At 37.6% G+C, this 72,089-nt stretch overlaps 1 protein-coding gene across 1 annotated transcript; it reads left to right on the top strand.

Moving 5' to 3' along the window:
* The first annotated feature begins 31,137 nt into the window (after positions 1–31,137).
* Positions 31,138–44,820, top strand: LOC132002017 (guanylate-binding protein 6-like). The gene is made up of 10 exons (XM_059377056.1): positions 31,138–31,324; positions 32,520–32,647; positions 35,195–35,304; positions 35,503–35,699; positions 37,078–37,323; positions 38,202–38,482; positions 39,177–39,389; positions 41,488–41,590; positions 41,894–42,087; positions 43,165–44,820. The coding sequence occupies exons 1-10, from the start codon at positions 31,138–31,140 to the stop codon at positions 43,390–43,392; spliced, it is 1,887 nt and encodes a 628-aa protein (XP_059233039.1). The 3' UTR covers positions 43,393–44,820.
* Positions 44,821–72,089: the final 27,269 nt, after the last annotated feature.

Below are 72,089 nucleotides of genomic sequence, written 5' to 3'. Positions count from 1 at the left end.
ACAGGGAGAAAAAAAAAAACCTTCATAAATTAAAGGCTTAAAATATATATTTTTTCAAGTATGTATGTATTTGTAGGTGCTCTAATCCCAAATAACCATAAAAACATAAAGGCACAAAGTAGGTATTTATAGATAGAACTTCTAGGACCCCTCAGATGCTACTATGTGTGAATATAAAACTAGCTCTGTGTACAATAACCCGGAATATTTGGTTTGCTGACGAATATTCCCTGCCATCTCCGAAAAGCTGATCCTTCTTTATTCTTGATTTCCTTCCATCCCTTTTATGTTTTACTAATAGCAGGTTCTGGTGAATCAGATTTCCTTACCCCTTTCTTCTACCATCTTGGGCTTGCGTGCCCTCAATCTCTCCTTACAAACTTTTACAAACCTTACAAAGTTTGTAAATTTCTTACACACTTGCTTGTTTATAAAATTTATTTTAAAATCTCTCCCTCTCCTCTCTGTCTTCCTCTCTCAAGCTCTACAGAGGACTCCAGCTCTTAAAAAAACAAAATAAAACCAAAACCAAACCAACAAACAAAAACAACAAAAAAAAACACCACAAACCAAATCACCCTCTGCTGCCCTCTTGTGGATATCTGCTGATAAGCAGGTATCCTCCTCAAAACTGATGAACTGATTTGCAAAAAGGTTCGGGAAATCCGTGGGATGATCACTTGGCTCCCACTGATGGGATTGCTTCCCTCTTTGGCAGCAGTCAGGACACTGATGGGCAATCACAACGAGACTAGTTCTTTCATTTAATTTGATAGATTCAGCCAGTTTCCCTTTGCAGGTAGTGTAATAGTAGTTTCCATTTTCTTCATTAAAAATGTCTGAAGTCACTGGCCGACAGTAGCTGCCTCCCTTTCCAACAGGGCAGGCTGCCCCTTGGTGGACGGTCACCAGGTGGGTCAGAATGGTCATTCCCCGGTGTCCAGACTGACCTTTGTTCAGAGCACTGAGGAGCTCCTGTGGGCTACTTTTGCTGCTGCTGCTTTTTGTCTATACCCCTAGTGTGGGGCATACATCCTCCTTTGAATTATCATAAAATAACACACTTATTTGTAAATGCTTTAGGAAAAGCAGACAGTGAAAGAGAGACAATACGAATTACCTCTGCATTATCGTATATGCATACATATCTCCCCAAAAATGGATCCTATTATAGAAGTGGTTTTATATTACTCTATTCACACAACATTTTGCAAACCCCTTTCGATGCTATGATACATAATTTCCACCATCCTTTCCAAGTTGTGGAGACTGTCATGCTCAAATTAGTGTCTTTGCACTTGGCTTTCATTTGTGAGGACAGGAAGATTAAGAAGGTGTCCCCTGGCCGGTTCCTTGTTGTCATTCAAGCCTCAGCTCCAATAGGGCCACAGCCATGGGGCCTTCCGGAACCCCTTAATCTGGGAAGCCTCCTTTGACATCTGGCATTTCCTTCATGTCATGCTTCCTTCCTATCTGAAATGATCTTGCTCACTTGTTGGTTTGTTTCAGCGGTTCCCCTAGTAGAATGTAGGCTCACTGGAGCTGAGACCTTCTCTTTCTACTTTATCACTCTATCCTCGGGGCTTAGTAGTAGAGGATGCAAAGAATTTGCTGAGATGATATTTTTTGACTGACTGAGCTCATTCTATGGCTGGACAGACTGACTTTAGGTACCAAATGCATTTAAGCAATTTCTTATTGTAGAACATTTAGACTGTACCCAGTGTTTAAATATTTTAACAGCATTATAAGAACATCATTGTTCACTTGGACAGTTCTTTACTCCCTTCCGACATTAAATCAAAACATTTTAAACATATAAAAAAGCAGAAAGAATAGTGTAATGAACACCCATATACTTTTCATCAAGATTATATTTTTGTTAATATTTTTCCACTTTCTCTCTTTGCACTTCTTTTTGGATGAACCATGTAAAACTGAGTTGCATACATCAATGTACTTTACCCCTGAATGTTTCAGCATGCATCTTCTGAGAATAAGTACATTCTCCTAAATAAACACATCACTTCCCTCTCTGGCAGCAGTCAGGACACAAAGCACACTTTGTAAAATTAAAAATAATTAGTAGTTCTCCAATATAACCTGATAACCTATGTTCAAATTTCCCCAACTGCTTTTCAAAACACATTTATAGCTGTTTTATTTATTTATATTTTAAAAGCAGGATCAAATGGACTTTATATTTACATATGTTTATGGTTTATCGAGAAGAGTCATTCTATGTTTTTATTATTCCTTTTTTAAACACCATTGACTTTTCGAGGAAACTAGGGTAAGTTTTCTTGTAGAATATCCAATAGAATCTGGCTGCTCAGTCCCTCATGGTGTCGTTTACCTTGTTTTTCTTTCCCATCAGTCCTTTCACCAAAAGTTAGATCTAGATACTTGCTTAGACAATATGATTATAATCATGATAGTCACATTTCTTTTTGATGTTATAATTGTCCCAAATTTGTCAATAGGATGCTCATTACATTAGCTTCTCTATCATTTTTTGATATGATCCAGTTAATCTTTAAGTGTGCTTTTGCTCTCTGGCACACAAATATGTCCTAGCCACAACTTGTATTTTTCCCCTACACCTAGAATATGTGATTTCTTTATTCAAAGGAGTACTGTTTGCTTGTTTTGTTGTTGTTGTTGTTGTTTTGTCTTTTTTTTTTTAAGTGAAAAAAATTATTTGAAAACAAAAATCTGGGAGATGAATTTGTTCATTATTGTGAATGCTATTGGAACAAGGAGATCTTAGTGGGCTAAATTATTTTGTATATATATATTTAATTTTTTTTCAATTCCAGGGTCACCTGGGTGGCTCAGTCATTAAGTATCTGACACTTAATTTCGGCTCAGGTCATAATCTTGGGGTTGTGGGATTGAGCCGCATGTTGTGCTCCTTGCTGGGGGCATGGAGCCTGCTTGGGATTCTCCCTCTGCCTCTCCCTCTGCCTCTCTCTTTAAAATAAATAATTTTTTTCAATTCCAATTTATATTACAAAATTTTTTATTAAATAATTTTATATTTTTATTTTAAGCACTCACCAACCAAAACACACCAAGGGAAAGGTTAGATTTATCTAGTTCATTGTAGCAAAGGAAAGTGTACACCATAGAACATATGGGGGCATCTCCAAAGTGGGGCATTAGGGAGGGCGGGAGGCATTTAGAAGTCAACACAAGATAAAATCAGCAGGAATTACTTAGTATTCATGAAGTAAGTGAGTTGCTGATATAGTTGTAGTTTTATCTTCAAAACACACGGGCTCCTGATAAATTGTTAGACAGAAGGATTATGGTCTTTTCTAAAAATTATGGTCTGAAATGAGCCAGTGTGAAAAGAGTTTAAGCTTAGATAATTTTTCTTGCTTAGATAATGTATCTACTTGGTAAATCATGGTACAGTTATGTAAGTTGTAGTTTCTGTTTCAGTGATCAATTGCTTCAATGATCAATTCTCCCCTCTTGACATAGCTGTCTTCAGGATTATTATGATTTTTTTTTAACAACTTTATTGAGGGGCACCTGGATGGCTCACTTGGTTAGGTGACCAACTCTTGATATCAGCTCAGGTCTTGATCTCAGGATTGTGGGTTCAAGTCCTCATTAAGTTCCATGTGGGGTCTACTTAAAAAAATTATAAAAAATAAAAAATAAAAATAGCTTTACTGAGGTATAATTAATATACCAAAAACCGTATCTATTTAATGTATACAACTGACGAGTCTGGACATAAGCATACAACCCTGAAACCATCACCACAATCAAGGTTATAAACATCCATCACCTGTGAAAGTTTCCTTGTGCTTTAAAATTCTTTTTATTTTGAGGTTTTCTTCTTCAGGAACATTTAAAAGAGATCCAATTCTTTTAACAAAATTCTAAGTGCAAAATACACTACTGTTAACTATAGGATATAGGTTGTACAGCTCTTTTCTAGAACTTACTCCTCTTTCATAACCGAATCTTTAAAGCCACTGAACACAACTCTTCATTTCCCCCCTCTTCCTAGCCCCTGTCAAACACTGTTTTATTCACTACTATGAGTCTGACAATTTTGGATACCTCATACAAGTGGAACCATGAAGTATTTGTTCTTTTGTGATTGCCTTATTTCATTTACCTAACACCTTCCAGATTTATCCATGTTGATGCAAATGGCAGGATATCCTTCTTTTTTTTAAAAAGGCTGAATGATATTCCATTGTATGAATACATCACATTTTCTTAATTTATCTGTCGATGGCCATGTGGGTTGCTTCCATAGCTTGGCTATTGGGAATAATGCTCTCATTCCAATAAAGCTATTTATTCCATAGCTTGGCTATTGAGAATAACATGGGAGTGCAGATAACTCTTTGAGATCTTGATTTCAGTTCTTTTGGGTATAAGAACAAGACATGGGGTTGGTGGATCATAAGTTATTTTTAATTAATTTTTTATATTTATATAAGTTTATAACATAAATATATTATATGTAATTATATAAATATTTATATAAATTTATAAATTTACTATTAATTTATAATTATTTTAGTTAATTTTAAATTAATAATCTATTTTTAATTTTTTGAAAAAATTCCCCACTGCTTTTCAGAGCAGTCACTCTATTTCGCATTCCCACTATCAGCAAATTCTAAAATTCTAATTTTTCCACATCCTTGCCAAGACTTATCTTTTTTTTGGTAATAGCCATCTAATAGGTGTGAGGTGATATCTCAGTGTGATTCTGATTTGTGTTTCTCTGATTAGTGATGTTAAACATTTTTTCCATAGACTTGTTGCCATTTGTGTGTCTTCATTGGAGAAATGTTCATTTGAGTCTTCCGCCCATTTTAAAAAACTGGTTTATTAGTATATTTACTATTGAGTTGTAGGATTTCCTTATATATTTTGGAGATTAACTCCTTATCAGATATGTGGTTTGCAAATATTTTCTTCCATTCTGTAGGTTGCCTTTTCATCCTGTGGGTTGTTTTTTTTTTTTTTTCTGTGTAGAAGATTTTTAGTTTGATGTAGTTTCATGTTTATTTTTGCTTTTGTTGCTTGTGCTTTCGGTGTCCTATCGGAGAGATGAAATCATTGCTAAAACCAATGTCAAGAAGATATCCCCTGTGTTTCCTTCAAGGAGTTTTACTTGGTTTTACATTTAAATCTTTATTCCATTTTGGGGGCACCTGGGTGGCTCAGTGGGTTAAGCCACTGCCTTTGGCTCAGGTCATGATCTCAGGGTCCTGGGATCGAGTCCCACGTCGGGCTCTCTGCTCAGCAGGGGGCCTGCTTCCCTTCCTCTCTCTCTGTGATCTCTTCCCTTCCTCTCTCCTACTGTGATCTGTCAAATAAATAAATAAAATTTAAAAAAAAATCTTTATTCCATTTTGAATTGATTTTTTAGTAAGGTGTCAGACAGAGATCCAGTTTCATTCTTTTGCATGTGAATATCCAGTTTTCCTAACACCATTTGTTGAATTCTTCTTGTTGTATATTTTTCTTCTTGAAGATCATTAGACAAGTATGTGTAGCTTGATTTCTGAACTATTCTGTTTCATTGGTTTATATGTCTGTCTTTATACCAGTATCATACTGTTTTAATTACTATAGTTTTGTAATATATTTTGAAATTAGGAAGTGTGCTATGTTCAGCTTTGTTCTGTCTTCTCAAGATTGCTTTGGCTATTCTGGGTTTTTTGTGGTCGTATGTGAATTTTAGGATTTTTTTTTCTGTTTCTGTAAATAATGCATTGGGGATTTTGATGCGGATAGCATTTAATCTGTAGATTGACTTGAGTAGTATGGACATGTTACAAATAATACATCTTTCACTCCATGGACACAGAATGTCTTTCCATTTATTTGTGTCTTTTAAAATTTCTTTCATCAATACTTTGCATTTTTCAGTGTATAGTCTTTCACCTCCTTGGTAAAGTATAATCCTAAGTATCTTATTCTTTTTGATGCTATTTTAAATAGGACTATTTTTTTAATCTTCTTTCCATTTAGCTCACTGTTAGTGAATAGAAATGTGACTGATTTTTTTATGTTGATTTTGGTATGTTGTATACAACAAATTTATGAATTTGTTCTAATAATTTTTGTGGAGTATTTGGGTTTTTTTTTTTACGAATAATATAAGTTTCCTACAAATTGAGATAATTTCACATCTTCCTTTCTTATTTGGAAGTCTTTTATTTCTTTTTCTGCCCTTATTGCTCTGGCTAGGACTTCTAGTACTATGTTAAATAGAAGTGGTGAGAGTGGGCATCCTTCTTCCATTTCTGATTTTAGGCGTTTTTGTACCATTGTGGTTGAAGAAAATACTTGGTATAATTTCAATCTTCCTCAGTTTGTTAAGAATTGTTTTACGGCCTATTATGTGATTTAAATTTCCCTCTAAACTCTGCTTTTGCTACATCCATGCATTTTGGTCTTTGGTATGTCATGTCTTTTTGCTTTTATTCATCTCAGAGTATGTTCTCTTTTCTCTTGTGACTTCTTCCTTGACATTCATTACTTAGGAGCATGTTGTTTAATTTCTATATATTTGTATATCTCTAAATTTCCTTCTATTGTTGATTTTGAGTTTAATTCCACTGTGGTTGGGGAATATAAATCACATGATTTAAGTCCTTTTTACCAAGGACTGTTTTATGACCCAGCATATAGTCAACCTTGGAGAATGTTACATGTGCATTTCAGAAGAGAGTATATTCACTCCATTGCTGTTGGGAAGAGTGATCTCCAGACGTCTGTTAGGTCTAGTGGGTTGATAGTGATGTCAAGTCCTCTATATCCTTGTTGATTTATGTTAATTGTTCTATCTTACCAATTAATTTTGAGATTTCCCTTTGTCCTTGTGGTACTGCAGCTCCACTGTGGTGTGTCTATGTGGGGATTTTTGGAAAATATTCTGTTTGATTAATTGGCCTTGAAGATTTCAACATTTTTAGAAAATATCAGCCAATATTTATTTCAGATTTCATTAGCCTCTCTTTTGTTCTGGAAACCTCCTTCAACATAGTTCATGTCTTCTTGCCTCATCCTCCCTGACTCCTCACTTCTCTTCCTTCTTCCTTCTTTCTCTTTCTCTTCTTCCTTCTCCCCCTCACATCCCCCTCCCCCAACCACTCTGCCTTCTTCTCCTGCTGTTGCTGCTACACTCAGGATATTTTATTCTGAACTATCTTCCAGCACATCAGTTTTTTCCTCAGAGGATCTAATCTGCTTTTACTAATGTATTTTTGTTATTCCATTTCCATTTAAAGAAATTTCCATTCCTTTTGGAATGCTATGTCACTTTATATAGTTTGTTATTACAAGTATTTTAAAGTTTGTTTTTCATTTGCTTAAGCAGGGAAAGCCCATGGTAATCTTTTACATGGGCTAAAATAAAATAATTACAGCCCACTATAATCTGTATTATAATTTCCCATATTTCAACTTTGTTAGTCTCCATGTGTATGTGTGTGTATCTATGTGTGTGCGTATGTGTGTGTTTGCTCATTACTTCCTTTAAGCTTGGTTACTTTTCTCTTTATTTCTATTAAATTTCTTTAAAAATTTCCCTATCTCCCATTGTGGATATTTACTTTTAATTCTTGCAGGTGCCTGGATATTAGTCCAGAAAAACCTTAAACCAAGATCTTGGCTTGAGTTGCTAGACCATCCAAGAGATATACTCCTGTAATAACTGCATTTCCTAACTCATGTGCTTAATGCTTTGGCATCGTGGGGCTTCTCTGACACTAGAGAGACTGACCATCCCAGGGCTAGCCAATTCTTAGAGATAGGCAGGGACTCCCCTGTAGGTGTGTCTTTCAAATACAAACCAAACAACCTATAATCCATACCCAACCATCCCCTCTATCAGCTCTTACACTCTGGGCCACTATCTACATGCCCTATTCACCTGAAGGTCAGATATCAGACAACTGTAGACATCTCATATACACCAGAGCCCACTGAAATTATTCAAGTTAGCCCATCTTAAGACTGCTTCCCATGCCTCACCTGTTCCTTCTTGCAAAAAATCACAATAAAGGCTCTCCCCCATGTTTTACCTTGTTTCTTCTGCCTCCTGATTGACTTTTCATTTCCCTGTGTGGCTTTGCATGTGTGGCATGGCCTGTCTGCTTGGGAACTGTAAATAACAACTATCTTTTCAATAGCAATTATCTTGCTTCATCATACTTTAATAATGATAATAATAATCAACCTATATTTAAAACAAACCCCAAGCTGCAAATACATGTGATAGCTTGCTTGTCATTATAGTTCCTCAGGGATCTTTGCTTTTCCTTTTATTTTTCTCTTTTTCATATGGCACCAAATCAAACTTGTGCATAATCCATTAGGAATGTGGGATAGCAGATCTACTTCTAGGTCACACTTTCTTAGAAATTCTACTCCAGTTGCTTTCATTCTTGACTGCAATTAGAATCATATGGGGAGGTATCTTTAAAATACATTCATGCTGAGGCACCTGGGTGGCTCAGTTGGTTGAGCATCCAACTCTTGATTTTAGCTCAGGTCATGATCTCAGGGTGGTGAGATGGAGCCCCAGCTGGGGCTCTGTGCTCAGCAGGAGTCAGCTTGAGTTTATCTCCCTCTGTCCCTCCCCCCACTGCTTGCTTTCTCTCGTGTGCATGCTTTCTCTCAAATAAAATAAATAATTTTTTTTAAGATTTTATTTATTTATTTGAGAGAGAGACAGTGAGAGAGAGCATGAGCAAGGAGAAGGTCAGAGGGAGAAGCAGACTCCCTGTGGATCTGGGAGTTCAGTGCGGGACTCGATCCCGGAACCCTGGGATCATGACCTGAGCCAAAGGCAGTCATCCAACCAACTGAGCCACCCAGGCATCCCTCAAATAAAATAAATAAATCTTAACAAACAAAAAAACAAAAACACAAACAACCACTCATGATCTGTTCCAAGTCCAGACTTAAAAATCAGTATCCTTTAATATTATAGCATTCCAGTTGACATATCTTTTAATATATAGCATTCCAGATGATATTCACATGTAGCAAATGTTAAGAGTCACTGAGTTAGTCTTCTAACATCTAAAGGAGGTCTCCTACTAGACTTTTGTTTTTTGGTTTTTTTGTTTTGATTTCCCAACATGCTCAACTTACAAAGCTTAACCTTGTGCCATTTTGCAAAGGGACAATTTTTAAAGGGTTCAGCTCTATTTTGTCAGAACAGGGAATAGAAGGTAGATTTGGAGTTGGATTCAATGAATTAATAAATAGCACAATCACATTGGCAATCTCATGAAGTATGGTAGTGAATATGCTTAATATATTAACATTGAACATGTTTAGCACAGTGCCTGGAACATGGTAGATTATCAATATATATTAATAAATATAATATTCTATTTTTATATTTTCCATATATCCCATTCTAATTTTATTTTTAAATGAGGCTGCAGTTCTAATTGATGACTCTAACAGATATGAAACAATGGGTGATGCTCAGAAGGATGAGACAGTAACTATTCTCTATAAATCTAAAAAAAAAAAAAAAAAGACAATAACTTACCTACCTCATAGGATAAAGGGCATCCTGACCTGTCATTATGTTTTTTTAAAGATTTTATTTAGTTATATGACAGACAGAACAAATAGGCAGAAAGGCAGGCAGAGAGAGAGGGAGAAGCAGGCTCTCTGCCTAGCAGAGAGCCCAATGCAGGCCCCGATCCCAGAACCCTGAGATCACGACCTGAGCTGAAGGCAGAGGCTTAACCCACTGAGCAATCCAGGTGCCCCTGTCATTATTTTCTGAAACAGAACTCTAAGTTCCTAAAATAGCAACAAGACTACTTTACTAGGGCTCTAGTATGGGAAATTCCAAACTTAGAATTTGTAATTTTCCAAAAAAAAATACTTCCTCATAATAAAGACAGTTTTCTATTGGAGCTTCATTGCCTTCCTTTTGTACGAGTGGAACTTGTTGTCATTCCATTAATCCTCAATGCTCTTGAGAGACAATAATATAGAATTATCCATTCCATTTTTTATTGCCTTTACTTCTCATAATTGGTTTAGTACCATTTTATTAAAACCAAGTTCTCTACCTTTTGCTTTTCTTATTGATAACAACAGATTAGCAAGTTTTGATCCCGAATCATAATATTTTGTTAATTTGTTAAATGGCTTTTTATGCTACTTTTAAAAATTGAGATATAATTGTATGTATATAGGTTTTTTTTCACAAATGGTATAGTATTTTGGGTGTACATTATAACAATTTGATATACATATATCATATGTATACCCTATGTATATCATACTTGATAGAAATATACACTGCAAAATTATCATCACAATAAATTTAGTTAACATCTATTACCAAACATGGTTGTTTTTTCTTGTGATGAGAACCTTTAAGATCTATTATCCTAGCAATTTCAAATACACCAAACAGTACTGTTGACTATAGTCATCATGCTTACATTATGTCACCATAGACTCTTTGCTTTAAGCAAGACCTAGTTTTTGAATGCTGGCCCCCCATCTCCGAATGCCTTCAAAACTGATGGTACATTTCCTCACTTGGCAAGGGACACCAAGAAAAAGCAACTTCAAAGCTCCAGCCAACTCTTTAAGTTCCCACTTTCTGTGGGAATTTGGCTTTGTAACGTCATTTGCTACCAGTTTGCTAAATTTTGTATTGTTTTTTAAAAAGATAAAACTTTTTCTTAGTCTAGAATTTTAATTCTTTTAGCACAAGGCTTTGTCTGAAAAGATGATTCAAGTTATGTCACTAATTTCCCAATTCCTGGGCTTCAGTTATTTCCAGTATCTACTGCCTGTTCATTTTGGCTCCTGGCTCTATTCTCACACTCAAGGTAGCAGTGCAGTCACGGTACCTGTCAGCATTCTGCTATGTCCTACCTTAAGCATCTTTCTTCTCTTCTCTCTCAGGCTTTTCTTCAAGCTATGAAAGGCAACCTGGGCCTATTCAAGCAGGGCCTGTAAGTTTAGGAGGGGTTAAGACCCCTAAGGCAGGGCCCAGTCAATGGGAAACATGGGTTGTTGGATAAATCACCACAGCACCCTTCAAAAGGACAATTCTGAAATGCATTCTATGTGGTTCTTCAGGATATTCACATAGGGACTGATCTCTAGTCTCCTACACTGAGAAGCAGCTAGATAATTCACATTTTGACTTTCCCAATTTCCCATCTTACTCTCCTTTTTCTCCTTCTCCCATCCTCTGGCTTCTTGACGTCACTTTTCAAATATACTTCATGCATCCAAGTCTTTTCCAGGAGGGAAAACCCAAGAGAAACATTCTTTCCACAGACACTTAGGACCTTGGCACTTGACCCATTTCAATTAACCTTTTAAGATCCTACATTATAGCCAATGTTTATATTAGGAGACATACAGAAGGAGTATTATCATTGCATACATATGACATATCTGTACATGTGGATTTTTACTTTATTATAATAAAATTTGTATAAATTCTATTACTGATAGCAATAAAGCAATTTTCACAGGAAAATTCACTCACTTATATATTACTGGATAAATTATGATTATGAGTAACCACATGATGGCACTACCCACAAGCCTTTGTATCTTAGGTATGACCTTGTACTGCACCCATGGAACTCTGATGCTTAATCTGTGCTTGGAATGAGCAAGACCGTGTCTGGCAAATGTGGGCAGAAAACCTTCTGAAATATCTGTATAAACATTACCAATGCCCAGCCCTCTTGGGCTAGTTGAAGTCACCTCGATATATATGCAAATGTTAGGTTCTTCACTCACTCACAGAGGACTGTAGACCTGGGAAGATCTCCCCACCTCCTCTACCAAACCAGCCTCTTCCTTATTACCGGTGACTATATTACATCACCACTTCTTTCTCTTTGGTGTACCTAGCAGCTACTGAAATGCTGTTTTTTGGAATAAGACAATTAGGTATGCAGACATGTGGATGAATGGTCTGTATATCCAGGCAGGCACTCCCTTGGAAATGCTCAGACAGATGGAGTAATGGAGTAATGGACAGACAGATGGAGTAAACACATTCTTTTTTTTGTATCTCTGTTCCAAAACAATAAAATTCTTCTATACCATTTGGCCCAAAGGTCCATAGAAGGAGATACTCATATTGAGATTCTGGAACTGGAACTTCTTTACAAGACAAGGATCTATGGGGTGATAACTCCATGAAAACCCCCAGTGTGTAGAAGCACCACATTTATATAAACCAAGGACGAGCAAGCCATGCCCATAGGCCAAACATGCACCATTGCCTACTTTTGTAAATAGTCTTTTTGTTCTTTTTTAAGATCCATTAATTTGAGAGAAAGAGAGAGAGAGAGAGATCAAACAAGCAGGGGAAGGGGCAAAGAGAGAGTGAGAGAATCCCAAGTAGACTTCCCACTGAGCCTGACACGGGGCTCAATTCCATAACCCCAAGATCATGACCCATGCTGAAATCAAGTTGGTCCCTCAACAGACTGAGCCATGCAGGTGCCCCTGCAAAAGTTTTTTGTTTGTTTGTTTCACGATTATATTTATTTGAGAGTGGGAGAGAGAGCATAGAGAGAGAATGAGAGGAAGAAGCAGACTCCCCACTGAGTGGAGAGCCAGATCAGGGCTTGATTCCAGGACCCCAAGATCTTGACCTGAGCCAAAGGCAGACATTTAACTAACTGAGCCAGGCATCCTGTATGCCCCTAACATCTCAACAGAATATAGCCACACCCATTTGGTTATCTTCTGCCTATGTGTGCTCTCACTGAACAGTTGTGACAACGACCCAATGGCTGGCAATTCTAAAATATTTACCTGTTGGCCCCTTATGAGAAAGTTTCCATAGACAAGGAGGATGGTGAGGCAAATGGAGGAGGAAGGCTAAGAGCTCCCCTGAACTCACACAGCCTGGCTTTCACAGGAATTTCCCCAATGGCTGTCATTTTCCTGTTACAAACTCCTTCAGGAACAAAGGAGCAGGCAGGCACCATTTCACTCCCCCAGTACCCAAAATAAACACCCTGCATAAATAGAGGGCCATCTGTGTGAACCAGCACAGTACTATATGCCTGCCTAACTTGATAAGGGCATACCCAGGTCTTCACCCTCCCGCCCCACCCTGTGTGTTGGCATATCTGCCCCTTACAAGCACGCCTGCCTCAGTCTGGTTGCTGCAAGTCCCCTCCCAAAAAAGACTGTCAATCTTGACAACACCTATCTACCCTAAGGTACTTTGCTAGGCGTTGTTCCTAGTGGTGGCTGGTACCCACTTATGGAAGATAAGTGTGCATGCCTTGCCCTTGTGCACTTTGTAGATTTGCCCCTTTTAATGTACTCTTGACTAAAGCCCACCCAAACCAGGTCCATGAGGCTGGCAGTGTGCAAGCAGCCCCAACAAGGGCCTGCACCACTCCAAGGTGACTCCTGCCCTGGGGAGAGGGAAGGATAACCACAACACCAGTCAGACTGAGGACCCAGCAGTGGGGTGGAGGCCAACAGGTGGTCTCACTGCAGGCTCCACCCACTAGCGACAATTTCTCAGGGTATAACACAGGAAAGCACCTTAGAGTTTGGTGCCACTGCATTTCTGGCAAATACCTGGTATGACTCAACTCAAGCCCAAGGTGTCCCCAGACTAGCCCACGAAGAAAACAGGGACCAAACACTGTCCACAATTGGCAAAGAGAGCCAATGCAGATGACTGGATTGAAAAAAAAAAGCGACTCAATCAAATACCTATCAAAAATTACTTTGAATGTAAATGAACTAAATTCTCCAATCAAAAGACAGAATGTATAAAAAAACAAGACTCATCTAAAGGCTGCCAACAAGGCTCTTTTCCAATCTAAAGACACATACAGATCAAAAGTGACAGCATGGGGAAACACTTACCATAAAAATGGATATGAAAAGAAAGCTGAGAAACCAATATCTATATTGGACAAAACAGACTTTAAAACAGAGATTGTAACAAGAGAGAAAGAAGGAAAGAAGGACACTATATAATCATAAAGGGGACAATCCAACAGGAAGATATAACAATGATAAGTATTTATGCACCCAACATGAGAGCACCCAAATACATGAAGCATTTAATAACAAACATCAAGTAACTAATAAATAATAGTAGGGCACTTCAACATCCCACTTACATCAATGGACATGTCATCCAAATGGAAAATCTACAAGGAAATAGTTACTTTGAATAACAACTTGGACCAGAACAATTTAACAAATATATTCAGAACATTCCACCCTAAAACACCAGAATACACATTCTTTTCAAATGCACACAGAAAATTTTCCAGAATAGATCACTTAATAGGCCATAAAACAAATCTCAACAAATTAAAAATAAAAAAGTCAAAGTCAGACCTTGCACCTTTTCTGACCGCAACACTATGAAATTAGAAATCAACCACACAAACACACACACACACACGACCCAAAGAGAGTACAAATTCATAGAGATCAAATAACATGCTACTAAACCAAGAAATCAAAGAGGAAATAAAAAAACACATAGAGATAAATGAAAACATAATAGACCAAAATCTTTGGGATACAGCAAAAGTGGTTCTAAGAGGGAAATTCATAACAATGCATGCCTACCTCAAGAAGCAAGAAAAATAGCAAACAAACAACCAAACCTTACCCTTAAAGAAGATTGAAAAAGAACAACAAACAAAAACCCAAAACCAGTAGAAGGAAGGAAATAACAGAGTAGAGCAGAAATAAACAAAACAGAGACTTAAAAAAACAGTAGAATAGATCAATGAAACTGGGATCTGGTTCTTTGAAAAGATCAACAAAACTGATAAACCTCTAGCTAGACTCATCCAAAGGTGGGGAAAAAAGGACTCAAGTGAACAGAATCTGCAATAAGAGGACAAATAACAACCAAGACCACAGAAATACAAAGAATTATATCAGAATATTATGAAACATTATATGCTAAAAACTTGGACGATCTTGAAGAAATGGTTAAATTACTAGAAATATATATCCTCCCACAACTGAAACAGGAAGAAATAGGAAATTTAAACAGATGAATTACCAGCAATGAGATTGAATCAGTAATTTAAAAACTCCCAACAAACAAAAGTCATCTGTGAGGATGACTTCACAGGTGAATTCTACCAAATGTGTAAGGAATAGTTAATAACAATTCTTCCCAAACTATTCCAAAAAATAGAAGAGGAAGGAAAACTTCTAAATTCATTTTATGAGGCCAGCATTACCCAGATAACAAATCTAGATAAAGACAACACACAAAAAGAGAGTTACATGACAATATCCATGATGCACACAGATGCAAAAATCCTCAACATAATACTAGCAAACTGAATGTAATATCTTAAAAAAAATCATTCACCATGATCAAATGGGATTTATTCCTGGGTTGCAAGTGTGCTTCAATATTCACAAATCAAGCAGGATGCTACATTACAATAACGAGAGAAAAAGTAAGAACCTTAAGATCATTTCAATAGAAGCGATAAAAGCATCTGACAAAATACAGCATCCATTCATGATAAAACCCTCAATAAAGTAGGTTTAGAGGGAACACAACTCAACATAATAAAGGTCTTGTGTGAAAAACTCACAGATAACATCATCCTCAACCATGACAAACTGAGAGCTTTCCCCCTAAGGTCAGGATGTCCACTCTTGTTGCTTCTATTCAACATAGTACTGAAAGTCTCAGCCACAGTAATTGGGCAAGAGGAAGGAATAAAAGCCACCCAAATTTGTATGGAAGAAGTAAAACTTCCGCTTTTTACTGATGACATGATACTATAGATAGAAAACCTGAAAGACTCCACTAAAAAACTGCTAGAACTGATAAATGAATTCAGTAATGTTTAGGATACAAAATCAATCTACAGAACTCTGTTGCATTTCTATACACTTATAATGAAGCAGCAAAAAGAGAAATTAAGAAAACAATCCCATTTACAATTGCACTAAAAAGAATACAATACCTAGAAATAAATTTTTTTTAAAGATTTTATTTATTTATTTGACAGACAGAGATCACAAGTAGGCAGAGAAACAGGCAGAGAGAGGGGGGGAGGCAGGCTCCCTGCTGAGCAGAGAGCCCGATGCAGAGCTCGATCCTAGGACCCTGGGATCATGACCTAAGCTGATGGCAGAGGCTTTAACCTACTGAGCCACCCAGGCGCTCCTATACAGCTTTACTTACATTTGCGCCAAGAATTTTCTGTTTTTCTTGTGCGCTAAGGAAACTTCAGCCAACTGAGAAAGAGTCATGAAGAAAGGAAGCCAGGAAAGCCCTCCAAGGTGGGAAAGACAAAAGAAAGCTGATGGAGTGTGTTTACTAAAGTCTGTTGAGTAACTGTGGGGTTTCTCTAACCTCATCTTTTCTTATACTAAATATCCATATTCATGCTTTAGTCTGGTGATTCAAGGTGCCTGACCTATTTTTACTTTCAATTTCAGGGTGTTTTTAAAAAATTTGTTTGCTTTCTTTTTTAAATAGGCTCCATGCCCAGAGTGGAGTCCAACACAAGGTCTGAACTCACAACCTTGATATCCAAACCTGAGCTGAGATCAGAGTTGGCCGTTCAACAACAGGGCCACCCAAGTGCCCCCACAATTTCAGTTTTAAGATTTAGATGGTAGAAATTTCTAACTTACTCAGTTTTTTAAGGATTTTATAAAGGAGGGACAGAAGAGTGGACGAAGCAAGTGAGAAAACAGTGAAAGGCTGAGAAACGTTCTTGGACCCTCGGTGTTCTAGGGAAGGTATGTACATCTTCTTTTACCAGCAACGTTGTCTTGAATTCAAGACTTGATTTCTTGATTTCCTTTTTTCTTTTCTTTTCTTTTTTCTTTCTCTTTCTTTTCTTCCTTCCTTCCTTCCTCTCTCTCTCTCTTTTTCTTTCCTTCCCTCCCTCCCTCCTTCTTTCCTTCCCTTCTTTTTCTTTCCTTCCTTCCTTCCGATTTTATTTATCTGTTTGAGAGAGAGAGAGCACAAGTTGGGGGAGAGGCAGGGGACAAGCAGACTTCCCACTAAATATGGAGCTGGATGGAGGGTTTGACCCCAGGACCTCCAAGATCATGACCTGAGCTGAGGTCAAAATCTTAACCAACTGAGCCACCCAAGCGCCCCTCAACACTTGACCTCTACCTCAAAGCAGCAGTGGGGAATGGGCAAGAAATGCAGGTTGCCTTTTGTCTGGCCCATGAGAGTCTTGGCTGGCTTTAGTTTTAGGGAAGCTCAGCTTTGCCATTTGAAACAGTAGCAGCTACAAAAGGGACAGCCAAGCACATCATGTCTCCTTGGATATTCTGCTTCAGGAACAGTGTCAGCTCAGGAAAGCAGAGAGTAGAGTAGAAGGAGTCCCCATGGGAGCTTCCTTAATTTACTCTTACCAGGCATTAGAATTCATAGAACAAGACAGTGTCCATCAAGGAGCTTACAGGCAATGATAATCTAAAGAGATAGTTTCTTTCTGATCTTTCTATTAGTCAAACTTAAGAAAGCTTCAGATTGAGAGTTCTGTAAATCTCCATGTAGAAATGAATTTAGTTCCCACATCACTGATCTTTATTAGTTAAAAATAACTATGTTGTCAGTCTCTCTGTCTCTGTCTCCTTGCCCCCCTCTGGTGTTTGTTGATTTTTTCGAAGGAACGTCAGAATCACCTGCACCGGTTGTTAAATGTATAGAATCTGGTTTTAACAATTTCTTTGGATGATTCTTAGGCAGTTCAAATGTTGAAAGCCAGTCCTGAACAGGATCAAACAGTTGCACTTTGCTCATTTGAAGTAAAAAGCTCTGTGGCTCATTCACAGCTAGGAAACCGCAGACTTGTTTTCATAAAGCTGTTCAGTTGTTCCTGTCACATCTCCCTCAGCTTCTTCTAATCTTCTCTGTAAGGAGGGGACCGTGCACCTTCAGGCATTACAACGTAGCTGTTCAAGGCTTCCGTTTTACCTGCACGTTCATTGCTCTCCACACTGAAGAATCAGACAGAAGGAGGTGGGACAGGAGCATGTGTCGGAACTTGCTTACTGTTCTGATCTGACAAAGAATTTATTTGTAGACCTTGTTTCTTAGAAATCTATAGTTTGTGGAGTGGGTTGAAATGCAGAGCCCAAAGGACAAATTACCCAATGCAATTGTTGTAGATTAATCTCCATTTACTCTAAAAACATACACTGAAATCCTATGTTATGCTGTATGCTATGCTAAGATAAAAGCTTATGGTATCTAATATGGTTATCAAAATATCCTCCAGGTTGGACCTATAATTTTATCCACACTACCCCTATAATTATCTTTAAAATCTTAGGTTTGGCTAGGTAAGGCTCATTGTTTAAGGTGCCATAAGCAGCAATGATAGAGCTGGTGTTAGATGCCTCTTGAATATGTGACATATAAATATAAAATGGAATACTGGAGACATTTGAATATAATAGCATGTTTACATATTCTGATTATGAAAAATAATTGTCATAATCATATTGTCATACCAAGAAAAGGAGTTAAAACAGAATAAGAACAAGGCCTTTCCTGGGATCTCAGAATTGTAATTTGGGGAGTACAGATTCTAAAGTGACGAGAAAGTGTCCTGCTTATGTAGGAAAAGCACTGGGATTTTATGAGAAAGAAGGAAGGGGCAATTAGATGATTTAGATAAGAGAAGAGTAAAAACACTAATTTGGTGCTCCTTTGTTGAGCTGCTTCTGATTACCATCTTATTGATGATGTTACTGGTGCTTTCAAATGAAACTGTCCCTAGTATACATTAACTTTATCCAGTATCAGTTGCTCTGCTGAAATTTTATGAGAAATTTTTCAATTTCTTAAAAATTGTTGGCACTCTAAACCACTTAAGAAGTTCACTATTTGGAGGAGAAAATGGAGCTTCAAAATGGAATCTTTTATATCCAAAAATTTTATATAATATTATAGAAAACTATCTGAATATAATGTAATAAAAAATATGCCAAGATACCAAAACTATACTTTTAAAACACTTCTTTTTTAAATAAATTTAGTTAATACATATTATATTATTAGTTTCAGGAGTAGAATTTAGTGATTCATCAGTTGCATATAACACCTGGTGCTCATTACGTCATGTACCCTCCTTAATGCCCATCATCCAGTTACCCTTTCCTCTCACCCAACCCCCCTCTAACAACCCTGTCTGTTTTCTAGAATTCAGCATCTCTTATGGTTTGCCTCCTCTATTTTCATCTAATTTTATTTTCCCTTTCCTTCCCTATGTTCATGTTTGTTTCTTAAATTCCACATATGAGTGAGATCACATGGTATTTGTCTCTCACTAACTTATTTTTCTTAGCATAATACCCTCTCATTCCATATCACTGCAAATGGCAAAATTTCATTATTTTGAGGGTTGAATAATATTCCTTTATATATATACACTACATCTTCTTTATCCATTCAACTGCTAATGCACATCCAAGCTCTTTCCCTAGTTTGGCTATTGTGGACATTGTTGCACAAACACTGGGGTGTAGGTGCCCCTTTGGATCAATACATTTGTATCCTTTAGATAAATACCTAATAGTGCAATTGCTGGGCTGCAGGGTAACTCTATTTTTAACTTTTTGAGGAACCTCCAGATGGTTTTCCAGAGTGGCTGCATCAGTTTGCATTCCCACCAACACTGTAAGAGGGTTCCCCTTTCTCTGCATCCTGACCAACATCTGTCATTTCCTGACTTACTAATTTTAGCCATTCTGAACAGTGTGAGGTGGTATCTCATTGTGATTTTCATTTGTATTTCCCTGATGGCTAGTGATGTGGAGCATTTTTTCACGTGTCTGTTGGCCATCTGTATGACTTTTTTGGAGAAATGTCTGTTCATGTCTTCTGCCGACTTTCTGGATTAGTTTTTTTTTTTAGGGGGAGTGTTGTTGAGTTTGATAAGTTCTTCATAGATTTTGGATACTTACCCTTTATCTGATAAGACATCTGTAAATAACTTTTCCCATTTCATAATTTGACTTTTAGTTTTGTTGACTGTTTCCTTTGCTGTGCAAAATCTTTTTCTCCTGATGAAGTCCCAATAGTTCATTTTTGCTTTTGTCTCTTTTGCCTTTGGAGAGGAGTCTGGCAAGAAGGTGCTGAGGCCAAGGTCACAGAGGTTGTTGCCTGTGTTCTTCTGTAGGATTTTGATGGATTCCTGTCTCACATTTAGGTCTTTCATACACTTTGAGTTAATTTTTGTGTATAATGTGAGAAAGTGGTCCAGTTTCATTCTTCCGCTTGTGGCTGTCCAATTTCCCCAACACTATTTGCGGAAGATACTGCCTTTTTTCCATTGGGTATTCTTTCTTGCTTTGTCAAAGGTTAGTTGGCCATAGAACTGAGGGTCCCTTTCTGGGTTCTTTTTCTGTTCCATTTATCTATGTGTTTGTTTGTGTGTCAGTACCATACTGTCTTGATGATTACAGCTTTGTAATACAGTTTGAAGTCCAGAACTGTGATGCCTCCAGCTTTGGTTTTCTTTTTCAACATTCTTTTGGCTATTCAGGGTCATTTTTGGTTCCATGGAAATTTTAGGATTGTTTGTTCCAGCTCTGTGAAAAATGTTGATAATATTTTGATAGGGATTGCACTGAATGTGTAGATTGCTGTAGGTAGCATAGACATTTTAACAATAGTTATTCTTCCAATCCATGAGTGTGAAATATTTTTCCACCTCTTTGTCTTCCTCCATTTCTTTCATAAATGTTCTGTAGTTCCTAGAGTACAGATCCTTTATTCTTTGGTTAGGTTTATTACTAGGTATCTTATGGTTTTTGTTGCTATTGGAAATGGAATCAATTCCTTGATTTCTCTTTCTTCTGTTTCATTGTTAGTGTATAAAAATGCAACTGACTTCTATGCATTGATTTTATATCCGGTGACTTTGCTGAATTACTGTATCAGTTTGATCAATTTTTTGTGGAGTCTTTCGGGTTTTATATAGAGAGTATCATGTCATCTGCAAAGACTGAAAGTTTGACTTCTTCTTTGCCAGTTTGGATGCCTTTTATTTCTTTTTGTTGTCTGATTGCTGGGGCTAAGACTTCCCATACTATGTTAATCAACAATGGTAAAAGTGGACATTACTGCCATATTCCTGACCTTGGGGAAAAACAGAGTTTTTACCCACTGAGCATGGTATTTGCTGTGGGTTGTTCATATATGGCTTTTATGATACTGAGGTATGTTTCCTCTATCTAAAAAACAGCAGAGGGTTTTTATCAAGAAAGGATGCTCTATTTTGTCAAATGCTTTTTCTGTATCTATTGAGAGGATCCTATGGTTCTTTTCTTTCTTCTATTAATGTAATATATCACATTGATTGATTTGCCAATGTTGAACCATCCTTACAGATGAGGAATAAACCCTACTTGGCAAAAAATCCTTTTAATGTACTGTTGGATCCTACTAATTAGTATTTTGGTGAGAATTTCAGCATCCATATTCATCAGGGATATTGGTCTGTAACTATCCATTTTGGTGTGGTCTTGTCTAGTTTTGGGGTCAGGGTAATACTAGCCTCATAGAAGGAGTTTGGAAGTCTTCCTTCCATTTCAATTTTTTGAAACAGTTTCAGAGGAAGAGGTAATAATTCTTTAAATGTTTGGTAGAATTCCCCTAGGAGGTTGTCTCGTCCCGGACTTTCCTTTGTGGGAGATCATGTATTAGTGATTCAATTTCTTTGCTGGTTAATGGTTTGCTCAGGTTTTCTATTTCTTCTTATTTCAGTTTTGGTAGTTTGTATGTTTTCAGAAATGCATACATTTCTTCCAACTTGCCTAATATATTGGCATATAATTGCTCATAATATTATCTTTTAATTTTATTTCTTTGGTGTTGGTTGTTATTGCTCCACTTTCATTCATGGTTTTATTTATTTGGATTCTCTGTCTTTTTGGTGAGTTTGACTAGGGATTAGCAATCTTATTCATTCTTTCCAAGACTCAGTCCTAGTTTCATTGATCAGTTCTACTAGCTTTTTGATTTCTATATGATTGATTTCTGCTCTGATCTTTATTATTTCTCTTTTCCTGCTGGGTTTAAACTTTGTTAGTTGTTCTTTTTCAGCTCTTTTAGGTGTAAGGTGAGGTAGTGTATTTGAGACTTTTCTTGCTTCTTGAGGTCAACCTGTATTACAATATACTACCCTCTAAAGACTGCCTTTGTTTCATCCCAAAGATTCTGAACCATTGTGTTTTCATTCTCTTTTGTTTCCATGTATTTTCTTAATTCTTAAATTTCCTGATTGATCATTCATTCTTTAGTAGAATGTCCTTTAACCTCCATTTATTTTTGGTCATTCCAAATCTTTTCTTGTAGTTGACTTCAAGTGTCATAGCATTGTAGTCAAAAATATGTATGGTATAATCTCAAACTTTTTGTACCAGTTGAGACAGGATTTGTGACCCAGTATGTGATCTATGCTGGAGAATGTTCCATGTGTACTTGAGAAGAGTGTGTATTCTGCTACTTTAGGATGAATTGCTCAGAATATTGGTTAGGTCCATCTGGTCCAGTGTGTCATGCAAAGCCCTTGTTTCCTTGCTGATATGCTTAGATGATGAGTCCATTGCTGTGAGTGGGGTGTTAAAGTCCCCTACTGTTATTGCATTATTATCAGTGAATTTCTTTAGTTCTGTTATTAATTGGTTTATATATATATATGGGTGCTCCCAATATGGGTGCATAAATATTTATAACTGTTAGATCTTTTTGATGATAGACCATTTTATTATGATATAGTGTCCTTCTTCATCTCTTATTACAGACTTTGGTTGAAAATTTAGCTTGTCTGATATAAGGTTTGCTACTCCAGCTTTCTTCCAATGTCCATTGGCATGATAAATGGTTCTCCTCACACTCATTTTCAATCTGGAAGTGTCTTCAGGTCTAAAATGGACTCTTATAAACAGCATATCAATGGATTGTGTTTTTTGTTGTCTTTGTTTTGTTTTGTTTTTTAATCCATTCTGATACCTTCTGTCTTTTGTTTGGAGCATTTAATCCATTTATATTTAGAGTAACTGTTGAAAGATATGAATTTGGTGCCATTGTATTACCTGTAAGTCGCTGTACCTGTAAATTGTCTCTTTTTCTTTCTGGTCTTTGTTGGGCCCTCTCTCTGCCCAAAGGGTCCCCTTTAATATTTCTTGAAGAGCTGGTGTAGTGTTCAGAAATTCCTTTAGTTTTTGTTTGTCCTGGGAAGTCTTTATCTTTCTTTCTAGTCTGAATGAGAGCCTTGCTGAATAAAGTGTTCTTGGCTGCATATTTTTCCCATTTAGCATGGTGATATATCATCCCAGTACATTCTGGCATGGCAGATTTCTGTGGATGGTTCTACTGCTAGCCTTATGTTTCTACCCTAGTAGGTTATAGACCTCTTGCCCCAAGTGGCTTTCAGGATTTTCTCTTTACCTTTGAAATTTTCTAGGTTCACTATTATATGTAGAGGTGTTGACCTATTTTTATTGATTTTGACAGTGGCAGCCTCCTGGACTTGAATGCCCAGATTAGGGAAGTTCTCAATTATAATTTGTTCAAATAAACCTTCTCTCCCTTTCTCTCTATCTTCATCTTCTAGAACACATATTATCTGGATATTATTTTGCTTTATGGAATCCCAGAGTTTTATAAGTCTCCCTTTATGATATAATTGTTTTACTTTAATCTTTCTCTCTTATTTTCACCTTTCTTATTTTCCATCCTTTTATCTTCTATATCACTGATTTGCTCTTCTGCTTGTAGAGGCTCCATTTGGGACAGCATCTTGGTAATACCATTTTTAATCTTAGCCCAACTAGATTTTTAGTTCTTTTATTTCTACAGTAAAGGATTTTCTGTTCTTTTTTCAAGTCCAGGTATTATTATTATTTTTTTTTATTTATTTTTTATTTTTTTTTATAAACATATATTTTTATCCCCAGGGGTACAGGTCTGTGAATCACCAGGTTCACACACCACAGCACTCGTTTTTAAAAATTCTAGTTCAGACATCTTACTTATATCTGTATTGATTAAATCTCTGGCAGTAGGTACTACCTCCTGTTCTTTCTTTTGGGGTGAATTTCTCCATCTCGTCACTTTGTCCAGAAAAGAATAAGAGAGAAAGAGAAAATATGGCAATAACCAAAATGACAACAAATAAAAACAAAACAAACCAGAAAAAAAAAGGCAATACAAAACAAGAAAAAAAAAAACAGAAAAGAAACAAAGCAGAACAAAACTAAAAAAACTGGATCCTGGTTGTGGTTTGGGCAGCTTGTTAAAAGAAACCAGATCCCAAAATAAGAAAAAAAGATTATATGTATATAAATTTTCTTTTAAATACAGTGAAAAGAAACAAAAAATTTAAAAACCTAATATATATATATATATATAAGTAAATATTAATAAAGGACAAAAAAGAATAGGAAAAATAAGAAAATGGCTTAAAAAATAAAACTGAAAGTCTTAAGAATAAAAAGAAACCCATGGATTCAACATACTGTTTCCCTCAAGGGCTGAAGCTTTGCAGCTCTCTATGATCAGTATAATTGGTGTGGGCCAGTTGTTTCTGCCGGTCTTTTTGAGGAGGGGTCTGTTGCCCTAATTCTCAGGTGTGCTTGCCCTTGTATAAATGCACCTCCCTTGCCAGGCGGCCTCGCTCAGTGTAAGTGGCTCTGGCTTGTACTAGGTGGTGCTGTTTGTGAAGGCTTTCAGCACTGAGGCTGATGATGAAAATGGTGGTCTGGGACTTCTAGGCCCTGAGCTGAAAGTTTCTATCCCCCACTCTTTAGTCTGCCCTCACAGAAAAGCATCCAATCACTCTTATCTCCCCAGTTTCTGTCCAAACTCTGTGTTCACCTTGCCTGTGACTAAGCATTTTTATCTCAGTGTTAGAGTTTCAAAACTCAAAATTTTATGGACTCCTGAGGATCTGCACTGTTCCTCCCCAGGGAAGAGAGGGGGTGTCTCTCAGGGCTTGTGTCTTATGCTGGGTGCCTGCCAGAAAGGCATTTGCACAACCCTGCAGTGGTTCACAGTCTATGGCAACACCAAGCAAGAAAGACACCTAGACTTGCTGCTCTTAGTTGATTAACCTGCTCCTATGCCTGGGCAGTTTGCTGCACTCAGGAACTCCTGCCCTTCTTGTGACCCTGGGGATCCTGAGACCACACTGTCCTACTTGAGATTCAGACCCACTTCACCACCTGAGCACCTTTAAACCAGGGACATATCCCACTGCATGCAGCAGACTTCTAAAGTTCCAATTTTGCACTCCACTGCTTATACTTTGCCAGCCTCTTTAAGCAGGTTCCCTCCCTTCTGTGATATCCTCCCACATATCACCCTGTATTCAAGTCTTTGCACCTCCCCTCCTACCTTCCAAAAAGTGATCCCTTTTCGATTTGTAGAATTGCGGCATTTCTTTTCTCATAGTTCTGATTGATTTCACAGCTGTTCAGTATGCTTTGATAACTATCTGGCTGTATTCAAGAACTAGAGAAACTTAGAGTCCCCTCCTCCTCCACCATCTTAACCCCTCCCCTGCAAAATTGTCCTTTTGATATTTAATTTTTTATATTAAACTTTACCTTGAAAAACAGTTACAAGAGAATCCCATATACCTTTTACCTAAATTTATCCACTGGTGACATTTTGCTAGATTTGCTTTATCTTTCATATACATATATGTACCTATGTCCCCATAGAATGTAAAATAGTATCTGGATTTTCACTTTTGTTCTCATTCATAGGAGTAATTTGTAAAGAACCTGACCCGCTGCTAAGAACTTCAGCCTGTATCTCTTAAGATTCAGGACGTTATCCTGCCGTCCCTGGTTGAAAGGGACGCTACATTCTTTAGACTGATCTCATTCCACTTTCCACTCCCATTCCCAGCACTGGTCAACCTGCAGATGAAGATGAGCACACGGTTCACATGAAACCATTAGAGAGCACTTTGTGATATGTGATTATGACAAGAAAGCTATATAGGTTAATCTGCTGATAAAGGAACTGACAGGATAATCAATGTCTTTGAGGAAGAATATTCTGCCCAGTAAGTGGCTGTAGTAACATGTGACAGAGAAATGGATTATCCAGTTGTGTTTTTAAAAAACACTTTAAAAATTACGATTATATATATATATATAATAAAATGTACCATTTTAACTATTTTAAGAGTACAGTTCAGTGACACTAAGTATATTCTCATTGTTGTGCAACTATTACCACTATTTGTCTCCAGAGATTTTTTTCATCTTAAAGGGAAACTCAGTGCCCTTTGAACAGTAACTCCCTATTCCCCTGCCTTCTGCCCATGGTAAACACTATTCTACTCTTGTCTCTATGTATTTGACTATTTTAGGTACTTCTTATAAGTGGAATCATGCAATATTTGTCCTCCGTGTCTGGCTTATTTCACTTTAGAATAATATCTTCAAGGTTCATCAATGCCGTAGAATGTATCAGAATTTCACTCTCTTTTACAGCTGAAAAATATTCCATTGTATGATTATGACACATTTGGTTTATCCATCCATCCCTTGATGAATATTTCCACCTCTTGGCTACTGTGAATACTGCTGCAATGAACACTGGTGTACAAAATCTGCTTGAGCCCCTCCTTTTATTTTTAATTTTTTTAAATTTAATTTTATTTTTTCAGTGTTCCAAGATTCATTGTTTATGTACCACACCCAGTGCTCCGTGCAAATTGTGCCATCCTTAATATCCACCACCAGGCCCACCCATCCCCCCATCCCTCCCCTGTAAAACCCTTTGTTTGTTTCTCAGAGTCCATAGTCTTTCATGGTTCATTTCCCCCTCCCAACTCCCCCCATTCACTTTCTCTTTCCTTCTAATGTCCTCCATATTATTCCTTATGTTCCACAAGTAAACGAAAACACATGATAATTGACGTTCTTTACTTGATTTATTTCACTCAGCATAATGTCCTCTAGTCTCATCCATGTTGATACAAAAGTTGGGTATTCATCCTTTCTGATGACTGAGCAATAATCCTAATAATCCATTGTATATATGGACCACATCTTCTTTATCCATTCATCTGATGAAGGGCATCTTGACTCTTTCCACAGTTTGGTGATTGTGAACATTGAGGTACATATGGCCCTTCTTTTCACTACATCTGTATCTTTGGAGTTAATACCCAGTACTGCAATTGCAGAGTCATAGGGTAGCTATATTTTTAATTTTTTGAGGAATCCCCACATGGTTTTCCAAAGTAGCTGCACCAACTTGCATTCCAACAGTGTAAGAGGGTTACACCAACAGTGTAAGAGAGTTCCCCTTTCTCCACATCCTCTCCAACATTCCAACATTTGTTGTTTCCTGTCTTGTTAATCTTTGCTATTCTAACTGGTACAAGGTGGTATCTCAATATGGTTTTGATTTGAATTTCCGTGATGGCTAATGATGATGAACATTTTTTTAATGTATCTGCTAGACATTTGTGTATCTTCTTTGGAGAAGTGTCTATTCATGTCATCTGTGGATCTTTTGACATGATTATCTGTTTTTTGGGTGTTGAGTTTGGAGTCCCTGCTTTTAATGTTTTTGTACATGTGCCCTGATGTGGAATTGCTAGATCAAATGGTATTTCTATGATCAATATTGGGAGTAGCCAGCATAGTTTTTTCCACAGTGGTTGTAACATTTTATATAACATTTTATTGCCTACCAGCAATGAACAAGGGTTTCAATTGCTCTACATCCTGGTCAGTGCTAGTTGTTCGCTGTTTGTTTGCTTTGTTTTCACTTTTTTAATAATAGCCATCCTAATGGGTGTGTAGTTGTACCTCACTGTGGTTTTTATTTGCTTTCTCATAATGATTAGTGATGTTGAACATCTCACCTATCTATTGCGTAAACATGTATCTTCTTGTCTGAGTCCTTTGCCCATTTTTGAATTGCATTGTTTTTGTTGTTATTACTAAGTTGGAAGAGTTCTTAAAGATTCTGGATATTAATCCCTTGCCAGGTACGTGACATGCAGTTCTCTTCTTTTATTCTGTGGGTTTCCTTGTTAGTCTCTTGAGGGTGCTCTTTGATATATAAAATTATTAACTTTGATGAAGTCCTATTTACCATTTTTTTATATTTTGATCACGCCTTTGGTGTCCTATCCAAAAATATCATTGTCAAATCTAGTACCACGAAGGTTTTCTCCTGTGTTTGCTTCTATGAATTTTTGTAGTTTCATCTCTTCTGTTTAAATCTTTGATATGTTTTGAGATAAATTTTATAAATGGTGTTAAAATAATGGCCCAACTTCATCCTGTTGCATGTGAATATCACATTTCCCCAGCACTGCTTCTTGAAAACACTGTGCTTTCCCCATTGGGAAAATCTCAGCAGGCTTGTCAAAAATCATTTGGCCATATATGGGAGGGTTTATTTCTGGTCTCTCTGTTCTATTCCTTTGGTCAATATGCCTATCTTTACACCAGTACACACTGCAACTGGACTAATTTTGTTTATATATATTGTTTTCCTGATTTACTTTAGTTGTGTTTCCCTTTAACTTTTTGAGCATAGTTAAGAAAATTACTTTAGTCTTTGCCTAGAACACGCAATGCTTGTGTTTCTTCAGGGATGTTTCCTGCCACATTTGTTTACTTCCTTTGAATGGGCTGCATTTTCTTATTTCTCTGCATGCCTTGTGATTTTTGCTGTTTCAGTTGAAAAACTGCTCATTTGTAGAAACAGCCACCTTTTCCATTCTTTGTATACAGCATTTTTTACTAAGGAAGTCTTTGCTCATTAGCTGGGTCTTGGTCTTGAGCCTTAGGCTTAACCTAGGGAGAAACCTTAAAAGTCTTTTTAGGGCTTTTCTGAGCACACTCCCACCTGAGCTTATGTGTGGCTTTTTCAATCTCCCCCTATACGTGCTGCTTTTAAATGTCTTAATTACCCTCTGAAAATCTCCTTGGGGCCTTTGATGGTCTATTGTTTGTCTCTACCCTGAAAAGGGAAAAAAGTTCTATTTCTCGCAACACTGTTCTCAATACCTCACTTCCACATATATGGGCACCACATATATGGGCAATCTTCCGCAGTAAGTAATTCTGACACAAACAGTCTGAAGTTAGTGCCTGCCCTACAAAGTAAGGGCACAGCCCCACAGGACTAGCCCCACTTCAGGTGCCAATCTCAATTCCAGTTTGTCACCTGTGCTTCTGAGTGGCTATGTTCTCCATCTGTACTCCACATTCAGTACTTTGCTAGAACAGCTTCCAGAACTCATGAAAAACAGTTTACTCACTCGATTGCTGATTTATAAGAAAGAAAGAAAAAACCCCAGAAGAGCAAAGTGAAAGAAATGCGTAGGGCAGAATACCAAGAAAAGTGTGAGGAGCTTCCATGTTTTTTTCTGGGCACACTACCCTCTGAGTACCTGCACATATTCACCAACTTGAAAGTTCTTTAAACCCCTTCAGTAAGGGTTTTGTTTGTTTGTTTGTTTTGTTTTTTAATGGAGTCTTCATTAAATAGGCATTGTGGAGTAAATCATTGGCCACTAGTGATTAACTCAACCTTCAGCCCTTCTCCCCTCCCCAGAAGCTGGGAGATGAGGCTGAAAGTTCCAACTCTTTAATCGCATGGTCAGTTCCCCTAGCAACTAACCTTCATTTGGTGGTCATCCAGGGGCTCTTCAAAGTCATCCTATTGATGTAAACATAGGTGTAGTTGAAAGGTTCTTATTATGTATTAACAGAAGACACTTCTTTCACCTTCTTCACTCTGGACCTATCTTAGGAACCAGGGACAAAAGACCAAACATTATAACAAAAGTTACTTCCATTACTTTCATTGCTTGCAAAATTAAACGTGTTTTGGAAGCTGTATGTCAGGAGCAGGGACAAAGACCAAATATATACTTCTTATTATAAATCACAATATCACACACTCATAATATCTTGCCAGGTCAGTCTCCTTTCAGCTTTCCCAAACAATGCCCATTACTTCTTCCTGTCTGAGATTTGATTTAGGTGAAACAAAGACTAGTCCTTCAGGCAATTCAGAACAGATTAGAACATTATAAACATAGTCTGCTCTGGTCCATCCAGTCTAAAGGAGGAAAGTGGGAACTGAACTACTGCCCAAGTCTTTGTCTTCTCTGGTAACTCTTGTGTCAGGAATCTGCAAACCCATCTCTCTGCAGTTTTCATGAGCAATCCCCGGAAACCAAAGCCACCGCTTCTTTCCACATGAAATCCAAGTTTTACTACCACATTCCTGGCCCCTGTTTCTGGCTGAGATCTATGTGACATGAAATAGAGACTTGAGGAGGTAAACCCCAGACAGATCAGAACACTGTGAACAAGGTCTGCTCTGTTACCTCTGGGTCAAAGGAGAAAAGTGAGAACTGGGTTGCCACCTACTCCAGACCAAGACTAATACCACACCAGGAAGTGTGTGGGCCAAAGACAAACAAAAAACACCACAGAATTTCCTACCATTCTAATGTGTGTGTGTGTGTGTGTGTGTGTGTGTGTGTGTGTGTGTGTGTTTCTTGATCGGATGCTTCTTTGGTTGCTTTAGATATTTGACACTCTTTACAGAATCACTATAAGATTATTCTAGCCAATGTTTTGGTAATTTTTGGTATCTTGGAGCTTAGAGCTTCCTAGCTTGCCATTTTCCTCAGTTGTATAGTTTTAATCCTGGCTCTGTGTCTTACTCAGCTTTTGTTAGACTCATTTAGTTTTCTTGCAAAATGGGTACAATAATTTCGAACTTGTAGGTTCTTATCAGTATCAATGAAGCTGGGTATGTAAGGTATGTATCACAGGACCTGGTATATTTTAGGCCCTCAGTGACAGTAACACTTGCTTGAATTTTATTATTACTATTGAAGCAAAACTTTGGAGAATAACAATACTCAATGTTTCTTCACTAATATCACAGATTTGGGGGAGTAATAGAGGAAGCTCTCTGCAGGTAACTCTAGGTTATATTTTGTCTCATAGAAAGTACAGAAGTTTCACCTAGTCCTAAACTGACCAGTGTTTTGGATAACTCCAAGTCAGAGAATTACTTTGTTATTTTATTTCTACTAGGAGGCTTTTATAGGTTGGCAGGTTGCCATGGCATCTGAATCCCATATGACTGCTCCCATTTGTCTGGTGGAAAACAATATGCAGCTGTCAGTGAACCAGACAGCTGTACAGATTCTTGAAGGTATTTCTCAACCAGTAGTGGTTGTGGCCATTGTAGGACTGTATCGTACCGGCAAATCCTACTTGATGAACCGTCTTGCGGGACAGAACCGAGGTGAGTGTTGTACTCAGCCTGGGGCCAACTGGTTACCTCTAGCTATATCTCTTAGGCCTTTCATTGTTTTCCCTGGTCACAAGAAAGGAGAACCAAACTCCTCACAATCAACCAACCTTCTGATTCTAATTCTCACCATTAAATTACTCTTATTGTAATCTGTTACCATGTTGTTTTACTACTGTTAAGAAAAATCTCCCCTACTAATGCTCAGGATCCTGCCTTCTTAACCTGATCGAGTACTGGGTTCTTATAATTGCACCTCCTCTCTCTTGAAACACATTTGCTTTTTTAAGGGATATTCCCATCAACATATAAAGATGTTTGAATATCTATTGAGGAAGGATAGAAGCAGAAAAATGTTTACCTTAAGCCCAGAAGGCTGACCTATAGCTTGCATAGTTCCGTTAAGAATCAAATATGTGCTGGTCTCCTGGCTGCCTGTGCCTCTCACCAATAGTTGATATTGAACTGAATGATAAGCACCAGAGAATCCTTGTGAGAATAGTTTTACAAGTAGAAACTGAAAGAAATATTTATGATCTAATACTCCCTGCACATCCCCTTCCTCTTGAGTCATAAACATATAACCACCAACTTCATACAACAAAACTGCAGCTCTTTCTGCCTACAGGTCCTGTCCCCATGCTACCTGAAGTATCTTACAAAGTTGCACACCTTGAAACATCTCAAGAATTCTTTCTTGATCTTTGTGCTCAATTATCCCATAACAACTATCATCTTAAAAGTTTTTCCTGGGTTTCACATATCATTGTAGCTACCAACCTTCTTCCCCTCTATTTTTTTTTTTATCACTTTGGCAAAACATATGATGTCAATTTCCTCTTCCCACTATTCCTTTTCCCATGTCTATCTTTAATACACTGCTCTTTAACTTTGTGCCTCACTATTCTTTCAAAATGCTCATGGATGGTTATCAATGATCTCCATTTTTTTCCCCTGATTCATGAATGCCTTTGTCTCCATCTTGAGCCATTGCCTGGCATCATTATCATGTTTAACATCTCCTCCTCCTTGAAAAAGATGACACAAAGTAGGACACTCTTGATGAAATAAAGAAAGAACAATATTATATGCTGGAGTACTTACATTTCCCAAAGTGTGACTTCGTACCCTTTGGCTGCTTGGATGAATCTCCTGTCACTGAATGTTGCCTTCTCCTGTCTGCTTGCAGGTTTCCCTCTGGGCTCTACAGTGCAGTCTAAAACCAAGGGCATCTGGATGTGGTGTGTGCCTCATCCCTGCAAGCCAAACCACACTCTGGTCCTTCTGGATACTGAAGGCCTGGGTGATGTGGAAAAGGTAAGGCAGACAGTTACAGATAAATCTTTTTTATTCTGGATTTGCTCCTTACCTCTTCATGATTATTTTGTGACTTAACTGCTGTGATCTATTTACAAAATCTGAACTCCAACTATAGTAAATAAGGCATGCTGGTTTGTTTGAATCTCACTTCTAGGTAAGATATTATGGTACATTAGATAAAATTTTATTTCTTGGCACTGGGTGAGTTATTTGAATAAATTTAAGAAATAATTGGGGTGCCTGGGTGGCTCAGTGGGTTAAGCTTCTGCCTTCGGTTCAGGTCATGATGCAGGATGGAGCCCTGCATCAGGGTCTCTGCTCAGCAGGGAGCCTGCTTCCCCCTTTATCTCTACCTGCTGCTCTGCCTACTTGTGATCTCTCTCTCTCTATCAAATAAGTAAATGAAATCTTTTTTAAAATAAATTTAAGAAATAATTAATAAATAGCTGAGTTGTAGTCTTTTGGCTTAGTACTCTGGGTGCAAGTCACCGCAGTAAAACTCCTGCCCTCAAAGCACCTAGTCCAGTTGAGAAGACCACATATATGCAGTCAGATTTAATAAAATATGATTGGAAAGAAGAAAGTTGGGACAGGGGAAGAAGTTGCACTGGAAGGCAATTGCTGAATTCTGTCAATTCCATGACTGTTCCGTGGCTGGGATGGCTCTTTTGAGTTATCCTGAGTTGGGACAAGGGTGTTGATAAATCATGGAAAGGCTGCTCTGGAAACCTTTCTAATTAAAGGGAATGGCAAGTTTGAGCTGTCTTCCATCAGCACTCCCACTAGCTGGGGGAATCAGTCCTTTAATTTTATAAGGTGATCTGGGCAGCACAACACAGTGGCACCACATATGTGAAGCATAAGTGTGCCTTGGTGAGAAAGAGGAGAAATATCAATGCTTTCCTAGGAGAAGAATTATTTCTGATTTATCTTCCAGATTAACGTGTGTATTTGAGGTTTGGAGCTAAAATTCGGGTTTACATTTCCTTTGGTAAAGTTCGCCAGCTATCCAAAGAGCATTCTGGAAGGGTTTGAGATACCTCTGAATGTGCTGGTTCTACAAAAGCATATGTTTGCTCTATAGAAAATGTTTTCAGATGGATTTTTGGTATTTTAATTTTCTACTAATAGGTGACATGAATGATTTCTTCTTTTGTGCCTTACTTTTAGACTTACTTGGAAATGGTATTTAAATTTCTGTAGCTCTCTATTTCAGCCCAAAGAGAAGTTAGACATTCTGTGCTTATTTATATTTTTATTAATTTTTTATTTGTAGAACTCAGTATGGCAATTTTTCAAGAAGTTAAAAATAGAAAAAAAAATGAATTCTGGAACCCTGAAAAGAAATTAAAAAAAACAAAGTTAAAAATAGAAATATCATATGTTCCAGTAATTCCACTAGTGGGTGTTTACCCAAAGAAGATGAAAAGACTAATCCAAAAAGATATATGCACATCTATGTTTACTGCAGCCTTATTTACAATAGCCAAGATAAGGAAGCAACCTCAGAGTCCATTAATAGACAAATGGAAAAGGAGGATGTGGTATAAATACACAACATAATATTACAATAATATAAAAAAGGATGAGATCATGCCATTTCCAACAACATGGAGGGCCCTAGAGAGTATTATGCTAAGTGAAATAAGTCAAAAGACTTATTTCTGAGAAAAACAAATACCTGAGAAAGACTGAGAAAGACAAATACCTCATGACTTCACTCATATGTAGAATCTAAGACCCACAAACACACACACACAAATGTATTAAGAAACAACATGCACATGAGACATGCTGAGAACAAAGGCTGTGTTTCTTCATGTCTGTATTTGACCAGTTGAACACTCAGCTCAAGACTTCCAGTAAGCCTTCAAAATATATACTCTTTCTCCAAGTTCCACAGTTCCGGCCTTCCTTGATAAAATTCTAAATCTTAATTTCTATTATAGCTATAGGTTCCACTGCTTATGGACATTACTAAAATATAAGATTATTAATATCTTTATAGGTATTGTCATCTTTATTACATTCATTGTTATGGATGTTTGTCACCACCACTTTAAAACAGTCACCCTGAAAGTAACTATTGCCATTTTCAAGTTCGCTTCTTAAATAAAAAAGCAGTGGGATACATTCAGTAGCTTCCTATAAACATTTGTGGAATTAATTGAATATAATTTGAATCCCCAGTTATAGCCACTTTGGTATATTTTATATAGCTCTACATAGAATGAATAAATGCTAACACTCGCCATTGCACACCAGGTACTGTACTAGTTTTTCTATATATGTTACTTTATTTCATCCCATTGAGGAAAAAGAAACCTCTGCAATATTGGAATCTCTTTATAGATGGAAGACCACAATCACAAAAAATGTCTTTGTAATTGTCAAAGTTGATATCTGTATATATGTCTGTCTTCAAACTTATTTCTTTGCATGGCAAGTATGTAAGCTAAAGTAATAGAAGACTGATAGAAGAAGTGTCTGAATGAATTTCTAAAGACTAAACTCCTAAAACTCTTGCTCTAATGTGCTTTCTAGGGTGACCCTAAGAATGACTCATGGATCTTTGCACTGGCTGTGCTTCTGTGCAGCACCTTTGTCTACAACAGCATGGGCACCATCAACCACCAGGCCCTGGAGCAGCTGCAGTATCCTTCCAGGGACCAAACCACTCATCTCAGTATGTTGATGGGAATAGAGTTCTAGTTAGTTTCTCCTTCCCTGTCACTTAGCTGCTTTTGGTGGAGCAGAGGGGACCCAGGGCCAAGGAGAGAGTTTATAATTTTTTGTTAGAGGAAAGTGGGAATGATGAGTGGGAACTTCCTTTTCCTTAACTTGAGTCCTAGTTATGTGACAGAGCTCACAGAACTAATCAGGGCAAAGTCCTCCCCAGAAAAGGATGGAACAGAAGATTCTACGGAGTTTGTGAGTTTTTTTCCAGACTTTATCTGGGCTGTACGGGATTTTACCCTGGAGCTGAAGTTAAATGATCATCCTATCACAGAAGATGAGTACCTGGAGAATGCCTTGAAGCTGATACCAGGTATTAGAACATGGCCTGGGCAGTGGGTGGTACAATAGAGGGTGGGAGCTGCTGAACACAGTCTGTTATCTTTGGGATGGCATTTGTATTTATATTCAAGACTAGATTGAAGTCTGTAGAAATGGTTACTTGAGGTTGGGCTGAAAAGCTCTAAGAAGTGGAGTACAGTTCACTCAAGAAAAGCAGAGCCTAGGCTTGAATGAAATTATTCAAAACTGATCTGTTCTTTAAACAATGGCTAATGTAGCTACCAGATTTCACTGGGTGCTTTAACTTTCCAAAGACCAGATACCCATTCCTTACTTTGGCTTCTGTCCTTCCGTGTTGAAGAAAACTAACCAAAACATATTAGGCATGAAATTATAAGGAAAATAAACATTTACTACAATATGTTTCAATAAAAATATATTTTATAGTTAGATATTAATCTTTTCAAAGAAGGATATAATTTTCTAATGCCTATATAGATATATCGCATACAAAAATGACTATGTGTTTTAAATAAACCTGAAGAAGTACGCCTTTTCAATCTATACCTTTTCAATATTTCTGATAACTATCAGAATATTCATTTTACTGTATATATCATAGTTTTCTCTTAATTCCCATATTTTTATCATCTTATAATTTTGAAATAATAAATTATTTTAATGGGTTAAATTTACAATGGTATAGATCTCATTAAACCTTGAGAGAAAGATCAATTCTGATTTACTCATTCTTGCTTTCAGTTTTCTACTAAAAGTTTCTGAAAACATTTAATGAGAAACTGGATAGGTAGAAAAGCAACGGTGTTAAGTCATATCTAGTTCTTTACCTCAAGGAGTTTGTAGAGTAGTGGTGACATCCTAGAATTACATTTGAGTTACATCTACTCTTCTGCGGTTTTTGTGAAGAAAAAAAAAATAGCTAACATTATGCAAATTATTTCTAGCATCAAAGAAGTTTTTCTTCAATAATCAGAGTGTTCAAATATGTCTAATACTATTGTTCTTAACACTACTCCATTATCCCTTTACTGTGGCTCTTGGTCCCAAGCTAAGTTTCTACATTAGACCAAAAAGTTCCATTTGATTCTTGATTTTTTTTTTTTTTTGGCCATTCGTTCAGTAAACATCTAATGGACAACTCTACCACCATTTTTAGGTCTGGAGTTATGAGCCACAGGTTTCACTTACCTGGATCAGATGTCTCCCCTAATTTCTTTCCAAAATGCTACCATTGGTATGAGTTTGCTGTTCAAGGAAGTATTGAATGTCTGTGTTAAAGGTGTTTCAATCACAGGAGACAGCAAAGAATAAAAATACCCGCCATACAATCTATTAGCCCCCTTGCCTGAAGACTGTTCCCAAGGTAATCTGTTGTTCCTATCTCTCAGGCAACAACTACAAAATCCAAGCATCCAATCTACTCAGAGAGTGCATCAGGAATTTCTTTCCAAAACGGAAGTGTTTTGTCTTTGATCGGCCAGTAAATGACACAAAACTCCTAGCTGATATTGAGAATATACCTGAACATCAACTGGATCCTAAATTCCTGACACAAGCAAAAAATTTTTGTTCTTACATCCACACCCAGGCAAGGGCCAAGACTCTCAGAGAAGAAGTCACAGTCACTGGAAATCGTGAGTCTCCTTTTCCCATTTCGGTGGGGCCTAATATCAGCAATTTTGTTTGATTCTATATGGAATTCTAGGTATACACACATTCTAACTCCATGAGGAGATGTGTATATTTTATAATTATCTCACTTTTAGGGGTTTATAAATCCCTCTCCCAAATGACACACTTTGTCACTGATACCTATGGCATCTACTTATGTAAAAAAGTCCTCCACTGGGTGCCTGGGTGACTCGGTTAAATGACTCCTTTGGCTCAGGTCATGATCTTGGAGTCCCAGGATTGAGTCCTGCATCAGGCTCCCTGCTCAGCGGGGAGTCTGCTTCTCCCTCTGGCCCCATCCCCTCCCCTGCTCTCTTTCAGATAAATAAATAAAATTTTTTTTTTAAATCCTCCACTGACAAAAATAAATCACTAACTGGGTATAAGAATGGAGTACTTCCACAGGAAGTCCTATCTCATAAGTGTTATTTGCAAAAAGAATATAAAAAATAATTGAGCAATTTAGAGCAGTCCAAAAATAAATATTAGCTCAGGAATCAGTAAAAATCCATCGGAAGCTTCAGAATTAGGAATAAATATAATCTGATTTATCCTGTCTCATCTGTCTACCTGTATAATCTATTTTGATTTTTATTTTTTTAATGGAACATAATTTCCTCCAGATGCCATTTAGTATGTTGAGGAAAGAGTTTTAAAAAATTATTTTAGCCATGTGCCCTGGAGAACCATAAAAATTAAGAGTCAATAGGAAAACAAAGGTGAATATAGGACACAGGCCTCTATGTTTGTGTTGGGTGGGGGGAGGTGTGAGTATGTGTGCACACCTGTGACTTCAGTCTAGTATTCTGTATTTATCCTTTCAATATCCTGGCTCATTCAGGGCTGAAGACTCTGGTGGTGACCTATGTGGATGCCATCAATACTGGAGAAGTGCCTTGTTTAAAGAACACAATGACAACACTAGCCCGGCTTGAGAACTCTGAGGCCGTGCAGAAGGCAGCCAACCACTACAGTGAGCAGATGTCCCAGCGACTGACACTCCCCACAGACACGCTCCAGGAGCTGCTGGATGTGCATGCAGACTGTGAGAAGGAAGCCATTGAAGTGTTCATGAAGCATTCCTTCAAGGATGACAAGCAGAAGTTCCAGAAGACTCTTGTGGTAATGTGTCTCAGTAATTATTCTTAAGGACCCTTACCTTTAAAGAATGAACCCTAGAATTACCTTTATTGACCCAGTGGCTCATGTCTTATTCAAGGATAAAAGAAATCTAGATTCTCATGAGAAAGAGAGTTTCAAAGGACTACATTTCTTTCTTTTTCCTTTCCTCCTAAAACTGGAGCACTTTATCTCTCTTATCTCTGAAGTAAAATCAATAGATATCTTCCTGATCTGAATACTTCTGTGGATTCCAAGCCTGCCCACAACACCCAAAAGTCATTCCTAAGCATGGGTGCTTTCTGGGACGTACTCCCATTGTCATGAAGCAAATTTTCTCTTATCAGATGCTCATTCCAGGTCATTTTCAACTTATATTGTTCCCTAATGTATCACTGTATCATTGACGATGAAATCACTGAATGCTCCAGTGGCAAGGAGCCCCAGAGATTAGGAAATACAACTCCAACATTTCAGAAGAACCAGGAAGTTTAAGAAACTTGCCCAGAGTCTTGCAAAGAGCATTCAAGGTTGAGTAAGTCAAGTCTTGGGATTCCTGTTTTATTCCATGTCCTTCTCCAACGGAACACTTTTCTCATGAGGACCACAGTTAGACCAATCCCTCTACCAGATTCTTTGGAATGGTACTGTTTTTGTTCCTTTCTTCAGGTAACATCTCTCTACTTTCCCCTTGTAGGAACTCATAATGGATAAGAAAGAGCATTTCTTGCAGCAGAATGAAGAGGCATCCCTTAAATACTGCCAGTCCATCCTTGATGAAATGTCACAGGTCCTAAGGGAAAGGATTTCAGCAGGAACTTTCTCTGTTCCTGGGGGATACAAGCTCTACAGGGAAGCAAAAGAAAGTATTGAATGGAAATATTCACAAGTGCCCAGGAAAGGAGTGAAGGTGAGGAATAGGGGAGCATGGGGAGCCTACATGATAGAGTCTAAGGGGTCTCCAAACAATCTGAGAGCACAGCCCCTGTTGTGGGTGACAACAGCATGGGGATATCATGACAGTTTAGCTTCTGAGGTCCACTATTTGCTATTTACTCCTGAGAAGAGTGGAAATGCTTATTCCCCCAAAAGAGTATGGATTTCTGAAATCCACAAGAGATGGAATAGAAATTACTCATTTCTTCATCTAACAACACAGCATTGACTATGCCAAGTGCTGACAATTTACAAGTTAGAGTCATTGTACTTAAGTATGATCAAATGTAAGAGAGGAAGTCAAATACATGGACAATTGCATACAAAGTTATAATACATATTTACCTGTGACGATGGTCTCCATATGGTGCACTGTTATGCAGTCATAGAAAGGATGTGATCGTGCCATCTGAGATAACATAGATGGACCTAAAGGATATTATGCTAAGTGAAATAAGTCAGACTGAGAAAGAGAAATACCATATGATTTCACTCATAAGTGGAATATTAAAACACACACACACACACACACACACACAAATGAATAAGCAAACAAAAAGAATCAGACCTATAAACACAGAAAACAAAAGGATGTTTGCCAAGGGGGGGGTTGGTAGAATGGACAAAATGGGTGAAGTGTGGTGAGAGATACCGGCTTCCAGTTATGAAGCTGAATAAGTCATGAGAATAAAAGACACAGCATAAGGAATACAGTCAAAGATATTCTAATAGCAATGTAATGAGACAGATGCTGGCTGTACTTGTGGTGAACATAGCATAATAGATAAACTTGTCAAAACACTCTGTTGTACATCTGAAACTAATGTAATATTGTGTGTCATCTATACTTGGATTTAAAAAATAATATAACTAAATAAAGAGAATGGGCTGCATAGGCTTTGGTAACAAATATAATAATAATTTAAAAATAATAATAATAAATGCAACTAATATGTATTGGACTCTTATTTCCTATAAGCATAACATAAAGCTGTTTCACTGGATTTTTTAGCTTAATCCTTAAAACAACATTAAGAAACATCTACTTCTATTGTCAACATTTTATAGATCTGAATTGAGAGGCACAGGCAGGTTAAAATAACTTGCCTAAAGTTAAAGCCAGCAAATAACAGAGGAGAGCAATGGCACAAATTACAGGCAACTTTTCCCAATGAGAAGCAAATATATCAAAGTACTAGAGATTGTAGATTTATAGAACTGAACACAGTTCTGACTGGCTGGAACCTGGAAGTAGGTTACTAGAAGTTACTTGTTACTAGAAGTTATTAGTAGTTGGCTATTTACCCCAAAGATACAGATGTAGTGAAAAGAAGGGCCATCTGTACCCCAATGTTTAGAGCAGCAATGGCCACAGTTACCAAACTGTGGAAAGAACCAAGATACCCTTCAATGGACGAATGGATAAGGAAGATGTGGCTCATATACACTATGGAGTATTATGTCTCCACCAGAAAGGATGAATACCCAACTTTTGTATCAACATGGGTGGGACTGGAAGAGATTATGCTGAGTGAAATAAGTCAAGCAGAGAGAGTCAATTATCATATGGTTTCACTTATTTGTGGAGCATAAAAAATAACATGGAGGACATAGGGAGATGGAGAGGAGAAGGGAGTTGGGGGAAACTGGAAGGGGAACCATGAGAGACTATGGACTCTGAAAAACAATCTGAGAGTTTGAAGGGGCAGTGGGTAGGAGGTTGGAGGAACCAGGTCGTGGGTATTATGGAGGGCACGTATTGCATGGAGCACTGGGTGGGGTGAATAAACAATGAAATCTGTTACGCTGAAAAGAAAAAAAAGAAGAAGAAAAAGTTATTAGTAGTAACTTCCTGGATAGAAGAAAGTAGGTAGCACTGGGGGAGAGCCTGGAGAGAGACAGGAAGCAGGAGCTATGGAGAGTCTCTGGTCACACTAAGGAGCTTGGACACCTTATAGGGAGCCACTGTAGAATTTTAAGCATGAAGCAAAAATCATATGGACATACTTGTTTTTTCAGCACTAATCTCCATAGTGGAACTCTAAGTTCTTTGCTTCTTCTTGGTTCCTCAGGCAAATGAAGTCCTCCAGAGCTTTCTGCAGTCACAGGCTTCAATAGAGGAATCCATCTGGCAGTCAGATAAAGCCCTCACTGATGGGGAGAAGGCCATAGCAGGTATGGGGCAGGGCTTGGCTCACAATGGGTTGGGTATAGCCCTCAGGCAGGTGTGAGGGCAAAACAAGGAGCTTTCTCTTCTTGGAACAACTCTGCTAAGTCTAAAAACAAGGCAAGTTGTGGTGGTATGTTAGCCAGACAGGGACTTTCCCAAAATATTCTGAAATGGTTTCAATGGTGAGGACATGAAGAATTCAGAGATTTTCCACCTTCCCTTCCAATTTGGTTTTGTCTCCGAACTTAGAAAGATAGATATCAATCCTTGCTTAATTGTCTTGCCTCTCTAAACTTTCCTTGGGGCAGAGGAGCGGGTCAGCAAGGAGGCCGCTGAGAGGAAACAGGAGATGCTAAAACAGAAACTACTGGAGGAGCAACAGCATATGGAGGCTCAAAAAAAGACTCTCCAGGAAAACATAGACCAACTGAAAGAGAAACTGGAGAATGAGAGAGAAAAACTAATAAAAGAACAGAACGCGATATTGGAGCATAACTTGAAGGTAAGTCTAGCCATGGTCTTGGTAATGTTTGGTGGTCCTTCTTCTGGTATCCCGGGAAAAGAAGGCTACAATGAGCTCATGGCAGGAAGCACCATTGTCATTAACCACTTGTGACGTATTAAAACACTGAATTCTTTGAATTCTTCTCTTCTCCCACTTCCTCTGCCTCTCCTTTCCTTTCTCCTTTCTCCTTTTTCCTTTCTCCTTTCCCTTAGCTCCTCTTCCTCCTTCTCTTCTTCCTTCCCCTCTTCTTCCTCCTTCTTTTCTAAAGGAGCGTTTGGATTCCACTCTGTACATTGACTCTGGAGGGTTCAAGATGAGTATGGTCCCTCCAAGCCCTTGGAGAATACAAATAGCATTTGAGCTGCTATTTGGGGGATTTTAAAATGATCTCATGAGGCTTGATTAGATAGATATTCCAACTATACATATTTAATATGAGCAGCAACTGATTTGCTTTACCAAGATCACTGACAATTATCAGAAACTCTACTGCTGCCCAAAGTTCTTGAGATAGGTCTATGTTGACATAAAACTATCAGAAATGTACAGACTTAAAAACACAGGGAAGTGATAGCTTCTAAACTTGCTATATTGTCTCCAAGTGTGGGTAGTTTACCCAACTTATCAGATGGCATTGGGAGGAATTCTCTCATTGTCCATCAGACATGTTTATAATAGATTTCTAGAAGAGTTTATAAGTTCTCATCATTTCTATTATTTGGGTGACTATACCAACCCAAGTGGAATTAAGAGGTAGTGCAATCAGACCAAGGCTACCTTTAACTGGCATTTTTTGACTGAAACATGTAAATTTGTCCTCATATCAAGCTGAGCATTCTAGCAAAATCTTAATGTTGTGTGAATATCAGGAAGCCTTTAAATTATGCTTCCTCTCAATGTTTAGATGCAAGACTGGAGATAATCCTCAATGCCAAATTCTCCTTTCAGGATTGAGTAAAAAGGAGCAATTTTAGGAGTAAAACATAGATAGTTTGACCATGTTTCTGGATATGAAGTGCAATTCTTGAAAAGAATGATCATTTTAACAATTTTATTTTCTTAATTTTTGTTTAGGTCCAACAAGATCTATTAAATGAAGGATTTAGAGAGAAATCTGAGAGGATGGAGGCAGAGATAAAGAAGTTGAAATCTAGGCTTGCTGCTACTAAAAGTAACACTCCTTCCTGGGTCACACAAGCTGTGGAGGGATTAGGCCATGACTTTATTAAAATAGTTACTGCCCCTGTTAGATTTGTTGATCACCTAGTGACAGGTATATTATCACTATTTAAAGGGAATTAGCACTCCTTTAAAAGGACAGCTATATACTCCTGTGGCTATATCCTCTGGCTTATTTTTGGTGCTCATGGTTTTCACTTTTATTCAGCAAAGTTTTGAATATAAAAATTGCCTATAAGAGAATGTCAGTGCCTGACTCACATCAGAAAGAATAAGTGCATGTATACTTCCATATGCCGTGTTAATTTTTAGGAAGTATGCATGTGCAAAATTGTAAATATATATAAAATACACTGAGGCATCACTTTAAATGACAAAAGATTGCTTAATTCAATTATTTAAGTATCTATCTACATAAATTGGTAGTATAAATTGAACATGTGCATGCATGGGAGTACTGTGTAGCCAGTATCCTGGGGAAATGGGAATGCCCGGACATTTGTGGACTCTTGCAATCAGGATCCAAGTCAGCAGTGACACCCAGATACCAGAAAGATGCACAGTCTCCTTATTAAAACAGGACACATAGGATCCAGTAAAAAAATGCAGTCCTGGACCAGGAGCAACTAAATGGGGTCTAGTATTGGTTTTCAAATAAGAGTAAAGTTTATCTGAGAACAAGAACCATTACCTACTTTTCTGTACATCTCTTCAAAGTATGTTTAGGCCTAGAATGTAGTATATATGCATTTCCTAGAAAAACAAAATGTTGACACCTCCATGATCGTTTTCAATTGCCAGAATTCTACAAACACTCCAAAGGTCTGAGTTAATAGATAGTTTGGATTTTAGACACGAGATGAAGGTCTCCAAGATGATTTAAAGGCTGGGAGAACAAGACACACTTTTCTGGTGATGTCTCCTACTCTGTGACCTTATGTATACAACCCCTGTGTCTCTGCAAGGATGTCAACACATCTCCACTGCAGATTTTAAACTGACCCATCTGCTGTGGATTCAAACATTGAGAAGGAAAAAGGGCTTTGCATTTTTATGAAAGAAACATGTAATGATGAATATGTGGCCAATAAATGGTGTGATTTACTGAAAAAGCAAGCTTTTCTATAGAAATATCTGTTCTCATTGAGAGCTTGAATCAAATAGATGTTTGACAACCTGGGTATAGAGACACCCTAAACTGAAGAACAAAAAGAAAAAAAACTTGCTTTTTTAGATTCACCATGTAAGTGAGATCATACACTCTTTATCTTTCTCTGTCTGAATTTTCTCACTAACATAATGTGCTCAAGGTTATAGCAGGATACCCTCTTTTTATCAGGGCTGAATAATACTCCATTGTGTATATGTACCAAATCTTTTTTACCTATTCATCCACTGAAGTTCATTTAGGTTGTTTCGATATCTTGGCTATTGCGAAGGTTGTGATTAATATGGGAATGCATTCATCTCTTCAAAATATTGTTTTCATGTCTTTTCAATAAACATTTACCATGTGTTGATCACCTAAAAATAAAGAAAATGTTTTCAAAAGAAGTTAACAATTTATTCACACCTTTATTCTAATATTATTCTATTCTAAAGAACTCTCAGTTTTAATAATTTTGACTATTTACTAAACACCTATTCACTCCGGCCATTATTTTGGATTCTATGAAGATAGGAAAGTAAATATTTTGTCCTCATGCAGCTTACACTCTAGAGGGACCTTAAACAATGTTATTTAGTTGATAATAGAGGCTGTGAATGTATATACATATTTATGTTTTTTTTCTGGACAGTGATTAAGACTCAGAGTACAAACAAATATTCTGCTTGTAAGTTTAGCTTCAATATAATTCATACTGCCTGAAAATAAAATTGCTTGTTCCTTCAGGAAATATCTTTGAGTTCTAAGGACTGTCTGCCATCACATTAAAGCACAGTAAAACTCAGGGTGCATGGTGATTGAAAGAATGAATAAATAAATGAATGGTTGTATGAATGAATAAGGGTAACACTTGTTTATCATTTCAAAAAGTAATAAATATCTCTCCTATTGCTCTTAATGAAAAATGTAAATACTTTACTATGAAAATGTTGTGTTCTTGGATCTGATGGAACCAAACTACTGTTTCCCAAATATCAGAATTACATTAATAGCCTGATGCAAAGCTCTCTCTCTCTTTTTGTAAAGATTTTATTTATTTATTTATTTGTTTGTTTGTTTGTTTGTTTATTTATTTATTTAAGAGAGAGAGAATAAGCAGAGGGAAGAGGCAGAAAGAGAGGGAGAAGCAGGCTCCCTGCTGAGCAAGGAGCCTGATATGGAACTTGATCGCAGGACCCTGGCATCATGACCAGAACCAAAGGCAGACACTTAATTAACTGAGATACCAGGCGTCCCTGATGCAAGGCTCTTGATAACTGGATGGTGGGAGGCAAATATAAAAGCTCTTTCATAGAGGCACCTGTGTGGCTCAGTGGGTTAAGCCTCTGCCTTTGGCTCAGGTCATGGTCTCAGGGTCCTGGGATCGAGCTCTCTGCTCAGCAGGGAATCTGCTTCCACCTTTCTCTCTCTCTCTGCCTGCCTCCTGCCTCTCTGCCTAGTTGTGATCTCCGTCTGTCAAATAAACATATAAAGTCTTTAAAAAAAGAGAGAGAGAGGAAAAAATAAATAAATAAAAGCTCTCTCACAGACCAGGCCTTCGGCTGGATAGCTCCAAAGCCAGAATCCCAGAGTAAGCTAGGACCAAAGGTTTCTAACCTTCAGTAAATACTCAAAGTGGCTTTCCATCTTAGGTCTAAGTGATTAACAGAAGTAAAATATATTTGTTAAAAATGAGCTCTTGAGTTTTTTTCAGCCCTTTTTCTCATAGATACTTTTTTTTCTCTCTAATACTAATATCTGGGGTGTACATCAAAGCTGGTCTTCTCCTATTTGCTCTGAGATTTGTCCTGTCCCTTTCCTGCTGCCCTCCACTGCAGTGGAAATGGCACCTGTCCATCATATCCCATTTCTGCTTTCTGCTGGCTTCCGGCTGGGTTCAGTGGCTGTAGGAAGCATTAGATGAAAATTGTGAGTGGGGAAGAAAGGACAACGTGGGATTTCCTTACTTCTTGTATGCTTCAGGAGGCATCTGGAAGCTTGCTCATCCCCTCCATTGTTCCAACTTTCACATGACAGGACTTGTATGGTATTATCTTCTGCAATGAGGCCCAGGTCTCTGGGCTCCCAACACCGTCTTGTCACTTGTCTCTTCAGCCTTAAATTGTTGCTTCTGTGTACAGTTACTCAGCTCTCAGGTGCTTCATGAACCACTACTTTTAGTCTCAGTTCCTCTATCAACTCAACAAATGGATTATGCTTAAAAAAACAAAACAAAACAAAACAAAACAAACAAAAGAAACAAAAGTAGTTTCTGTTTTCATGACTATTTCATAACTGATATATCAGCTTTGGAATGTTCTTCCTAGTATTTTCTTGGAAGTGTGCCTTCCCTACCCAACTTGTTATTTGAATGGAATCTTTATCACTTTAGACAATATGATTTTATTCCCTGATATTTTTTGTGTCCACTTGTCCCATGATGGACAGTATATATGCCCACTCTTGACCCAGCTGATCAGTCAGGGAAAGTCCCTGATCAAGCATGAATGAATGAAACCATTCCTTGAAATAGTCTAAGAGAGGCCCCAATACCTCTTTGACCATATTGACTATCCATTAAATACATGAAATGCAGGAACTATCATTTTCTATTTCCCTTCTATCTGAATACTTAAAGTTTTTATTGTGGTTAATATACATAACATAAAATAATCATTTTTAAGTATGCAAACCAGTAGAATTCAGCATATCCACCCTGTTGTGCAACCATCACCACAATTCATCTCTAGCAATTTTTATCATCCCAAACTGAAACTCTGAAACTGTATTCATTAAACAATAAGTCCACATTTCCCTCTCCACAGTCTCCTGGTAATCACTGGTTAACTTTCTGTTTCTTTGAATTTAACTAAACACCTCTTATATATGGCACCATATAGTATTTGTTCTTTTGTGAATGGCTTACTTCATTTAGCAATGTCCTCAGGTTTATCTATGTTTGTAGCACGTGCCAGAATTTCCTTCCTTTTGGGGTGCATGCATGGCTCAGTTGTTTGAGCCTCTGATTCTTGATTTCAGCTCAGGTCATGATCTCAGGTTATGAGACTGAGTTCCACACTGGATTCCGTGGGGACATGGAGCCTGCTTAAGATTCTCTCTCTCTTTTCCTGCCCCCCGACCCCTCCTGCCCCATTCAAGCATGCATGTGTGTTCACTTCCTCTCCCCCTCACCAAAGAAAGAAAGAAAGGAAGGAAGGAAGAAAGAAAGAGAAAAAGAATTTTCTTCCTTTTTTAAAATTTTATTTTATTTTATTTTTTCAGTGTTCCAAGATTCATTGTTTATGCAACACATCCAATGCTCCATGCAATATGTGCCCTCCTTAATACCCACCACCAGGCTCACCGAACACCCCCCCAAACCCTCAGTTTGTTTCTTGTTCCTAATTTTAGAAGAAAAGGTTCAGTCCTTCACCATTAACTCTGATGTAGCTGTGGATTTTTCACACATGGTTTTTATTAAGTTGAGGAATTTTTCTTTTATTCCTAATTTAAGTGGGTGTTTTATTTTATTTTATTTTATTTTATTTTTATTTATTTGACAGAGAGAGAGAGATCACAAGTAGGCAGAGAGGCAGGCAGAGAGAGAGGATTAAGCAGGCTCCCCACCAAACAGAGAGCCCAATACGGGGTTCGATCCCAGCACTCTGGGATCATGACTTGAGCCAAAGGCAAAGGCTTTAACCCACTGAGCACCCAGGTGCCCCTAAGTGGGTCTTTTAGGTAGGGTATTAAATATTGCCAAAGGCTTTTGGTGCATCAATTGGACAAGCATTATTTTCCTTCATTCTATTAAAGGCATATATTACGTTGATTTTGAAAAATTTTTGAACCAATAGGATATAATCTACATTTATAGAATTTTTCACCCAAAACAGCAGAATATACATTTTTCTCAAGGTTGCATGCAATGTTCATCAAGGAAGACCACATAAATGGCCATAAAAGACTAGAAACATTTAGAAGTCTAGAAACATTACTATGTATGTCTCAGACCACAGCAGAATTAGACTGGAAATCAGTAACATAAAGACTGCTGAAAAATACTAAAATACCTGGATATTGAACAACACATATCTATATCATACATAGGTCAAACAAGTCTCAACAGGAAGAGAAAGGTAGAGAAGAGGTCACACTAAAGAAGGTAGTAAGTGCAGAGATGCAGCTTGGGAGAGAATTAGATCCTGACCACAGTGGGCAGGGAGCTACTGTCTTGGAGAAGGTCAAGAGACAGACTAGCACAGAGGGAAGTACATGAAAAAATGAATCTGCACAGCAATTGGTTTGGAGAATAAGATGGCCCAAATTTTATAAATTATTGAATGAGTCAGGCTTAAAGTCTGGAGTTTTAAAGGTCAGGGTTTGACTCTGGGAAACCTTGGAGAGCACAGGGGCTATTCTTAGAGAAAAAGGAGGGTAAACAGTCCACAAATATATAGTATGAAAACAGTGATCTGGAGATGGCTGAAGCGCACAGTGGGGAGGTTATTTGCTCATCTCAGGAGGTGTCCCAGAGAAACATCATTCACTGAGAGACCCCAGGAACAAAAGAACTGTCAAGTACCATTTCCTTCCCCTGCCCTCCATATAAACACAGAGCTATCTGCACGAACCACCACAGTGCCAATGCTCTTACCTAACTTGCTTACACCAAGTCCTGACCCCTCATGCTCCAAAAGAACTTCTTTTTCCAGTCATGCTTGCTTGAGTCCCAGTGTGGCAAGCTCCATCCCTCAGAAGACTGGCCCAAACTCCTGCCAACACCACTCAGTTTCAGTGGTGGCACCAAGTCTGATTTCACAAGCAGATCAGAGCACACCTAGTTAAAATGTTTCACATTCAGTCAGTCCAGGGACCAAACACTGCCCACAATAGGCAAAGAGAGCCTCTGCAGATTACTGGTCTGAAGGATAAAGCAGCCATAATACAACAGCAGAGTGCAGTAGCACATAGTGGAGACACTCCCAGAACTGCCAGTCCCTAGGGAATCACAGACATGACACTGCAGGGCACTACAGGACCTCTTCTTCATAAAGCCACTACCCCCAAGAACTGGAGACAGAGTTGACTTTACTAGTACACAGAAATGAGCACAGAGACATAGGCAGAGGGATTTATCCCTAATGAAAGGACAGGACAAGGCCACAGCCAGAGATCTAAGCACAACAGATATAAGTAACATGCCTGATGGAGAATTTAAAGCAATGATCATAAGGACACTCACTGGTCTTGAGAAAAGAGTGGAGGACATCAGCGATTAAAAAAGAGATAAAGAATAACAGCAGAGAGAAAGGGCTCAATAAACAAATGAGAAATAAACTCCATAGAATGAAGAGCAGGCTGCAAGAAGTGAAGGAAGAAATTAATGACCTAGAATACAGTATAATGAAAAGTAATCAAGCTGAGAAGAGGGAGAAAAGGGGGCAGAAAATGTATTTGAAGAAATAATAGCTGAAAACTTCCCTACTCTGGAGAAGGAAACATATCCAGATCCCAGAGACAAAGATAACCCCCAATAAAATCAACAAAAACAGATTCATACCAAAAGATATTATAATTAAAATGGCAAATATAGGGATAAGAAAAAATATTAAAAACAGCAAGACAAAAGAAGACAGTTACATACAAAGGAATCCCTCACAAGCGTTTTTTCAGTGGAATTTTCGGCAGAAACATTTTGAGTCAGAAAGGAGTGGCATGAAATATTCAAAGTGCTGAAGGCTCCCAAGAGTACTCTATCCTACAAGGCTATTATTCAGAATAGAAGGAGAGAGAATCAGTTTCTCAGAAAAACAAAAACTAAATGAGTTCATAACCACTAAACCAGAAATATTAAAGGGGCCTTTTGGGGTAGAAAGAAAAGACCAAAAGTGACAGTGTGAAAGTAGCAAACACAAAAACAGTAAAAATGAGTACTTCTGTAAAAAAAAAAATCAGTCAAAAAACTCACAAAATAATAGAATGTAAAATGTAAAATATGACATATTTTTATATCTAATATGTGGAGGAGAAGAGTAAAGAATGGGTTGAATCCCTAACAACCATTAACTAATACAGACTTCTATATGCAGAAGGTTTTATATACAAATTTAATGGTAAAATAAAAAATTACTAACAATGGTAAATTCAGAAACTACTAACAAATATGTACAAAGAAAAGAGAAAGAAATCCAAATATATCACTAAAGAAAATCAGCAAACCATGAAAGAGAGAAAGACAAGAAAGGATCAGAGAAAATCTTCAGAAACAACCACAAAACAAGTAATAAACTTGCAGTAAATATATATCTATCAATAAGTACTTTGAATGTAAATGCACTAAATGCTCAAATAAAAAAGACATAGGGTGACAGAATGGATAAGAGGAAAAACAAAAAAACAAGACTCATCTCCTGCCTATAGGAGACTCAGACCTTCATAATGAAAATGAGGGAATGGAGAAACATTGAGATGCAAATAAATGTGAAAAGAAAGCCAAGGTAGCAATGCTTGTATCAGATGAAATAGACTTTAAAACAAAGACTGTAATAGGAGACAAAGAAAGACACTTTGTAATCATAAAGGCACAATCCAATAAGAAGATATAACAATTGTAAATATTTATGCACCCTACTTGGGAGCACCAAAATACATAAAGCACCTAATAACAAACATAAAGAATGTTATCAGTCATAGTACAATAATAGTAGGGGACTCATTTACATCAATGGACAGATCCTCCAAGCAGAAAATCAACAAAGCAACAGTAGCTTTGAGTGACACACTGGACCAGATGGATTTAACAGATATATTCAGGACATTCCTTCGTAAAATAACAGAATACACATTTTTTTTTCAAGTGCACATGAAACTATCTCCAGAATAGGAACACAACCTTCCTCTTTGCCCCCTTCCTTTCTTCCTTCCCTTTCTCTCTCTCTCTTTTTAATTTCAGAGGTATAGTTTAGTGATTCATCAGTTGTATATAATACACAGTGCTCATTCCATCAAGTCCCCTCTTTAACGACTATCACCCAGTTACCTCATCCCTCCACTCACCTCTTCTCCAGCAACCCTCAATTTGTTTCCTTGAGTTAAGAGTCCCTTTTGGTTTATCTCCCTCTCTGATTTTGTCTTGTTTTATTTTTCCTTCCCTTCCCCTATATTCAGCCATTTTGTTTCTTGGATTCCACATATGAGTGGAATCATTTTATATTTGTCTTTCTCTGACTGATCTATTTTGTGTAACATAATACTCTCTAGGATCACATATTGAGCCACAAAACAAGTCTCAATAAATTCAAGAAGATCGAAGCCATGCTGTGTATCTTTCTTTTTTAAGATTCTATTTATTTATTTATTTGACAAAAAGAGAGAGCACAAGCAGGGGGAGTGGCAGGCAAAGGGAGAGGGATAAAGAGAAGCAGGCTCCCCACTGAGCAGAGAGCCTGAGGTGGGGCTCTATCTAAGGACCCTGGGATCATGACCTGACCCAAAGGCAGAAGCTTAACTGACTGAGCCACCCATGTGCCCCCATGCTATGCATCTTTTCTGACTACAATGCTATGAAACTAGGAGTCAACCCCAAGAAAAAATCTGGAAAGAGCACAAGTACATGGAGGTTAAATAGCATGCTACCAAACAGTGAATGGATCAACCATGAAATAAAAGAAGAAATAAAAATGTACATGGACAGAAATGAAAATGAGGCTCAAAACCTTTAGGATACAGTAAAAGTGGTTCTAAGAGGTAAATTCAATACAGGCCTAACTCAAGAAGCAAGATACATCTCAAATAAACAACCTAACCTATGCCTAAAGGAGACAGAAACAGAATGACAAAGAAAACCTAAGACCAGCAGAAGAAAGAAATGCATAAAGATTAGAGCAGAAATAAGTGAAATAGAAACTAAAAAAACAACAGGACAGATCAAGGAAAACAGGAGCTAGTTTTAAAAAAATCAATAAAATTGATAAATCTGTAGCCAGACTTAGGAAAAAACAGAAAGGAATAAATTCAGAAATGATACAGGAGAACTAACAGCCAACACCACAGAAGTACAAACAATTATAAAAGAATATTATGAAAAGCTCTATGTCAACAAATTGGACAACCTAGAAGAAATAGATAAATTCCTAGAAATAACTATTAAAATTGTTTATATATATATTAAATATTTATATATAATATATTAAATATACATAAATATTAAAACTATTATAAAACCATATAAACTATTAAAACTGAAGCAGGAAGAAATAAAAAATTTAAAGAGATGAATTACCAGCAATTAAATAGAATCATTAATCAAAAAACTCCCAACAAACACAAGTCCAGCACCAGATGGCATCATGGGCAAATTCTAAAGAACATTTAAAAATGAATTAATGCTTATTCTTCTCAAACTATTCTAAAAACTAGAAAAGAAGGAAAACTTCCAAATTCATTTTATGAGGCCAGCATTACCCTGATCTCAAAACCAGATAAAGACACCACAAAAAAAGAGAACTACAGGTCAATATCTCTGATGAACATAGATACAAAAATCCTCAATAAAATACTACAAAACCAAATCCACCTATACCTTAAAAACATTCACAATAAGGTAGGATTTATTCCTTGGTTGCAAGGGAGGTTCAATATTCACAAATCAATCAATATGACACATCAAATCCATAAGAGAAAGGATAAGAACCATATGAAAATTTCAATAGATGCAGAGAAAACGCATTTAACAAACTACAGCATGACAAAAACCTTCAACAAAGTAGGTTTAGAGGGAACACACCTGTATGAAAAACCCACAGCTAACATCATACTCAGTGGTGCAAAAGTGAGAGCCTTCTCCCTAAGATCAGGAACAAGACAAGGACATAGACTAAATTCACCACTTTCATTCAACATAGTAGTAGAAATCCTAGCCACAGCTCTCAGACAAAAAGGCACATAAAAGGTATCCAGATTGGTAAGGAAGAAGTAAAGCTTCCACTTTTTACCAATGATATGATACTACACATTGAAAACCTGAAAGACTCCACCAAAAAACTGTTAGAAGTGATCAATAAATTCAGTAACATTGCAGGATACAAAATAAATCTACAGAAATCGGTTGTATTTCTGTATACCAATAATGCAGCAGCAGGAAAGGAAAGTAAGAAATAATGCCATTTATAATTGCATCAAAAATAACATGATACCTAAGAATTAACCAAAGAGATGAAAGATCTACACTCCAGAAACTCTAAAACGCTGATGAAAGAAACTCAAGATGATGCAAAGAAATGGAAAGACATTCCATGCTCATGGATTGGAAGAACAAATATTGTTAAAATGTCTATACCACTCAGAGCAATCTACACATTTAATGTAATCCCTATCAAAATACCAATGGTATTTTTCACAAAACTAGAACAAACAATCCTAAAATTTCTATGGAACCACAAAAGACCCTGAATAGCCAAATCAATCTTGAAAAAGAAAAGCACAGGTGGAAGCATTACAATTCTGGACTTCAAGTTATATTACAAAAGCTACAGTAATCAAAGTTGTATGACACTGGCACAAAACAGACACATATATCAACAGAACGGAATAGAAAACCCAGAAATAAACCTACAACTCTATGGTCAATTAACCTTTGACAAAGCAGGAAAGAATATCCAATGGGATAAAGACAAGCTTTTCAACAAAGAGCCTTCCCAACAGTATTGGGAAAACTGGACAGCAACATGCAAAAGAAAGAAACTGGGACACTTTCTTATACCATACACAAAAATACATTCAAAGTGGCTTAAAGACCTAAATGTGAGACATGAAACCATAAAATCCTAGAAAAGAGCATAGTTCAGTATTATCTCTGACACGGGCCATAGCAAAAAGGGAAACAAAAGCAACAATGAACTATTTTGACTACATCAAAATAAAAAGGTTTTGTACAACAAAGGAAACAATCAATGAAACTGAAAGACAACTCATGGAATGGGAGTAGATATCTGCAAATGACATATTTGATAAAGGGTTAGTATCTAAAATATATAAAGAACTTATCAAACTCAACACCCAAAAAACAATCCAGCTACAAAAATGGGCAGAAGATATGAGCAAATATTTCTCCAAAGAAGACATACAGATGGCCAGCAGACATATGAAAAGTGCTCATTATCATTTGTCATCAAGGAAATGTAAATCAAAACTACAAGGAGATATAACTTTACTCCTGTCAGAATGGCTAAAATAAACCACACAAGGAATAACAGGTGTTGGTGAGGATGTGGAGGAGAAGGAACCCTCATTCTCTGTTGGTAGGAATGCAAACTGGTGTAGCCACTGTGGAAAACAGTATGGAGGTTTCTAAAAAAGGCAAAAATGGAACTAGCCCATGATACATCATTCACTCTACTGGCTATTTACTCAAAGAATACAAAAACACTAATTCAAAAGAATAAATGACCCCCTATGTAAATTGTGCCATAGGAGCATTATTCACAATAGCCAAGATAAGAGAGCAGTTCATGTGTCCATCAATTGAAGAATGAATAAAGAAGTGGCATATATACATTCCATTATTCTACTCATCTGCAGAATTCATGAAACAAAAAAACGAGCAAAAGTGAAGAGAGAGAAATCAAGAAACAGACTCTTGACTATAGAAAACAAATTGAGGGTTACCAGAGGGGAGGTGTCTGTGGTGGGGTTGGGTTAAATAGGTGATGGGGATTAAGGAGTGAACTTGTGATGATCACTGGATGATTAAAATAAATACTTTAAAAAATTAAAATAAAAATAGAAGTAATCAAAATTTGTGAAATTCTGTGCAGTGCAAGCTGTTGAAGGAGACTTGTAAGATTTTCCTTGATATACGATCTTACAAAGACTGTGAACTAAATTTTGGGACTGGAACTAAGGAGACACTAAGCAGCTGGGTGTTTCTAAAATTCATCTAATTGGGTAAAATATCCACTGTTCATAATTAGTCTTCTCAGCCTCAAATAGTTGCTTTTGGGGTCCCTCAAGAGCTCCCAGTGGAGGGAAAGGGCCTAAAGGTTAAGTGACTATAGAGTGTTGAGGGGCTGGAGTGGGAAGGGAAAGTCAAAAAAGGGTGAATTGAAGGATGGAGTATGTAGGAATTTTGAAGGGTGACATAGTAATAGATTTCAGATCTTCTAACAGTCAAAGCAGACTGGTCTAGAAGTGGAAACCAGAGGTCCCTTATTTAGCAATTCCTTAATTATTGCCTTAGTCTCTAAAGCCCCTCTGTTATAAATTATATTGAGCAATCTTGGGAAGCAGCATGAATGGCTCTACCTCTACTTATGACAGTGTTCTATCAAGGGGTTCCATACCCCATGGATGCCTGATACCAGTAGAATTTCTTGCCCACAAAATGGAGAAATCCTGTCCACTAATTGGTAAATCCTCAATAAGATGGGTACTAGAGGAATCAGACAAAGCCATTAGGGGACACAGGCATAACGGAGATGAATAGGGGGACTTTTAAAGGGAATCCTTCACGGTCACAACGAATCTAATACTCCATTTCAAAAAGCTATTGGGGTAGTGAGGCTAAGAAGGAAATTGTGTTGAGCTTTAAGAGATCCTATAGAGATGCTGAAGGACTGGGAGGCAAACTGTTAAAGCTGACAGTGTTTGGAGACTTTGAGGAAGAGGGAAGGAAATGAGGCAGTACTAAGGGTCTAACATGTCACCCCAATTTTTTCTTTTTTTACTTTTTACTTTTTTATTTTTTATAAACATATATTTTTATCCCCAGGGGTACAGGTCTGTGAATCGCCAGGTTTACACACTTCACAGCACTCACCAAAGCACATACCCTCCTCAATGTCCATAACCGCACCCCCCTTCTCCCAACCCCCCTCCCCCCAGCAACCCTCAGTTTGTTTTGTGAGATTAAGAGTCAATTATGGTTTGTCTCCCTCCCAATCCCATCGTGTTTCATTGATTCTTCTCCTACCCACTTAAGCCCCCATGTTGCATCACCACTTCCTCATATCAGGGAGATCATATGATAGTTGTCTTTCTCTGCTTGACTTATTTCGCTAAGCATGATACGCTCTAGTTCCATCCATGTTGTCGCAAATGGCAAGATTTCATTTCTTTTGATGGCTGCACAGTATTCCATGGTGTATATATACCACTTCTTCTTTATCCATTTATCTGTTGATGGACATCTAGGTTCTTTCCATAGTTTGGCTATTGTGGACATTGCTGCTATAAACATTCAGGTGCACGTGCCCCTTTGGATCACTACGTTTGTATCTTTAGGGTAAATACCCAGTAGTGCAATTACTGGGTCATGGGGCAGTTCTATTTTCAACATTTTGAGGAACCTCCATGCTGTTTTCCAGAGTGGTTGCACCAGCTTGCATTCCCACCAACATTGCAGGAGGGTTCCCCTTTCTCTGCATCCTCGCCAGCATCTGTCATTTCCTGACTTGTTGATTTTAGCCATTCTGACTGGTGTGAGGTGATATCTCATTGTGGTTTTAATTTGTATTTCCCTGATGCCGAGTGATATGGAGCACTTTTTCATGTGTCTTTTGGTGTCACCCCAATATTAATGAGAAGTGTGGAAGATGCCCTTAAACTCATGAGGGTAATATAACTTGTGAATTCAGTGACAATTAAGGTCATGGAAGGTCTGCTTCCTCAGAGCTAAGATAATACTCCTCCTGTGAAGAAGGAATGTGGGTCTTTTCCTTCCTTTTGAGGGTAGCCTTCACCAATGCCCAGCTCTCTTGGGCTAGCTGAAATCACCTTGATAGATACCTAAATGTTATAGGCTTCCTAACTCACTCACAGAGGCCTGAAGACCCAGGCAGATCACCCCACCTCCCCAACCAAGTCAATCTCTTCCTTACTACCGAAACAAATGGCCTTTTTTAAAATAATACCAGCAAACATTCCGGTCAACAGAGGCCTATATTTTTGGGTCCTGTCTTTAAGTTCTTCTAACTGTTGGGTTTTGTTTGTCTGTTTGTTTGTTTGTTTAAAATGTGTATGATCTTTCTTTTTAATTTTTATTTCTTTCAGCATAACAGTATTCATTATTTTTGCACCACACCCAGTGCTCCATGCAATCCATGCCCTCTCCAATACCCACCACCTGGTTCCCCCAACCTCCCACCCCACTCCCCGCCCCTTCAAAACCCTCAGATTGTATTTCAGAGTCCATAGTCTCTCATAGTTCACCTCCCCTTCTAATTTACCTCAACTCCCTTCTCCTCTCCATCTCTTCTTGTCCTCCATGCTATTTGTTATGCTCCACAAATAAGTGAAACCATATGATAATTGACTCTCTCTGCTTGACTTATTTCACTCAGCATAATCTCTTCCAGTCTTGTTCATGTTGCTACAAAAGTTGGGTATTCATCCCTCCTGATGGAGGCATAATACTCCATAGTGTATATGAACCACATCTTCCTTATCCATTCGTCCGTTGAAGGGCATCTTGGTTCTTTCCACAGTTTGGCGACCGTGGCCATTGCTGCTATAAACATTGGGGTACAGATGGCTCTACTTTTCCCTACATCTGTATCTTTGGGGTAAATACCCAGTAGCGCAATTGCAGGGTCATAGGGAAGCTCTATTTTTAATTTCTTGAGGAATCTCCACACTGTTCTCCAAAGTGGCTGCACCAACTTGCCTTCCCACCAACAGTGTAAGAGGGTTCCCCCTTCTCCACATCCTCTCCAACACATGTTGTCTCTTGTCTTGCTAATTTTCACCATTCTAACTGGTGTAAGGTGGTATCTCAATGTGGTTTTAATTTGAATCTCCCTGATGGCTAGTGATTTTTTCATGTGTCTGATAGCCATTTGTATGTCTTCATTGGAGAAGTGTCTGTTCATATCTTCTGCCCATTTTTTGATATGATTGTCTGTTTTGTGTGTGTTGAGTTTGAGGAGTTCTTTATAGATCCTGGATATCAACCTTTTGTCTATACTGCCATTTGCAAATCTCTTCTCCCATTCCGTGGGTTGCCTCTTTGTTTTGTTGACTGTTTCCTTTGCTGTGCAGAAGCTTTTGATCTTGATGAAGTCCCAAAAGTTCATCTTCACTTTTGTTTCCTTTGCCTTTGGAGACATATCTTGAATGAAGTTGCTGTGGCTGATATCGAAAAGATTACTGCCTATGTTCTCCTCTAGAATTCTGATGGATTCCTGTCTCACGTTGAGGTCTTTTATCCATTTTGATTTTATCTTTGTGTATGGTATAAGAGAATGGTTGAGTTTCATTCTTCTACACATAGCTGTCCAGTTTCCCCAGAACCATTTATTGAAGAGTGTCTTTTTTCCACTATATATTTTTTCCTGCTTTGTCGAAGATTATTTGACCATAGAGTTCAGGGTCCATATGTGGGCTCCCTACTCTGCTCCACTGGTCTATGTGTTTGTTTTTATGCCAGTACCATGCTGTCTTGATGATCACAGCTTTGTAGTAAAGCTTGAAATCAGGTAGCATGATGCCCCCAGCTTTATTTTTGTTTTTCAACATTTCCTTAGTGATTCGGGGTCTCTTCTGATTCCATACAAATTTTAGGATTATTTGCTCCAGCTCTTTGAAAAATACCAGTGTAATTTTGATCAGAATGACATTAAAAGTATAGATTGCTCTAGGCAGTATAGACATTTTAACAATGTTCATTCTTCCGATCCAAGAGCATGGAATGGTCTTCCATCTTTTTGTGTCTTCTTCAATTTCTTTCATGAGTGTTCTATAATTCCTTGAGTACAGTTTCTTTACCTCTTTGGTTAGGTTTATTCCCAGGTATCTTATGGTTCTTGGTGCTATAGTAAAAGGAATCGATTCTCTAATTTCCCTTTCTGTACTTTCATTGTTAGTGTATGAGAAAGCCACTGATTTCTTTACATTGACTTTATATCCTGCCACATTGCTGAATTACTGTATGAGTTCTAGTAGTTTGAGGGTGGAGTCTTTTGGGTTTTCCATATAAAGAATCCTGTCATCTGCGAAGAGAGAGGGTTTGACTTCTTCATTGCCAATTTGGATACCTTTTACTTCTCTTTTTTGTCTAATTGCTGTTGTCAGGACTTCTAATACTATGTTGAACAAGAATGATGAGAGTGGGCATCTTTGTTGTGTTCTTGATCTCAACGGGAAGGCTGCAAGATTTTTCCCATTGAGGATGATATTTCCTGTGGGTCTTTCATATATAGATTTTATGAAGTTCAGGAATGTTCCCTCTATCTCTATACTTTGAAGCATTTTAATCAGGAACGGATGCTGGATTTTGTCAAATGCTTTTTCTGCATCAATTGAGAGGACCATGTGGTTCTTCCCTCTTCTCTTATTAATTTGTTCTATCCCATTGATTGATTTGAAAATGTTGAACCATCCTTGTAGCCCAGGGATGAATCCCACCTGGTAGATAATCTTTTTGATGTGCTGTTGGATCCTGTGTGCTAGGATCTTGTTGAGAATCTTAGCATCCATATTCATCAGTGATCTTGGTCTGAAATTCTCCTTTTTGTTATGGTCTTTGCCTGGTTTGGGGATCAGGGTAATGCTGGCTTCATAAAAAGAGTCTGGAAGTCTTCCTTCTGCTTCATTTTTTTTTGAAACAGCTTCAGGAGAATAGGTGTTATTTCTTCTTTGAAAGTTTGGTAGAATTCCCCAGGCAATCCATCAGGTCCTGGTAAGTTCTTCTAATTATTTTAACTGTAAAGCCATGAATTTGGATTGTATATTTTCAACTTTCTCAAAATAATATTCTTACAGTGCTGAACTAATGTCTGAATTTCAGCTATCTCGCCATTTTATCAGGAGTTTTTTTTTTTTTTTTTTTTTTTTGTAATGTTATGAAGCACAAGTCTTAGATCATTCTGAGAGCCTGTGGTAGAGTCAATGTTCTTTGGTAATTAAGTTCAAGACCTGAGTGCTTTTTTTTTTTTTTAAAGTAGTTTCTAATGGGTGATGATAATTTGACACAATTTCATCCTTTATTGTTTACAATTCTGAATACATGACAAATCATTTTTAATAGCATAAAACTCAGAATGGCTTCAAGTCATTTTTCCTGAAATTTTTTACTCTCTCAGTTTCCTTAAATTTTTAACTCTCTCAGTTAAGTTTGAAATCCCTTAAGGTCTTTCAAGATCTTTCATTTAGCTTTCTTATGCCACAGAGAGGCATCTCTGGATAATCTCTGATTTTGAGTAACCACATGATGGCAGTGTCTGCAGGTTTTTTATCTTAGGAATGAGCTTGTACTGCATCCAAAGGAACTGTATTTCTTAATCCATGCCTGGGATGAGCATGCCATGCCTAGCAAATGTGGGCAGAAAACCCCTGAAATGTCTTTATAATCTTCACCAATGCCCAGCTCCCTTGGGCTAGCTGAAATAACCTTGTCACATATCCAAATGTTAGGCTACCTCACTCACTCATAGGGGCCTGTAGAGCTGGACACATCTCCCCACCTACCCAACCAAATTAGCTTCTTCTTTATTACCAGTGATATATTCCATCACCACTTCTTTTTTTTTTTTTTCCTGTTTGACCTATCTAGGAACTACTGACAGTGCTATTTGTTGAGAGTTAGATAACTAGTTGTGCAGACATGTGGATGCATGGCCTAGGCACCCAGGCAAGCTCACTTGGATGATGCTGAGACAAATGGAGTAAATATGCTCCTTTTCTGTATCTGTCTTCCAAAACAATACAAGTTTTTATATACCATTTGAACCAAATATCCATAGGAGATACTCAAATTGGGATTCTGGAACTACAACTTGTTTATAAGACAATGGTACATGGGGTGACCACTCCATGATAACCCCAGCACTTAGAAACACCACATTTACCTAAACCAAGGGTGAGCACACCATGGGTCATAGGTAAAATATGTCTTTGTGGAATATAGCCACACCCATTTGTTTATCTACTCTCTATGGGTGCTCTCACTGAGTAGCTGTGATGAAAACCCAATGGCTGGAAAATTCTAAAATATTTACCAGCTGACTCCTTATAAGAAAGTCTCCATAGACAAGGAGGATGGTGAGGCAAATGGAGGAGAAAGGCTAAGTACTCCCCTGAACTCACATAGCCTGACTTTCACAGGAATTTCCCCACTGCCTCTCATTTACTGTTGAACACTTGTTCCACTTCTTTCCTTATCTATTGATAAAGTAATTTTCAGCTTTAATATTTGTAAGCCCTGTGTCTTGGCTCCCAGGGAAATTGTACTTAACATTTGCCAAGGTCAAAATGACTTGTCAAAACCTAAAGCATGGGCTCTATTTCTGCCCCAAACACACATTGTACATCTGCTTAATTAGAGAAAATAATCAAAAAGGAACTTTCTGAACATAAAAGAGAAGAAAAAGAAACTTTCTTAGTTCTCATTAGCTTTAAGTCATACAGACCAGCATATACTAGAAACTTAAGGTCTACAACTTTATGAATTATTTTTTATCTAATAATTTGTAACTTTTTATATAAAAAATATAGACAACCCTGCACTTAATATTCCTTTGCCAGCACACTGTTGTTTATGAAGATTGTGTATCCCAGGCAGCTGTCCTAATTGGGCTGGTATGCAATGTTTTTTTTTTAAATTTTTAATTTATTTAGTTGAGAGACAGACAGAGAGAGAGAGAGAGAGAGAAAGAATGTAGAGCTGGAGGCAGGGCAGAATGAGAGGAAGAATCAGACTTCCTGCTGAGCAGGAAGCCCAAGATGGTGTTTGATCTCAGGACCCTGGGATCATGACCTGAAGTGAAGGCAGACACTTAACTGACTGAACCACCCAGGTGCCCTTTCCTCCTTTTCAAAATAAATTCTAGGGATTGCTGGGAAGATAGCAGAGAAGGACTCTAAGTAAACCTTGGCCCATGGATACAACTAGGTAACAGCCACATTAGTGTAAATAAACCTGAAAACCACCTGAAGACTGGCAGAACAAACTCCACAACTAAATGTACAAAATAGGCCACATCAAAGAAGGTAGGGAAGATGGACAAACCATCAGGAGCTTAAGGACCACAGGTCTGTCCATGGGAGTGGAAAGAAACAAGACTATCATATTAGGGAGCCCATGTGGGGAAGATAAATCCCCATAACACTTGGCTTTGAAAACCAGAGGGGCTGAATTTCCCAAGTTCTTACAATGAAAGAGACTTTTTAAAATCAGCAGGCTCAGCTATGGGAGACCCAGGAGGGCCAGAGGAAACTGAGTCCTTGCCTTTAAAGAGACAGCAGAACAAACAACCCTTCTGTGGTACAGCATAGAAATTACAGGTTGAAAAACACCTGTGTCATACAGGAGGGTGGGATGTTTACTAATCTCAGAGCACATCCTGGAGGGACATCCCTAAGAGACTCCTCTAGGAACTAAGGAGTAGGTAGGAACCATCTCCCTCCCCTAACCCTAGCATAAACACATAGCCACCTATGGGAATCAAAGCAATGCCCATACTCCTACCTGATAACCATGCACCTAGATCTCCACCCCTCTGCCCACTGCCCCGAGTTTGGGTGAATCTGCTCCTTCCAGAGATAGCTCTACCTCAGTCTCAGTGCTGCAGGTACTCTCCCCATAATACTGGTGCAAATCTTGATAACACTGCATCTACCCACCCAAATCTTGTTAAAACTGCATGCCCCATCCCTGAGTGCTTTGTGGATCTACCTCCTCTAACATGCCCTTGGCCAAAGCACATCCAAACCAGGGCCATAAACCTCTCACTGTGCAAGATGCCCCACCAGGGGCCACCACCACTCCGAAGTGACTCCTGCCCTGGGGAGAGGGAAAGATAACCCCACATACCAGTCCTACTGAGGCCCTGACAGTGGGCTGCCGGGAGAGAGCTGGTAGATTGAAGGAACAGCTCACCAGTGAAAATTTCTCAGGGTATAACATATGAAAAGTGCCTTGCATTTTGGTGCGATTACATTTATGGCAAATGCCTGGTCTGACTTGCCTCAAACCTCTGGCATCCTTAGACTGTCCTACTAACACCACAGGGACCAAACACTGCCCATTACAGGCAAAGAGACATAATGAAGATGACTCAGCCACAATGGCAGAATGAGACACTCATGATGTGTCAAGTTCTGATAATAGGGAACATTGCACTGCAGGGCACTATAGGAAGTTTTTTCATAAGGTCACTACTTTTCAGAATAGGGAGATGTAGCTGAATTTCCTAACACAAGGAAACAGACACAGAGAGTTACGCAAAATGAGGAGAGAGGAATACGTCCCAAATGAAAGAACAGGATAGAATGACAGCAAGAGACCTAAGCAAAACAGAGATAAGCAATATTCATGATAGAGAATTTAAAGTAATGATCATAAAAATACTCACTAGACTTGATAAAAGAACAGAGGACATCAGGGAGACCGTCAACAAATAGATTAAAAGGAACAAATCAGGGATGAAGAAGATGATAAATGAAATTAAAATACACTAGATGGAATAAATAGTAGACTAGAGAAAGCAGAAGAACCAATCAATGACCGGGAAGACAGAGTAATGGAAAGTAATCAAGCTGAGTAGGTAGGAGAAAAAAATTATGCAAAATAAGAATAGACTTAGGAAACTCAGTGACTCCATCAAATGTAGTAACATTCATATTATAGGGATGCCAGAAGCAGAAGACACAGAAAAAGGGACAGACTCTTTATTAAAGAAAAAATATCTGAAAAATTTCCAAATCTGAGGAAGGAAACAGAAAACAGATCCAAGAGGCATATAGATACCCCAAACAAAATCAGCCCAACAAAGTCCACACCAAGATGCATAGTAATTAAAATGGCACAAGTAATGATAAAGAAAGAATTCTGAAAGTGGCAAGAGAAAAGGAAACTGTTACATAAAGGGATCCCATAAGGCTATCAGCAGATTTTTCAATAGAAGCTGTGATGTCAGAAGTGGGTGGCATGATACATTCAAAGTTCTGAAAGGACAAGAATACTCTACCTAGCAGGGTATCATTCAAAATAGAAGAAGAAATAGTTTCCCAGACAAAGGTTAAAAGAATTCATGACCACAAAATCAGCCCTACAAAATATTAATGGGGACTCTTTGAGGAAGGAAAGATCATAAATAAGAGTTAGAAAAGTAGGAAGTAGGAAGCACAAAAGCAATAAAAAAATAAGTAATAAAAATAAGTATATCTGAGGGCACCTGGGTGGCTCAGTGGGTTAAAGACTCTGCCTTTGTCTCAGGTCATGATCCCAGGGTCCTGGGTTCAAGCCCCGCATCAGGATCTCTGTACAGCAGGGATCCTGCTTCCTCCTCTCTCTCTGCCTGCCTCTCTGCCTACTTGTGATCTCTCTGTCAAATAAATAAATAAAATCTTAAAAAAAATTCACCTGTTCATTTAAAAAAAATAAGTGTATCTATAAAAATCAGTCAAAGGACTTATAAAATAAAAGAATATAAATTATGACACCATAAACCTAAAACATAAGTGGGGAGGGGTGAGGAGTAATGAATCAGTTCAAATTCAGGCAACCATCAAATTAACATAGATTTCTATATGCAGAAGATGTTATAAATAAACCTAATAATAACCAAAATGAAAAACCTGATTAAAAAATATATGCAAAAAATAAAGAGAAAGGAATCCAAGTATCTCATTAAAGAAAGTCACCTTATCATGAAAGAAGAGAGCAAGGGAAAAAAGGAATAAAAAACTATAAAAATAACCATAAAACAAGTAACAAAATGGCAATAATTCATACCTATCAAAAATTACTTTGAATCTCCTTGATGGCTAGTGATGATGAACATTTTTTCATGTGTCTGATAGCCATTTGTATGTCTTCATTGGAGAAATGTCTGTTCATGTCTTCTGCCCATTTTTTGACATGATTATCTGTTTTGTGTGTGTTGACTTTGAGGAATTCTTTATAGATCCTGGATATCAGCCTTTTGTCTGTATTGTCATTTGAGAATATCTTCTCCCATTCTGTGGGTTGCCTCTTTGTTTTGTTGACTATTTCCTTTGCTGTTAAAATGCTTTTGATCTTGATGAAGTCCCAAAAATTCATTTTTGCTTTTCTTTCCTTTGCCTTTAGAGACATATCTTGAATGAAGTTGCTGTGGTCGATGTCAAAGAGGTTACTGTCTATGTTCTCCTCTAGGATTCTGATGGATTCCTGCCTCACATTGAGGCCTTTTATCCATTTCAAGTTTATCTTTGTGTATGGTGTAAGAGAATGGTCAAGTTTCATTCTCTACACAGAGCTGTCCAATTTTCCCAGCACCACTTATTGAAAAGACTGTCTTTTCTCCACTATATATTTTTTCCTGTTTTGTCAAAGATTATTTGACCATAGAGTTGAGGGTCCATATGTGGGCTCTCTACTCTGTTCCACTGGTCTATGTGTTTGTTTTTATGCCAGTACCATGCTGTCTTGGTGATCACATCTTTGTAGTAAAGCTTGAAATAAGGCAATGTGATGCCCTCAGTTTTGTTTTTCTTTTTCAACATTTCCTTAGCAATTCAGGGTCTTTTCTGATTCCACACAAGTTTTAGAATTGTTTGCTCCAGCACTTTGAAAAATGCTGGTAGAATTTTGATCAGAATGTCATTGAAAGTATAGATTGCTCTAGGCAGTATAGACATTTTAACAATATTTATTCTTCTGATCCATGAGCATGGAATACTCTTCCATCTTTTTGTGCCTTCAATTTCTTTCATGAGTGTTCTGTAGTTCCTTGAGTACAAATCTTTATCTCTTTGTTTAGGTTTATTCCCATGTATCTTATGGTTCTTGGTGCTGTAGTAAATGGAATCAATTCTCTATTTTCCCTTTCTGTATTTTCATTGTTAGTGTATGAGAAAGCAACTGATTTCTGTACATTGATTTTGTATCCTGCCACATCACTGAATTGCTGAATGAGTTCTAGTAGTTTGGGGTGGAGTCTTTTGGCTTTTTCATACAAAGTATCATGTCAGGAGCACCTGGGTGGCTCAGTGGGTTAAAGCCTCTGCCTTCAGCTCAGGTCATGATCCCAGCATCCTGGGATCGAGCCCCGCATCAGGCTCTCTGCTCAGCAGGGAGCCTGCTTCCTCCTCTCTCTCTGCCTGATTCTCTGCCTACTTGTGATCTTTGTCTGTCAAATAAATAAAATCTTTTTTAAAAAAATTATCATGTCATTTGCAAAGAGAGAGAGAGTTTGACTTCTTCATTGCCAATTTGAATACCTTTTACTTCTCTTTGTTGAGATAACACCTTACACCAGTTAGAATGGCCAAAATTAACAAGACAGTAAACAATGCGTGTTGGAGAAAGGGGAACCATCTTACACTGTTGGTGATAATGCAAGTTGATACAGCCACTTTGGAAAACAGTGCGGAGATTCCTCAAGAAATTAAAAATAGAGCTTCCCTATGACCCTGCAATTGCACTACTGGGTATTTACCGGAAAAATGCAGATGTAGTGAAAAGAAGGGCCATTTGTACCCCCAATGTACATAGCAACAATGGCCACAGTTGCCAAACTGTGGAAAAAACCAAGATGCCCTTCAACAGACAAATGGATAAGGAAGATGTGGTCCATATACACTATGAAGTATTATGCCTACATCAGAAAAGATCAATACCCAATTTTCATATCAACATGGATGGGACTGGAAGAGATTATGCTGAGTGAAATAAGTCAAGCAGAGAGAGTCAATTATCATATGGTTTCACTTATTTGTGGACCATAAGAAATAACACAGAGGACATGGGGAGATGGAGAGGAGAAGGGGGAGTTGGGGGAAATTGGAGGGGGAGATGAACCATGAGAGACTATGGACTCTGAAAAACAATCTGAGGGTTTTGGAGGGGTAGGCGGGTAGGAGGTTGGGTGAGTCTGGTGGTAGGTATTATGGAAGGCACATACTGCATGGAGCACTGGGTATGGTACATAAACAATGAATTCTGGAACACTGAAAATAAATTAAATAAATAAATAAATAATTTTTTAAAGTTAGTTTGAATGCAGACCAACTAAACTCTCCAGTCAAAAGACATAGGGTGATGGAATGTATATAAAAAACAAAACAAAACAAAACCAAATAAAACCCAAGACCAACCTAAAGCTACCAACAAGAAACTCTTTTCAGACCTAAAGACCTATACAGATCAAAAGTGAGGGGATGGGGAAATGCTTATTACACAAATGGAAATGATATTAAAGCTGAGGTAGCAGTACTTGTATCAGAAAAAAAATAGCCTTAATAACAAAGACTATAACAAGAGACCAAGAAGGACACTATACAATCATAAAAAGGACAATCCAACAAGATGATATAACAACTTCAACTATTTATCCACCCACCATGAGAGCATCTAAATATGCAAAGCAGTTAATAAGAAACAAAGAAATTAATTAATAGGAATATAATATGAGTAGGGGAATTTACCACCACACTTACATCAATGGACAGATCATCCAGACAGAAAATCAACAAGGAAACAGTAAGTTTGAGTGACATTTTTGATCAGATAGATTTAACAGGTATATTTAGAATATTCCATCCTAAAACAGCAGAATACGCATTCTTTTCAAATGCACACAGAACGTTCTCCAAAATAGATCACATAAAATAAATCTCAACAGACTCAAAAAGATCGAAGTCAGACCATGCAACTTTTCTGACACAACACTAAGAAATTAAATTAATTAAGACATTAAAATCACAAGAAAAAATCTGGAGAGAGTACAAATACATAGAGGTTAGATAACATCCTACTAAGCCAAGAAATCAAAGAGGAAATAAAATACAAATGGAGACAAATGAAAATGAAAACATAATGCTTCAAAATCTTTGGGATGCAACAAAAGTGGCTTTAAGGGAGACATAGTAATACAGGCCTTTCTCAAGAAGCAAGAGAAATCTCAAACCACCTAACCTTACACCTAAAGGAGATTAAAAAAAAAAAAAAAAGCAACAGACAAACCCAAAACAAGCAGAAGGAAACAATAAAGATTATAGCAAAAATAAACAAAATAGAGACTAAAAACATCAACAGACTAGATCAATGAAACTAGGAGCTGGTTCTTTGAAAAGATCAACAAAATTAATAAACCTTTAGCCAGACTCATTAAACAAAGGACTAAAATAAACAGAATTTGAAATAAGAGGACAAACAACTGAAACTACAGAAACACAAACAACTGTGACAGAATATGATGAAAAATTATATGCAAAAAGTTAGACTATAGAATAAATGGATAAATTTATAGAAACATTTAATGTCTTATAACTCTATTAGGAAGAAATAGAAAAATAGAAATAGAAATAGAAAAATATTTTTCCTGTTTTGTCAAAGACAGTCTCTTCAGTAAATAGTGCTGGGAAAACTGGACAGCTATATGCAGAAGAATGTAACTCGACCATTCTCTTACACCGTACACAAAGATAAACTCAGAATGGATAAAAGACCTCAACGTGAGACAGGAATCCATCAGAATCCTAGAGGAGAACATAGGCAGTAATCTTTTTGATATCAGCCACAGCAACTTCATTCAAGATATGTCTCCAAAGGCAAAGGAAACAAAAGTGAAGATGAACTTTTGGGACTTCATCAAGATCAAAAGCTTCTGCACAGCAAAGGAAACAGTCAACAAAACAAAGAGGCAACCCACGGAATGGGAGAAGATATTTGCAAATGACAGTACAGACAAAAGGTTGATATCCAGGATCTATAAAGAACTCCTCAAACTCAACACACACAAAACATACAATCATATCAAAAAATGGGCAGAAGATATGAACAGACACTTCTCCAATGAAGACATACAAATGGCTATCAGACACATGAAAAAATCACTAGCCATCAGGGAGATTCAAATTAAAACCACATTGAGATATCACCTTACACCAGTTAGAATGGCCAAAATTAGCAAGACAAGAGACAACATGTGTTGGAGAGGATGTGGAGAAAAGAGAACCCTCTTACACTGTTGGTGGGAAAGCAAGTTGGTGCAGCCACTTTGGAGAACAGTGGCTGGAGATTCCTCAAGAAATTAAAAATAGAGCTTCTCTATGACCCTGCAATTGCGCTACTGGGTATTTACCCCAAAGATACAGACATAGTGAAAAGAGCCATCTGTACCCCAATGTTTATAGCAGCAATGGCCACGGTCGCCAAACTGTGGAAAGAACCAAGATGCCCTTCAACAGACGAATGGATAAGGAAGATGTGGTCCATATACACTATGGAGTATTACACCTCCATCAGAAAGGATGAATGCCCAACTTTTGTATCAACATGGATGAGACTGGAAGGGATTATGCTGAGTGAAATAAGTCAAGCAGAGAGAGTCAATTATCATATGGTTTCACTTATTTGTGGAGCATAACAAATATCATGGAAGACAAGGGGTTTTAGAGAGGAGAAGGGGGTTGGGGTAAATTGGAAGGGGAGGTGCATCACGAGAGACTATGGACTCTGAAAAACAATCTGAGGGTTTTGAAGGGGCGGGTGGTGGGTATTGGAGAGGGCATGGATTGCATGGAGCACCAGGTGTGGTGCAAAAATAATGAATACTGTTACACTGAAAAAAAAAAGAAATAGAAAAATAGAAATAGAAAAATTTAAACAGACCAATTATCAGCAATGAAATTCAGTCAGTAATCAAAGAACTCCCAAAAACATCAAAAAATTTCCAAAAAACAGAAGTACAAGACCAGATGGCTTCACAGATTAAATTTACCAAGCCTTTAAAGAAGAGTCAATACAAGTTCTTCTACAACAATTAAAAAAAAAAAAAAAAAGAAGAGGAAGGAATACTTCCAAAACCATTCTGTAAGGCCAGCATTATTACCCTGACACCAAATCCAGATAAAGACACCACAGAAAAAGAGAATTATAGGCCAATATCTGATGAACATAGATGGAAAAATATTACCAAAACAAATCCAACAATACCTTATTAAAAAATCTTTCACCAATATCAAGTGGGATTTATTCCTGGGTTTTAAGGGTACTTTAATATTTACAAATCAATCAGGGTGATACATCACATTAGCAAGAGAAAGGATAAGAACCACAGGATCATTTCAGTAGACTTAGAAAAAGCATTTGACAAAGTACAACATCCATTCATGATAAAAATCATCAACAAAGCAGGCTTAGAGGAAACATACCTCAACATAATGAAGGCTGTGTATGAAAATCCCATAGCTAACATCACCCTCAAGGGTGAAAAACTGAGAGTTTTTTCCCTAAGGACAGGATGAAGTTAAGGATGTCCACTTTCATTGTTCCTATGTAACATGATACTGGAAGTCCTAGAAGTCCTAGTCACAGCAATCTGACAAAAGAAAGGAATAAAAGGCATCCAAATTGGAAAGGAAGAAGCAAAACTTTCACTTTTTGACATGATATTATACATAGAAAACTCAAAAGACTCCACCAAAATACTGCTGGAACTAATAAATGAATTCAGTAATATTACAGGATACAAAACCAATCTCCAAAAATATGTTGCATTTCTTTTTTTTTTTTAAGATTTTATTTATTTATTTGACAGAGAGATCACCAGTAGGTAGAGAGGCAAGCAGAGAGAGAGAGAGAGAGAGAGAGGGAGAGGGAAGGAGGCTCCCTGCTGATCAGAGAGCCCAATGCAGGGCTCCATCCCAGGACCCTGAGATCATGACTTGAGCTGAAGGCAGAGTCTTAGCCCACTGAGCCACCCAGGTGGCCCAATATGTTGCATTTCTATACACCAATGATGAAGCAGCAAAAAGAGAAATTAAGAAATAATCACATTTACAATTGCGCCAAAAAGAAAAAACACTGAGGGACAAACTTAGCCGAGGAGGTAAAAGATCTGTACTCTGAAAACCACAAGGCATCGATGAAAGAAACTGAAGACAGCACGAATAAATGGGAAGACATTAAATGTCCATGTATTGAAAAATCAAATATTATTAAAATGTCAATACCACTTAACGCAATCTACACATTTAATGTTATTCCTATCAAAATAACAACAGTATTTTTCACAGAACTAAAACAATCCTAAAATTTGTATGGAACTACAAAAGACCATGGCAATCTTGAAAAAGAAAAACGAAGCTGGACTTCACAATTCTGGACTATCAAAATTCTGGACTTGAAATTATATTACAAAGCTGTAGTAATCAAAACAGTATGGTACTGGTACAAAAATTGATAATCAACAGAACAGAATAGGGAGTCCAGAAATAAACTCATTATTATATACTCAGTTATCTTCAAAAAAGGAGGCAAGAATGTAGAATAGGAAAAAGTCTCTTCAACAAACAGTGCTGGGAAAACTGGAGAGCAACATGCCAAAGAAAGAAACTGGGCCACTTTCTTATACCCTACACAAAAATAAACTCAGAATGGATTAAGGACCTAAATGTAAGACCTGAAACTATAAAAATCAAAGAAGAGAGCACAAGCAGTAATTTCTCTGACACTGGCTGTAGCAACCTCTTTCTAGATGTCTCTCTTAATGCAAGGGAAACAAAAGCAAAAAGACACTATTGGGACTACATCAAAATAAAAATCTTCTGCACAGTAAAAGAAATAACCAAGAAAACTAAAAGACAACCTACTGAATGGAAGAGAATATTTGCTAATGATATGTCGAATAAAGGTTAGCATCCAAAACACATGAAGAATTTATACAACTCAACAGCAAAAAAAAAAAAA

The sequence above is a fragment of the Mustela nigripes genome, chromosome 14 (genome assembly GCF_022355385.1).
Source record: "Mustela nigripes isolate SB6536 chromosome 14, MUSNIG.SB6536, whole genome shotgun sequence".
Taxonomy (NCBI): Eukaryota; Metazoa; Chordata; class Mammalia; order Carnivora; family Mustelidae; genus Mustela; species Mustela nigripes.
The sequence above is the reverse complement of the archived record's forward strand: the minus strand, read 5'-3'. Positions and strand labels throughout refer to the sequence as shown.

Coding starts and splice junctions, on each gene's coding strand:
- LOC132002017 (XM_059377056.1), top strand. CDS start 31,138: ATGGCATCTGAATCCCATATGACTGCTCCCATTTGTCTGGTGGAAAAC. Junction 37,324..38,201: donor AGTCACAGTCACTGGAAATC/GTGAGTCTCCTT, acceptor TGGCTCATTCAG/GGCTGAAGACTCTGGTGGTG. Junction 41,591..41,893: donor TGGGGAGAAGGCCATAGCAG/GTATGGGGCAGG, acceptor TCCTTGGGGCAG/AGGAGCGGGTCAGCAAGGAG.